The sequence below is a fragment of the Pleurodeles waltl genome, chromosome 7 (assembly GCF_031143425.1).
Source record: "Pleurodeles waltl isolate 20211129_DDA chromosome 7, aPleWal1.hap1.20221129, whole genome shotgun sequence".
Classification (NCBI taxonomy): Eukaryota; Metazoa; Chordata; class Amphibia; order Caudata; family Salamandridae; genus Pleurodeles; species Pleurodeles waltl.
In genome coordinates, this window is record NC_090446.1 from 795,647,424 (window position 1) to 795,719,512 (window position 72,089).

General features: G+C 43.0%; 1 long non-coding RNA gene across 1 annotated transcript; it reads right to left on the reverse strand.

The window, feature by feature from the left end:
- Positions 1-12,864: 12,864 nt before the first annotated feature.
- On the reverse strand, positions 12,865-46,477 carry LOC138247322 (uncharacterized). Its single transcript, XR_011194437.1, has 3 exons — positions 46,444-46,477; positions 17,667-17,704; positions 12,865-12,893 (listed from the first exon to the last, which is right to left on the reverse strand). It is a non-coding gene; the product is annotated as an uncharacterized lncRNA (long non-coding RNA).
- Between the last annotated feature and the right edge of the window lie 25,612 nt (positions 46,478-72,089).

Below are 72,089 nucleotides of genomic sequence, written 5' to 3' on the forward strand. Positions count from 1 at the left end.
TTAAGCATAATGTCGACTTCTGGGTAGGAGAAATGGAGCCCCTCATTACCAAATCAGACTCACCAGCATAAATCCATCTTCTTGGAGGGGATCATTAAATTCATCAATATTTAAAAGTGCGGACTGATCCATGCCAAATAACTATTGCTTAATCACCCTCATTGACAATGAGGCAAAGTATTTTGCAGGGACCTTGCTGAAAGAATTGTCAACATGGACAACTGAAAACAGAATAATACCTCTTAACCAAACTGCGTTTTCAAAAACCTCTGGTACTACAATCAACATCATGGTCATTTCATTGTTCACAGGTAAGGTGAATATTTCTAGACATCCACTATCTTTTGCTTCATTGACTTCAAGGCAGCCTTTGATTACGTGGAGAGGACCACGCTCTGGAGCAAACTGTCGCACTGCGCTATTCCCTGGCCATTTATGGACTTGTTAATGGCTCTTCAAGTGGTCACATGCATACAGGCAAAGCTTGGAGAAGGAACATACCTCTCTAGATGAATCTCAAACAGCAAAGGGCTGAAGCAAGGGCCGATCTGGCATGGGCACTGGACAACTTCAAAAAAGGAAGGGACACAAAGATCCTAGACAGTACGCTAGTGAACACATACAGGATCATTTTCGGCTTACCCAAACATACCTCGCCCGCACAAATTAGACTGGAGTTCGGTCAGCAAAATGAGTCCTTGGTGAGACAAGGTGCTTTCATTAACTTCTGTGGTAAAATCAGGGAAGCGGTCCCCGGCACCCTTAATTATAATTTATGGCAGGAGCTTTGACAGAGGGACTCATCGCCCGCTAGAGCACACCTCAAGGAATCCTTGGCCAGGACAGGGTTGACTCAGTTATAGGAGAGCCTCACTAGTCACATTGTCTATATGGAAATCTAGTAAACTCCTCTTCCTGGTGGAGGATAAGGCAACATTTTCAGCCAGAGCCTATGTCTGGATGACACTAAACTCTTAGAATGCTCTAGAGCACCAGAATTACCTCAGCCTCAGCTTTTCTAGATCCATCAAAGAGCAATTTCTGAAGTAATGTCTGGGGCTGTTACCCTGTGCACTGCACTCACTACACTGGCTGAGAGATCCCATGATAAGAACTTACAGTCTATGTGATACCGGCATTGAGGACTTCCTGCACTTGCTATGCACTTGTTAAGAGCTACTGAAGGAAAGGAGACAGCTTTTGAAGATCTGTTTAAGGAAATAGGTATTTGTTCATGGAGACAGGCCATGCTGGCCTGCCTTACCCCCGAAGACCCACCGCTGAACTGACAACTGGTAACATTTCTCAAATTGGTGAGCAGGAAACTGCCAAGGGCTACATAATTGACTTGATTTTAGCAGCTAGCACACATGCACTTCTGGTCTTCATTTCAGGTAAAGCTGCTGCTGAATAGGTCAGTCTGATCTCTAAACTTGTCCTTGCACATAGCACTTTCTCGATCTATGACCTCCTGCACTATTGCACAAGGACCCTGCCCTAAGTCAGGAAAAAGACCCTGGTCCTCTACTTCTAGGTGTCTTCCTCCCATTAACCTGCATCTGTCACAGCCCACTAGAACTTTTCTTTAATTATCAAATTTTAATTGGTTTGAGTAAGGGAATGATTTTACATCATATGTGTGCTATATGGTGTTTTGTGCATATTTAAGTTGTTATTGTTGGTGGTTTTATTGCAAAAGTTTTAATTAACTAAGGAAATAAATATAAATCTTAACTTGTTAGGGTGACTGAGAAAAGTAATTCAATTAACCTGTGCTTAGCCCTGTTATAGTTTAGCACAAACGAAGTCAGACATAATGTAAAGGCAATGTGCAGCACACAAACAGTAATAAAATTAAAATACGACACAAGAGAAATCACACATTAATTTAGAAAAATAGATTAAAATGAAATAGTACCAGAAGGACAAAATCCAATTAGTAAATCTGGAGATATTCATTTTCAAAGTTACAGTGAAAATAGCACCTAAAAACGCAAAGTGCCACTAACAAATAAATGTTTTCTCCACTCGCAGTCTTCATGTCGTGTTAGGCCAGGAAAAAGTGACAAGTTCAGGCAAACTGCAATTTAATGCAGGTTAGATCCAGGGACCAGGTTATTCCCCCTGAAATGTTAGCTTCAAAGTCCGGCACAATGAGTTCCGTTCTCATTGGAGGAGGCCGTTAGGAGCAGGATGAGCACTCCGGAAGCCTGCCTATGTATGGCAAAGACTAGGTTGAGTGTCATGAACAGATGTCGCTCTAATGCTAAGAGCCAGTCAAATATTGCCAGTCATCGCTGGTGGCTGCTGTCAATGTGAGGAGGAAGTGTCACCTAAGCTCGTGTTGGCAGTCTTTGTAGGTATCAGAATCTTGGCATGAACGGGGGTGCAAAGGGCCCCAGACTTCAGGATTTTCAACTTTCCCTGAGGAGTACACTCTTATGCCTGCCAAGCATCTAGGACCATGGGGGGCACCTATTGAGGATCAGGGACTCACTCCAGCAGAGACCAGCAGCACTCAGGCAGGGCCAGTTGCAGGTCAAGGCAGTTCCATTTGCAGCTGATCAGCTTGGCAGTTGCAGGAAGGCCTCTGAAGCTTGTTGTGTTTCTGTAGCTCACACAGAATAGCCAACTGACCCTTGGAATCACTATGGTTAGCCTGGGATGAAGGCAAGCAGGTCAAATCTTCCTTCTCAGATAGAAAGGCGGTCCTTCAAGCGGAAGGAAGTTCTCTGGTAGCAAAATAGTTATTCTACTGTAACTTCCACAGGTCCAGAATTGTTCTGAGGAGTAGATCTAGGTGATCAACACTTATACTTTGTGGGGGCTACTCACTGTCTTACCCCCACATCTAGTTCTGGAATATTCTAACCATTCCTCTGCCAAGGCTTAAAACTGTCTGGGGTAACAAAAGTTCATTTGTGTGTACAGGAGAAAAAGCACTTGGAAGTGAAATAGGGCTGGGCTGGCCCATCCTATCCATACCTAAGCCCTTTTTGTGTGACTGTCTCGAAGCAGTATCCAAACCCCCACAGCAGAGCCATTCACAGTCATGTGACCCAGTGCACTGACAGAAAACACAAATGGTTAGATAAAGAAAATGCCAACCTTCTAAAAGTGACATTATTGTAATTGTGAGTTAAAATTCCAACTTTACCTTAAAAAGGATTTAAAATTACAATTCATTTGAGTGGAAATAGCATATTTCTAGCAACTTCTAATCCAAAGGTATCACTTATTAAATGTAGAAAGATAATGCAGTGTTAATCAATGGGAGAGATTGGCCTACAACAGTGAAAAATGACCTTACAAGTTTATCTCTGCAAGGACATATAAGGTTTAAATATATATGTCCTACATTTAAAATTCGATGAACACCACCCTATGAACCTTTAGGGCCTACCTTTGGGGTGACTTACATGTATTAAAAATGAAGGTGTAGGCCTGGCAAATGTTTATTTTGCCAGGCTGAATTGGCTGTTTAAATCTCTATTACAGGCTGAAGTGGCAGGTCTGACACATATCTTAAAATGCTACTTTAGTGCGTGACACAATGAGTGTTGCAGGTCCACTAGTAGCATTTAGTTTGCAGGGTCTCTGTACATATAATACCATTTCATAGGGACTTACAAGTAAATTAAAACTGCCAGTTAAGTGCAGGCCAATCTTACTATGTTCGACTTTTGAGAGCACATGCACTTAAGCCCTGGTTAGGAATGGGAAAGTGCACAAAATCTTAAAGCCAATGAAAAAGAATTCAGCAAAACAGGAGTAGTGAAGGAAAATAATTGGGGAATACTACGCCAAGGATTTTAGGTCTAACATATACAAATGTGTGTATATATATATATATATATATATATATATATATATATATATATATACAAACACACACACACACATATATATATGGGGGGAATACTACACAGGCCAATTATAATTAAAATGGGTAGGTGGGCCATGTGGCACCCCTCCCTGTGCCTTCATACACCTCGGAGACCCCAATCTCCAGGGCCAGTTTTTGTTTAAAAGGGGAAAGAGACTGCACAAACCCCCTCCCCGAGCCTTATCAGACTCTGGTGACCCCATCCCCTGGGGGCCAAAGCCAATTAAAAAGAGAAGGTTGCGTGTGGTCCCCTCTCCCCAAACCTTATTATGCATGGGGACCACAACCCTCTGGGCTGAGTGATTAATAAAGGCTGAGGGGTATGTGCCCCCCTCCCTGTGCCTACCTAGGCCCCGGGGACCCCTTCCCTTGGGCCAAAATATAAATAAAAGGAAAGGGGGCCACGTGGCACCCCTCTCTGAGCCTTTATCAGCACCATCCCCGAAGACCCACATCAATTACAGGTGAGCACCCACTGACCAACACATTGGAGGCCATGGAGGGAGCCCTCAAACCCCCTCCGCCCCAGCCGGCTCCCTGAGTGGTGCATGAGCTATTTATGCTGCATCCTCCAGGCAGGAGCAATATGTTTTCTGTTTCCCTGCCCACATTAATGTGGGCAAGGAAACAGATCACATGTCTGCTCCCAGTCTACAGGAGCATTTTAAAGATTCCACAGGCTAGGAGTAGACTTAGGGCCTAATTATGACTTTGTCAGTCAGAGGAGCCGACTGCCAAACTCAGGGGGAGGATACCACCTCCCCCCAAGCATGTTACCATGTTCCGCTGGGCTGACTGGCGGGAACATTGTATTACATTGTATTACACCGTTTCTGCCAGACTGCCCGATGGGAACAGTGCTTCGGTATTGGTCTCAGCCAATACCGTAGCATACCAGCAACATCAGAAAGCACACTTTCTGCAAAGTAGACAGTGCGCATTCCGATGGTGCTCGGCAGGTGCCCAATTGTGGCCCCCAGCACTGGCTTTGCACCAGCCTCTCATGGCGAGGTGACCACCATGGAAAGGCTCGTGAAAAGCTGAGTTGTAATCAGGGTGGCAGCGCTGAGTTCAGCACCACTGTGGCTGAGTACAACTCAGACCACTGTCGGCCCATTGGGAACGATGTTCCTGGTGGTGACGGTAGTTCTCTGGTGGGACTGTCCACCAGGGTTGTAATTTGGCAGTAGGAGCACCTGGAGTGAGGCAGTCTGACCGTCAACGTGAGTGCGGTGGTCCTTGGGCCGCCACACTCGTAATGAGGCCCTTAGTGCTTGCTCCCGTTTTGCTGGAGATTAGAAAATGTCTCCACCAGACGGGAGCAAACACATGTTTCCGTTCCTGTGGTAATGAGCGTAGGGAAACTACTGTTCCTGGGGATGGACACAGTAAATGAGCCACCTCAGGGGATCGGGTTCCCAGGGCCATGTAAGGCTCAGGGGCCTGCATGCATGGCCAAACCTTAGAAATTCACTAAGGAAAACAAAACAAATGTTAAAGTGATGTTACAGTTAGAAGAAACTGTCAGTTAAAACATACCATCAATGATCCCATAGATCATTTCCTTAGTGATGTAATATGTGTGCTAGCACTGCATGGCGGGGTGTGAGTTATAGTAATTTTAGGGCACAAGCTATAGTGAAATTCTATGGCATTTTTTTAAAATGAAAGTAAGACATTATTACCATACCTAACAATAACTTTACTTTAACATGTTTTTTTTCAGTGAATTTCAAGTTTTTGTTTGTAAACATTAATATTAATTACCATATGTAACGTTAACCCCATGCTGAGCGCAGCCTGGCTCTGAAACCCAAACGCTCATGGCCACCCAACCGTACGCCGCTCACAGCCTTTTGCCATGCGCTGTATGGGGATCGCCATAGAGCCTTGCCACTTTTTCCAATATAGTTAATTCATATGTTGGATAGATTTTGGCCATTTAAAGATGGCAGCTCATGTTTGCCCATGTGCATGCATGTGAGGCAGGCATTTTTCTTTTTTTTCCTTTTTTGTACAAATCCTATTGAAAGGTGGTCATCACCAATGACATAGTAGCCATCTTTGATCACAATTCTTAAATAAATAAAATGATTACAAAGATGGGTGCTGTAGATACACATACAACTACTGAGTTTATCTTTGAATAGGGTTTGTAAAAATAAAATATCCATTCAAAGATGATGGCCATGGATATATATGCATCTGCATTTCTCCATCATTAAATGCTTTTTAAAATTTGTAATTATTTAGTTCACAGATGACCACTATGGATGTACGTGCTTTTATGATGACCATGTCTTCTCTTAGGCACTTCGCTGTTGCTGCCACCATCATCACTAGACTGAGAGGCCCTCTTGGCTTTCAGGTCCAGTTCTCGCTGGCCCCTATAATGAGCCAGCAATGCCTTCTTCTCCTCCAAGCCCAAGGTTAGTCTCCTCTCCTCCAGTGCCATCTTCATCTTCTTTAGTAGAAAGTTAGCCAGTTCTAATTTTATGTTTCTTCCTGCGTGTCTGTTGTCTATTTCTGACTGGGTCCAACTGTGGGCTGATACACTGCTTCCTGCTCTTGACAATGGAGGTGATCTCAAGCTTGAAGGCACCTCCTCCTTTCCACTGGAACTACCGCAATTCCATCTTTTTTCTTCTCCTCTGCTTCCTCATTCTCTTACTCTTGTATGTTGGACTGTAGCAGGCGGACCTCCTTCCATGTTTTGATGGTAATCTTGTTGTCCCCATTCTTCAATCCCTTTTGCTAGCTTCAGCCCTTTCTCACGCTCAGAACTGCCAGGCTGAGGCTTTCAGTGCTGCTTGGATTCACTTCCATTCTGTCTCAAATGAAAGGTGCAATATATGGATGTGGATGGTAGGAATGAAATTTAGGAAAAATCTAAAATTGTCAATGAAAAAGCAAAAGTCAATATGAAAATTAAAGGTTGATTTTAATGTCAGATTACAAAAAGGATTTTTGATTTTAACCTAAATTTCTCAGTGGTACTGCAAAACGAAAGTCTTGAATTCCACCATTGCCACTAATGTAGGAAATCAGGGTATCTGTTGAGGGGGGTGAGTATCCACCTCAAGTAATAAGCACAACTCTTGTCAGGGTGAACTGTTAAAGTCACTAAATAAACTTGAGCTCAATCCCCGGGTATATGGCACAGACATGAACGGCAATTCACCAAAGTGCCAGGGGTAGCGGAAGTGACATCACACACCATTTCATCTTTACTTTCACTCACACACCTATGCTTACACAAACACACATTCGCTCATGCATACACTGTCTTTTACATAAGCACACTCTCACCCGCAAGCGTGCACACAACATACACTTAAAAGTGTTTTTTACTTACCTCAACTACAAAGGAGGGTCATGTTCTAGATAACTGCACTCCATTTTTTATTACACTAATAGTAAATAATATATTATTCAATATTAGTGTAATAAAAATATGATTGAAAACAAGGAAGTGGAGCCCCAAGCAACGTCCATAAGGATGAGCTGCCCCTGTGTTCCTGGCACTGATTTTGCCACCTCTGAGGCCAGGGGTCGCAGAGGCAGTGCCAGGGGTTGCAAGGGGCAAGCTGGGTGGCAGACTTGCGACCCCTAAATGATGTACATGGGCACAGAGCAGACAGGCTTAACTTAGAGGCAATGTGGAAAGTATTTATGTAGTACCAAACAGTAGTAAAGGCAAAATACAACACAAGAAAAATCCTAAATCAATTAGGAAACATATAGTACATTTTTTAAAAATGACACCAAAATGACAATAAATATAATAAGGGAACGAGAAGTATGACTTTTTTTTAAATTGAAATATAAAAATAGCCCCTAAAAGCATTATGTGCCAATAGTGGCCAACTTGATGCATTCGACTGCCACCTAGTCACAGGTCAAGGCAAACTGCAGTGGTACAGAAGCAAGGTTCAACCTGGTTATACTTAGGGCCTGATTTAGATCTTGGCGGACTCGGTCTTGTTGCAAGCTTCTGTCGGATATCCTACCAGCCACCTTGGTGGTCTGCCCACTTTATTTAGATATTGGCAGTCCTATAGCCGAAAGTCAGTCAGCGAACTGCCATGATGGTATACCCGTGTTGACAGTGCCATAGGGAAAAGGGGCTGGCTGCGGGACCACAGCCAGTTTTACCACCAGGCCATTCAAGATGTGCCTTTCCAACAATGTAACTGTGGTGGCTAAACCTTCACACCTGAGTTGGCAGATTGGGAGGTATGTAAAAATGAAGCTTACATTTTTTTGCGTTTTCTCATTCCTTGCCATCATGAATCCAATCGTACAAGTCCTACCCTTACTGCTGCTACTGGTCCACGATAAAAATCAACTCCTTTGGTGCCGCAACCAAAGGTAAGTGACTGTTTTACCTGTTATTATCAGAATTGCCTGTGTGCATTAGCTCTGGACTTGTGCATGTTTAAAAATACTTGCAAGCAATAGTACAATGATGTGCAGTGCATATGTGCGTAGTGTGGTATTTAGAAAAATTTAAAAAAATATCTCAATACAGTATTCAAACCCACAAATTTGGTACTAACTGTCTTCATGCCAATGGACATCTACACAAAAAGTGACATCACTCCTTAATTCAAAGTGTGTCTATACAGGTATGTGGAATCCTTTTCACTAAACTACCATATCATATACATAAACTGTACACATCAATTAACTACATAAATCCAATATCATGTAGTAATTGCACTACACAATGCAACAAGTGGGTTTTCCCGAAATGTACAATCAATGTCACCTATAAACTTCAAACATGTGATAGGTGTATTAATGTCACATTTCTTCTTGTCTTGTGCAATTTTTGTTGACCATTAGATTTCATTTAACTCAAATGTGTCATTTACCATGTGTAATGCATATGTATTTATTATTAACACTCATCATTTTAAAATAAGCACACCTGCATTCACAAGTTACAAACATATATACACATTTAATCTTGGTGTTAGTGTCCAGTATCATGATGAATGCTTGAACCCAAATAAATATGTCCATCACAAATGTCCAATATTAATGTATGTACTATATACATATGCAAAACATAAAACCTGTCTGTCACTGTGAGAAATGAAAATAAGTTAATGTTACACATGTTTGCAACAATAACATTGTCAGCAATCAATCACCAATAATCTAAAAATAATGCCAGGACAAAGTTAGTGAAAATAAATGATATTTAATCAAATAATGAACTACGTCTCTTATGAGAATAAAAATAAATCATAATAAAATGGAATTCACAAAATTGTCCATTAGGGACCCGGGGGGCTTCAGGCCCAGAACTAGCCTCCGAAATACACTGCTGTGTCCAAACTCTTCAGAAAGGGCCATCTAGAGGGCAGAGCAGACACCTCAAAAATCTTTTTTGCAAGGGGCGGGTTTGGGTCTGACAGGGGTCAAGGACAAGGCAAGAGTGAAAGCATCAGTAGGAGAAGTGGTAGAAGGGATGGGAGAGGATGAGGTTTGGGATGTAGAGGGAGTGGAGTGGGAATTGTCTGTCTGTGATGCAGGTGCACGAGGGTCTGGTGTATGTGGTGCTTATTGCGTCTGTGTGTCTTGTAACGTGCGTTGTGTTTGAGTGAGTGTGTATGTTGCCATTTGATGGGTGTTGGGGTATGTGTTATTTTCTGTGAGTGTGTATGTTTGATGTGTTTGGTTTGGTAGGTGTACTGTGTTCTGGTGATGGTGGGTGTGTGCATCTTGTGGGTGTTGTCTTGCGTATAGGTGTGTGTGACTGTGTGTGTTTGGATGAGTGAGATGTAGAGGTTGATATTGTGGTAGTGGTGCTTGTAGGTATGCTGGTGGGTGTGAGTGTGGTGGTTGGCGCTGTTTATTTGTGTGTGTGCTGTTTCTACCTGTTGTAGTGGGTGTGTGCAAGGAAGTAAGTACACTTGAGATTGGGGTGGGAGGTCGGATTTGGGACCAGGAAGGGGCCGGAGTAGAAGAACAAGCTGGGGCTGGTTGTGGGGCTGCAGTCAGTACAGAGGCTATCTTTGCAAGCGATCTCTTCATGCCAGACATGGAACTATGTTTGGCATCCAGGAACGCAACCATTTGTATCATTTGTGAACTAAGCCTCTGGATGCCATTCACAGTTGCTGTCTGGCATACAGAGATGCTGCATAAGAGGCCAATAGCCTCTTTGCTGAGTGCAGCTTGGGGGACAAGGGTGGGGAGAGGTGCCTGTGACAAAGGAGATACCACCTCTTTTAGGGGGCAGGTTTGGCCAAATGGGGGGATCAAGAGGGAGGGTGGAGTTGGGAATGTGGATGGTGGACAAGGATGCAGAAGGTAAATGTTCTGTCTGGTCCACCACCACTAGGGACTGGTCTTCTGTGAAGGTCTCAGAAGAAGATGCATAGCTGGTGGCCTCCGTGCCAGTCCCCTCACCTTCCAAGCCACTGTGTCCTTCTGTGTTTGATGTTTCTGCACCCAAAAACACAGCGGTCAGCTGCTTCCCCGCCTTCATGGCCAATATCTCCTTCACCTGCTCCAGATGGTGCTGAAAAAGGCATAGACAACATTTTTAGTATATCTGTGCAAATAAAAAGTTTCATGACGTTCATTAGGAAAACGTGTCACACTTTTATTGTTTCACCTGCTGCAAGGCGTTCAAACTTAGACATACTTTACCCTTACCCCATGCATGTTGGGAACATATCATGGACCCATTTGCTCACAGTTTTGCAAATTACCATTATTACTCCCATCTCATTTTGGATGAATTCACTTAAACAGTACAAACTTCTCAAAGAATTGTAGATCACTTGTGAATGGGTCAAATAAGTTGTTATGAACAGTAAAATCATGTCACAAAATTAAATTTCAAGCAAGAAAGCTTTGTAAAATGTACATTGTCCATCTGCAGAGGTCCCTTTTAGGAACACATGTTGTTCAATGTTGATTCATCATCTGCACATAACAAAGAACACAAAAATCTTCTTTGGGCTACGGGTAACTCTGTCACCAATGTATCTGTTTTCATTAAGAATGTTTGCCTACCACATTCATGCTTGTTGAAACAGACTGGTCTACATGCACATCTGTGAATGAGTAAGGCTTCATGCCAATCTGCTACTGTCAACATGAACTGACTTGAAACTTGCAGTGAAAACATTTTTATTGAATGTCTTTGCTCATAAATGTTGCCATTGTACTCATGCTCCTAGTCATTTGTGACCAGTTGCTCAATATTGTTTAGTCATATTAACAACTCACCAATGTGAAGTCAGAAAATGTTTGGTCATAATAACAACTCACCATGTATCATAAATGCATTGTGTGCCATGTCACCTGTATTAGGGCCAACATTACCTACTCAATTGTGATGGAGCATCACACCTTACAGAATCCTCAAATGGGGCCTGTGTGGTACGGTACAACTGTCCCTCATAAAATAGACAAAAAACTGTCTCCCTTTTGTTTTTAGGCAGGCATGTGTCTGACCAAAACAGTGCTTTGCTTGTGACAAGGATCTAGTGGAATCGTTGAACAAAAATCAATACACAAAACACATCATCTTACACCTTATGAAAAACGTACAGCTTACAGATATCCTCCTAAGCCTGGGATGTATGTGAACCTTTATGCTGATCCCATAAATCATTGCTGTAACAAAAATAGTTAAGTGACCATAAGAACTCAATAAAGTAACTTACCCCCTGATGCTGCTGTTTGGCTTTCATCTGGCCCTCAAGGTCCAGATAGGCCACCCCAAAAATGCAGGTTATCAAAGGGGTGGGGGTCAGGGTGAAGCGTAGTCTCTTCCTATGTTCGGAGAACGCGCAGATATGGACTTCAGTTGGTTGCGGGTCGAACATCGTATGTCCTCCCATCTCTTGTGACAATAAAGGCTGCACCACTTGGTGACCGCCAGGGACCACACCTTCCTGACAATGGCGTTGATCTGTATTGATGAAAAAAGAAAGAAAAATATGTTTCATGAGGTTTAGTTTGTTTGTTTTGCTGTGATACAATTTTGTAGCATCTCTCACAGGCATTTCTAAAAGGTTACGAAGTACTAATTTGTAGTGGCATTTTAAGTACACTCAACACTTTCAATGCTCTCATGTTAAAAATCAAGGCTACAAACATCATCTAGGCCAGGGGTCTGAAAGATTTCCTGTAGCGGGAGCTACTTCTGAGCAGTACAATTCATTGTAAGCTACTGAAGGCTAACCAATGTGTACACGATTAACATACACCCCCACGCACTGCTACATTGGCTTAATGCTGATGTTTTTACATCCAGATACTATGGTTTGAACCCCATACAATGACTAAGGGCAGCATGGAAGGGCCACCATGTATGTCAGTGATAGCCTGGTTTTTGATGATGTATGAGCAATTGTGTGTGGGAAAGGAACATACCTATATGGGTAATTGAGAGCCTGGGTCATATGTACTTGCAGCACAGGGTATTACTTTCCCCATAGGTAGTGCTATTTAATGGGTAAAACATACAGATACTCTTTTTTCAAAAAATGGGATGAAAAGTCCATAACTTGAAAGTTTTTTGTCTAGCACTTTACATTTCTCTCATTTCAACATATGGCTGTGGTTTTTTTCCTCATACTTATGGAACAGTGTCTACTAGCCACGGGAAATAAGGGTTTGATTTGTGAGTAAATAGACAGAAAAAGTCACCTTATTCTTTCAGATGATATTTCATTTTAATTTATAGACATTTCAAACATTGTTAAGCATCATTATGCCCATGCCAAATTATTGAGTTTACTACATTCCAATCTCAACACTTCACTCAGGAACTAAAAGGGACAAATAAGCCTGTGTGTCTGAAAAAAGAGAGTTACCTAGAAATACATTTTCCATTCAAACATGTACCTGTTCCTTTGGGTTCCCATACAGCTGACTGTACAGGGACAGGACCTCTGTAGTGAGGAGTTCCAACTCATCAGGGGAGAAGTTAAACGCTTTGTCACCTTCTTTGCCCGGCATCCTGGCTCCCAGAGGTCTATGATAGCAACAAAAGTGGAGGAGGTACTGTTGGCTTCAGTGTTATAAGGTACGTGAGCTTTTTTCCTAACATTACGTACATGTGCACAATGTATGTGATCCATGACGGAGATGGACACAGCCATTGATGTTTGTGCATTGCCATCACACAAGTTAGCCTATGGCTGTGTCCGTTGTGGAATCTCACATCTACTATGCCAACGGCTGTTGAATTGCCAGGGCCCTGATGGCAAGGTCAGGTGCCTGCCATTTTAGGATGTGAACCAGTGTATTTTTTAATGTGAATGGTGTTACCACCACTCAAAATGGAGGCTAGCTTGCTTACCAATTTAAATACGTACACTGTTTTTTAAAATTTTACACTTTATAATGTAATGTGTCACTGTTTTTAAAATCGATAGTGACATGGTGTATTTTATACTTCTGATGACAGAATTTTGTAAAACAAAGAATGTGTAAATAATACATTTTACATTTATTATTTACACATTATTTAAAAAAAATATCAGACATACAAAAAGTTGTAATTCTAAATTGCAACATCACAAAAAAATTGATGGGTAGATATATGCCATAAAAACATTACAATGAGATGAGATGTGTTTGGATTATCAAAGTTTTGTATGACCATTTTAAATTATAGTTTATTTTTCCAAAACACAGATATGTGAACCCAAGGAGAGGTAGAAGACGACAGCCTCAAGTTTTCAGACCCTTTCCAGACCTTGCCACCATGGAAGAAAGGGACATTATAAAAAATTCAGATTGAATAAGCAAACAATCCTGGATTTATGTCATAAGCTGCAGCCAGAACATCTGCCTCACAACAGGAGTCCCACAGCAATAACACTTATAGTGAAACTCATTCCAGTACTTCATTTTGTGGCCACAGGATCCTTCCAAAACACTCTGGCAATATTCGTGTCATGACCAAAGTTCAGTGGTTTGCTAGAATAAGTCATTTCTTCAGTGATGAGACACAGCAACAGCGTAACCCATTTCCCACAACATGAGGATTTTGCAAACCTTAAGAGAGATTTTTATGTTTTGGGTGACATACCACATGTGGTTGGAGCAAGTTATGGCACACAAATTACCTCGGTGTCACCACACAACAGGGAACAGGTCTACCACAATCAGAAGAACTTCCATTCAATCAATGTGCAAGTTGTCTGCTTACCTGATTTGTAATCTCAAGTGCATGTGCCAGTTTCCCAAGGTCAACACATTATTCCTTTGTGCTACAGAACAGTAGCATACCCCTGCAAATGTTACATCCTGGACTTGAGAGGGCCTGGCTTGTTGGTAAGTACAATATGACAATTTTCAATGGGATGACAATTTATTGTTCAATATATTATTTACTTTCATATAGGAGACTCAGCTTATCCTACGTGACCATGGTTGTTAGCACCGCTGAGGAATCCAACAACGCCAGGGGAAGTCCGGTTCAATGAGGCCCATGGAAGAACAGGGAGGCCAGTGGAGCAGGCTTTTGGACTCCTGATGGCCAAATTTTGCTAAATGGACAAGACCGGTGAAGCCATCTTCTACTCACCCCATAAGGTGTGCCAACCCATTGTTGCCTGCTGCATGTTGCACAACATAGCTCTGCGATGAAACATCCCATACACCGCATAAGATGGGGACCATGAAGAGCCACCAGGTGAGGATGTTGAAATGGCAAATGAAGATGACAGTGGTAGAGAGGAAGGAATTGACACATGCCAAGATGCCACTGACGACTTATTTGCATGAATGTATGTATATCTTTACATAGCGTTAGATTCACTGCCAAAACAGCTTGTAATGTGATGAGCATATCAGCCTGTGCTAAAAACCTTTTAGGAATGGGTAGGTCTGGAATGTTCCTGGCAAGGAAGTTTGTTGATCAAAGGTTTGACACATTGACTACTGTGTTCATGTAAATTTAATATTTTTGATTGATTTACAGGATTGTGCCCTCGTTAATTATTATTTATAAGGTATCACTTTTGTCAGGAAAATAAATTAATTTCTTCTTGTTGTTAAGTTTTAGGATTCTTCATGTCATTTTCATTTGGACATTTCAAAGTTGTGACATTGGCTGTTATATGCTGCTGTTGCCAAGTACAAAGAGAACATGTGTTGATCCTGTGAAAGACATATACACTTTGGATGTACACATCTTGTACAAAGACAACTTGCACAATGATTGCGAAGGAATGTGTGGTAGTGCATTAGACTTGTTTTTGTTGTTTCTGCCACCAAGGCAATATGTGTTGCTTCACTTGCTCTATTCACATGTGTGATTTGAACCATAGCATACACATCTCCATTCACATTTGCTAAATCCTCATTTTGTGTTAAGTGTATGAGGCTGTTGATGTGCCTCATCATTGTAGGGTGAACTTCTTGTAGCACGCCACTTTAAGTTATTTGCGACATTTCACCAGATATCGCAAAGTGCACTGGATTGATCCTGTGTCCACAAAAGGTAGTTTTTCCATGACTTTGGCTATTGGTGTTACTGATGTGGCATTTCTCTTCAGTCAGAATTTCTGGCTCTAGCTGATGACATGAATCAAGATTAGTTTGCCTATTGCCTCCTTTTGTTGTATCAAATCCCTTCCTTCCATGGTGTCAAGGTCTGGAACTGTACTTGTAATGATGGCACATACAATTTGGTTCATGACAAATTGACTTTAATTTATTTTAGTGTAACCAAACGTGGGAAGTTGATGTGATTGATATATCAAGATTTGTGCTGATACTAATTATCTTACATGTTTGAAAATGGGTGAAACATTACTTAAATGTTGCTATTTGTTTCAAACTATATTTTTGTTTTCTGTTTTTTTCCAAAAATGATGAAAGTAAATCAAATTGAAACAATTATACCACAAGAAAAACAAACCAGTCTTTGAATTTGTGTGCTGAGTTTTATTTTTAAAACACACACCAACTCAAAGAGTATGAAAACAATATCCACATGAAAAAAACAAAAACAAAACAGTCAGTCAAGGTGAATGAAAGTGTTTTTGAAGAGGCACAATTGTTTGAAGTCCAATGTACAGAAAACAACTGACCTCAAATAGGTAAATGTGCCCAGAAATAGTCCACAGAGTGAATGGTAGTCAAACACTGGAGGAAATTAAGTTCTGCATGTTTTGGTAGTGGAGGACTTGTGTTCCTCTCCTGGTGGTCAAGAGGAATGTCCCCTCCTGGAGGAGATGGGGGGGGGGTGGTGGTGGAATCCACAGTTGCAGGGACTGAAGTGGTTGCAGATGTTTTTGTTCTGCATGTGACAGTGCCTCCCTTTCTGTGACCGAGACAGGTGTAGTGGGGCCAGATGTTGTAGGGCCACAGAAAGAGGTAGATATTGCTGGGAAAGCCCTGCACATCTGCTGCTAAATGTCAAACAGCACCCCAGTAAGGGAGCTCATATTGGAGTTGTGATTCTGCATTTCTAAAATGTGGTCCCTCTGCAACTGCTTCATGTCCCGGAGCTCTGTAAAAACCTAGCCCATAATGTCTTGGGACTGATGTTGGGCTCCCAAGACTTGCTCAATGGTGGTCTGGGTGATAGTATACCCAGCAGCCTCACTTTGCCAGCCCACTGATTCCCTTCCACGACCCCTACACTCACTACCCTTGAGCCAGTGTGCCCCATCCCAGTAGGTTCTGGCTGAACTGGAGGTGGTGGTGGTGTTGGTGTTGTCAACCAGGACGGGGGGCACAAGATTGGTGTGATATTACTTTGGACACAGGAAGTGGAGTTATCCATTGGAGATGTTATAACAACTGGGGTGGGAGGTGTAGTTATAGGCTGAGTGAGACTAACTGGAACTCTCTGCCCAGACCGACCAGATGGACCAGGCAGCACACCATCATCCAGATTTTCAGGAGTTCAGTCCTCACTGTAGGCTTGATCCTGGTCTGGCGAAATCCTCAGTATCCTCTTTGGCTGATGGTTGGCCACGCACTCTGGGTGTAGGTCCTCAAATGAATTGCAAGAAAATCATATTGTGCGCGTCTGGATTATGAATGAAATTTCTTTTGAGCTACAAATGATTCAACCTGATGGGAAATACTTTTAAAAGTAATGGTATGATTAGACCTTTCAGTTTTTGTGTCAAATTACAAAAACATTAGCAATTACACTCATGCTAACTAATCTAATGAAATTACTTGGAAAGTAATATTTAATTAGGAAGGGTACATGTGATATACCACACAGTTAATCCAACTCAGTAGGGGGAGAAATGTGAAGGAAACCATTCCAAGGCCTAGCATGCTAATAATCAAACTATTGTATGACTTGGTGGGATTTCTAGCATTAGTCATCATATCAACTTTGCTAGGTACATTTAATTTAATGAGAAAGCAGGTTTTAAATGCAACATGACTTGTAAGTAAACCTTTAAATCAACATACATTCATTTGTGAGACCAACTGCATCAATTCAATATACTGATAAGCAAGAGACAACATACAATATTGAAAATCATGCCATTTTCACTCATTGTATCAAATGGGGTTTAACACATGAGAGTATATGTTAGAAAAGAAAGGATGAGAAACATCCCAGTGCAAGCATGTTTTCCAGCTACAGAACAAAAAGACATAATGGAAGCTGTAGTCATTTCAACTTCACATTACCATCACTTTAAAAAAATGTTATTTGTACATTACTAGTGAAATATATGCTTTGTAGATGTATACACATATGGAAACGAATACCGTTCGTGTAATATGTTGATAGCAGAAGAAATACTTGCAATCACCATACCTTCATGTTCTGGTAGATGGAGTTTGGAATCTGTTACCCTAAGTAGAACAAAATAGATTCAAACAAACGAAGAGGCAAATGTAAAAAGGATCAGAGAAGAACAACACACAAATTGACCACACATATTTCCCAGTAGTGAAACCAGAGATAGTACCATACTGCTACTATTTTGGCGATGACATTAGATTTGTGAATTTGAAATGTGCGTTTATATTTTTACAAAGGTGGAAAACACATTCTAAACAGCTAACTTAAGTGCAAAAACTACATTTCTGATTAGTGAGACACTGATAAGTCCAACTTATCAGTCTCCCTTCCATCAGGGGTTCCTGTCAAGTCTTCAGTATGTAGGATCTGCAAGATCTTCTACCCCCAAGGAAACAGTTGTAATGGGGAGCTGGGAGAACCCCCACCAGTCCTCTGGGCCTCCAGACGATGCTTGGAAGCAAGGGAATGCACTCTCCCCTGCAGGTCATTCCACCTATTCCTAATTTCCTCCTGTGCGTGCAGGTTATTTGCTACAGCATTCACTCAGTCAACTATTCTGGCACACATTTGCCTTTTCTGAGATTGTATTTTGTACATGGGCTGCAAAGAATTGGAGCTCTACTCTGATAAGTTCATTCACCATGACTGACAATTCTCCCTCTGTAAAACGTAGATTTCTCCTCCCTGCCATAGTGAGAAAAACTAAAAATAAATGAAGTAGTGGCCCACAAGTTGATAAAAAAAATTTTTAAATGAAGAAAGTGAAAATGGTGTTCTGCAGTGGAATGGCAAAGGATCATGGTCTGAAATGGAGTGTGCTTTGTAGAGTGGTTTGCAGGTGTTTGCAATTGGCCAATATACATCATGTGTCTACTGTCATCAAATAGCCACAACCACGGTACAATATAGAGCGAGTTGCCAGAAATCCGCTGCCAATACACCACCACGGCTTATGAAACCTAAATATGGTTGGCACAATACCACCGCCCTGACGGAGACAGAGTGCTGTTAGCCAACATTGGAGTCAGCCCGGCCGGCAGCGGTAGACCGGTTACACAACAGACTCCCCTCTGTTGATGCGGACGGAGGTTCAGCCCCCAAAGGTCTAAATATGGCAGTCGAAAGTCCGTCAGCTTGAAGGAGTACTTGGGACCTCTGTTACAGCGGGATGATGGGACTTCCATCAAGATCTAAATCAGGCCCTTAGTCTCTGAAATGGAAGTCAAAAATGCTCCACTGGGCAAGGCAGCAGGTTGTGGCTGAACAGGGCTGAACATTGTTGGAAACACTCTGGGTGAAGCTGTTCACTTTTGGCAGGAAATCTCAGAGCAGGAGAAATTTGAATTTTGCACCCACAGACTGTCCCTTGTGGGCTTGATACTTTTGGCACCTACGCCCGGTGAAGATTTCTATCTCTATACTTCGTCAATTTTGTGGACCTTGGATTCTTCTAGCAGGCATAGCTGCAGGTTGGAGCCAAAGATGGCTCAACAAGACAGGATAGCTTCTCTGCAAGCTCCAGCTGAATCGGACACAACTTATAAACATCAAACCTATTGGGCTTGTTTTCTTGACATTTAAAAAATCTTCAAGGATTTGTTGCCGGTGAAAAGCTCCTGAAAAGTTTTTAAGTCTCAAGTTTGAGGATATGTTAGGAGAAGTGCTCTGTGACACCAGCCCAGGGTCCCGGACCTTGGGGACAACACTTAGGGGTCAAGACTCACTCCAGCAGAGGCCAGCAGTATGGTCCAGGGCAGGTCCAGTTGGAACTGGTCAGCTGGGCAGTTGAAGAAAAAGCCTCTTGCAGCTTGTTGTCTCTATAGCTTGAACAGTAGATTAGCCTTATGACCCTTGGAGTCCATGTTTTTTCTTGAGTACAAGAGGGAGAGCAGGTTCAGTCTTCTACAATCTCCTCAGGTCACAGACAACATATCCAGTCCTCTTCTGTTTTTCCCCAGTTTAGGAAAATGTTCTGACAATGGCACTTTGTGTAGCACATTTAAGCCTGGCATCAGCCTCTGGGTGGGGGCGACTCCTGGCCCCTCCCTACCAATAGAATAAAAGTTTCCAGGGGTGACCCTACCCACTTTTTCAGCACTTCATGTGTGTCCTACTGTACACAATCCCACAGTGCCCCTCACTCACTAAATCCAAGATGGTGAAAACCTTCCACCACTGAGCAGAGCCTGTGTGCCCCCCGAGGTATCACCAGGTAAAAGAGCACTCCCTCCTCTGTGGTCACTCCAAACCAGTATTTAAGGCAACTCGGATTGATACATGCCTGATAGAAGGAGAAAAGAAGGGCCCAGCCCAGGTGACAGCTAACATTTGCCTGTGGATCTCTTAGAAGTTCAAGGGCACAGCCCAGAAGTCCAACCTGCCAGAGGAATAGACATACATCCCCTCACCCAAGGCTGCTTGCCCCTGGCCTGGTAGCAAGTTCACAACTCATCAAGGTAGGGATTCAGCTGCCAAATGACAGTTGGAGTGCAGGCAAATGGACCTCAAGATGTTTTAGGCAGGAGAAAGGAAACTTCTAAAGTACCCTTTTGCAAAACGCTTATTACAAATTTTACTTCACCTGTGAATTGGGTGTGTAATAAATATTTCAAAATAATTAATTTTGTAGGTGTATCCTAGCTGGAGATAAAATTATTAAATATATTATTGTATCCCAATGAAACACCCCACCCTGCTACAGTCAAAATAGCGTTTCGGGCCATTTCACTGTAAGGACATGTTTAACATTATAATTTTACATGTACTACTTTTAAATGTAATCACATATCTGTGGCATCATGCATATTTAGTTGATAATGTGATAACAAACATAATGATTCTGTATGCATTAATGCAATCAGCAACTTATTACACCTTCAATAGCATTCAAAAAATTGTTTTGTCATTAGTTCTCTTAATGAGATGAGCCTGTTAAATACCTCATCGACATAGAATGTCAAGTCAATGGCTTCACATCTAAAAATTAATCAATGATAAGGCTTGCAGTATCAGAGTCTATGACAACCCTCCATAGTTTGTTAAGGTAACCTATAAAATATTCCTGAAAGGAGTAGAATAGCATGCACTACTCAAACAATGCCTACAATCATACTGCAATTTGAACCATCTGTGAGCCACTCATACATTCTACCACAATATTGTTAGACCTAGCATCCTTGGTGTGGTCTCCCCTGTCTTTTTTACCTCTGCTTCTCATGTTTTAACTGGGTTGCTAGACTCTGTTTTTACTGTTTTTTGTATTCTGTGTACTTTACTACTGCTGACCAGTGCTAAAGTGCAAGTGCTTCTGTATAAATTGTATGTGTAATTGGCTTTCCCGTGATTGGCATATTTGATTTACTAGTAAGTCCCTAGTAAAGTGCACTAGAGGTGCCCAGGGCCTGAAATCAAATGCTACTAGTGGGCCTGCAGCACTGGTTGTGCCACCCACATTAGTAGTCCTCTAAACATGGCTCAGACCTGCCACTGCAGTGTCTGTGTGTGTAGATGTACGCTGCCAATTCAACCTGGCAAGTGTACCCACTTGCCAGGCCCAAACCTTCCCTTTTTATACATATACGGCACCCCTAAGGTAGGCCCTAGGCAGCCCCATGGCCAGGGTGCAGTGTATGATTAAGGTGGGATATGTACTGATGTGTTTTACATGTCCTAACAGTGGAATACTGCCAAATTCAGTTTTCACTGTTGCAATCTCTCTCATAGGTTAACATGGGGGCTGCCTTTAAATATCATTAAAGTGCAGTTTCCCTTGGAGAGCAGATAGAGATTGGGAGTCTGGGGTCTCTGAACTCACAATTTAAAAATTGTTTGTTTGAAAGTGGGCCATTCTGTGTCTCTGCCTGCTTGTGTATTCCCTGTCCGGGTCAGACTGACAGTTGGGCTGTTTGTGAATCCCCTCTAGACAGTGACACATAGGGAGCTGCGGTGTAGCCTGAATATCATCATAAGCCATCTCAGCTAGAGTGGAGGGAGGAGTGGTCACTTGCAACTGCTGTCACACAATTCAGTCTCCACCCCCTGGTGTGTGTCTGTGGCCAGGCTTGGGTAAGGCAGTAAATTGTGAACAACAGCGACTTCCCCTTTGAAGTTTGCCTACTTCAAAGTCAGAAAGGGGTATAAATAGTGGACACAAAACCCCAGACTTTAGATTACTTCAAGATTTGTTTCTGGAACCAAGTGGAACTTTTGACAAGGTGAAGAGCTGAAGAGCTGAGGAGAAGTGCTGCCCCTGCCTGTGACTGTGCTTTGTTGGGCTATCCTGCAGTTGCTGCTTCTACCCGTGAAAGGGGACAAGGACTGGACTTTGTGGTATATTGCTACTTGTGAAGAATCTCCAAGGGCGAGAACTGAGCTTTCCTCCCATTTTGAAGTCTCAGAGCCATCAAAAATTTCCTCTGCCAGCACCTGGACTTTTTGCTGAGACTCCTGACCTACCAATTGGTGCCCTATCCAGTCCCTGGGCCCTTGAAAGGTGAAGCTGGTAGAACAAGGACGGAAATCCACACATAGGGAGCTGTGCGGTGAAAATTTTGACGCACCACCTGCAACAAGGCTGAAAAACAACACACCAGTGACCTTGCGGATGCTTTCAACGCTTCACCTGCATCATGACTGCAGAAACAACGCCACACACCGACGGTGGCTGCTGAAAACAACACAAGCCCAAGGTAGCGCGGTTTTCCATCACTGTGCGACCCGATTTCTCATGCATCGTCACTGAGCGTCAAAGTCATCATGAACCTGGCAGATCCGAGGTACCCTGCCCGGAAATCAACGCATTGCTCTCTTGTGGGGGAGGAAAATGGCGCATTGCCTAATCTACCAGAGAAGAAACGACGCACGGCCTCAATTGCGAGTAAGGAATCGATATATTGCTGACTTTTCTGATGCACACTTGCGCTGTGCAGCTTTATTTTTTACACAAACAAGGTACTTTGTGTAAAACCAAAGTTTCCATTGTTTTCTAGGGAGTAAGACTCTTTTTACTTAGAAGTTTCATATCTTGACTTGTGTATGTTGGATTTTTGTTGTTTTGGTCTTGTTTATTTAGATAAATATTGAATATTTTTCCTAGAGTGCTATGCTGTCCATTTTGTAATGTTTTCACTGTATTACTGTGTGTTTTGATACAAATATTTTACACATTGCTTTTGAGATAATCCTTACTGCTTCTGCCAAGCTAACAAGGGGGTAAGCAGGGGTTATCTAAGTCTGTATCTCCATTGCCATGACTAGAGGGAGAGTCCCTGCTTGCAGAGTACAAACTGACTACCAAGCAGAGACCCCATTTCTAACTAATATAAAATGATTTTTCACAGAACTTATGGAAATAAATATCTTCACTTTATAAATCTCCAGTTTACATAGACATTGTGGATAACACAACGTGTGAACTCTTCAATGCCATTATGTGGACAGATATCCACAAGTGAATAATGTATAGTAAGAAGCAGCTTTAGCTTTTCTGCCTTTTGTGTAAGCCACAATCTATTGAAATGTACATGTGCAACTAACGCTTGCCGAGATGAGTCTTTACTGTGTTTAAATGTTGGACATGCACAGTTTTTCATCAATAATTTCACTGCAAACGTTGAAATATTATTATCAATGATGTCATAGAAGATGTTATGGGTAGTGTAATACATAGGGTAATCAGAAGTGCATGGAAAGGGCCTGAGTTATAGTTACCTTCAGGCATGAGTTATTGTTTCTTGAGATAAGTATAACTATAACTGCTGAATTTCTGTCAACCTTCCATAGTAAAGAAGGAGAGTAGATTTTTTAGAGGGGCTGGAGGCTAGTTGGCAATTAGAAATGTTAACTATTTCCTCCCTTGTTGTCTTCCATTCCCATTTTGGTTCCTACCTTTTAAAACTTCATGAAACGATTGAAACTGCACTGTTTTTAATAAGTCTTCCTGTGAGTAAATGTATGGTATTATGAATGAAATACTTGTTAACATATTTCACAAATATATCGTTTCTGAAGAAATGTCTCTACAGGGTCAAATTGTAACAAGACTAGGGCATAGCGCAGACTGGATATCACCACATTTCAGTAAACGGGTTTGTATCTCTGATTTACAAGCACAGGGCTGAAAGGTCAGCCATTAAACATAAAAACAACACTGCCGGCTCTGGACGTTATTGTCAGCGGCTGCTGTTCTGACTCGGTTGAAGCCTGGGACAGAGATAACTGTGAAAGAAAGACGTTCTTCACTTCAGGTATGATGAAGAGAATTTAGAGGTATGAAAAACACACATTAATAAAAGGAAATGGTTCAAGTGTATCTGCCACAAAGCCTTATGTCTAAAGGTGCGACGTTTTCAGTGTACGACACGAATCTGTGAATTGGTCTTGAAGCAGACGTTATTTGGACTCTGTTTTCAAAGCAGCAGTTTTTGCAAGAGGGCACTCAGCGTTTGGAAGAATTCTAGACATATTACATCCAGCAGTGGCTGCTGCATACCTCAAGGGGAGGGCTGGAAGGGGCGGGGTGGGGACGGAGAGAAGATAAAAATGTAAAAAAGCACTTACCTTGCCACCTCGAGCTCCGCTTCTTTTTGTGTCCCAGCATTCACTGCTGGGACACCAGCACAGGCTCCCCACCAATTCTGGTGCTGATTTCATGCAAAACCTTGCATGAAAGCAGCAGCAGGATTGGTCTGAGCTACTGACGCTCAGACACAGCCCTGAGGTCTGTACAGTTTCTCTTTCCCGGCTGTAAATAACACAGATGGGCTGGAGAAACCTAAGTGCGCATGTGTGTTTGGCCGGCCTCAGACTGCCGGTCAAACACACATGTGTACTTAGGTGCACTCTCCTCTCCTCTCCCCATCTCCCGTGGCCCAGCCCCGCCCCTCCCTGTACTGAACTGCGGGCTATGTCACAAGCAGAAAAATATAACAATCGTAAACTACTGTTTTATTTTTCTGCTTTAAGCACAGCCAGTGGGGCGACTCTCCTTTGTCATAGCAAAGGAGCCACCCAAGGTTACATCCCTTTGAATGACTATGGCTTGAAACTGTAAGTGTTTCTTAGAGAGACCTGTACAAAATATAAATGTAATGCATTAGGTGGTTCTACAGGAAAGTCCATTAAATGGAAGAGATACTTCTATAGGTCTTATTGTGAAAGCAGGGTAAACCTACAACTGAAGACAAGTGTTAAAACTTAAATGGGATGTGACGAATAAAAGAGACACACTATTATTACAAGCAGTATGCAGATGAAGGATTGTTTTGTTGTTTGGTGTTTTGGGTATATGCTTTACAGACATGATTTTACTCTGGGGCAGTAGAAGAAACAGCAGTGTTAATACAAAGGTTTTTCTGGTTTAAAAGGTCACAATGTGCTGAATAATTTGCATTTACCTGGATATATGAAGCCTGGTTTTCCTTTACCAGTCCGAATATTTGCCTTTCCTTACCACATAACTTATCCCCCCTTTTGCATAATTTGATCATCCACTGCCTCATAACTGTTGAAATATGTGAGGAAGCAAATTCACCTTTGTGTGTTTTCTCCAATAATCTTTGATTAGGAATGCACAGTTATTGACTTTTGAAGTGGACTTGGACTTGCTAAATACGGATAAAGCCTTTAAAAAGCATGCCTTCACATCCTCAGTTCAGCTTGAATTATTGTTTGCCTGGCCTAACTCCATGTCAGTGCACCAAGTTGACTCTGAGGCCTGTCTAAGATAGTCAATGATATGGAAGATTGGCAGCCTTTCCTGTTGCATAAGTGTCAGTTAATACAAATGTGTTATTGTCATGTCAAACAGGAAACAGGTCTTGCTGAATTCTGACTGTGTTAGACGACATTATTTAATCCCTTTGATTTGGAATGAACTGATTGGTAGTTAGAGGAGAAGCCTGAGATGAAGGGAGAGACCCCAATGAGTTTTGACCGCTCACCCATCCTAAATGTTAACCGACAAAGCAATATGGGAATATATTACTGCCATTGGGCACAAGATTTTCCTTAGAGTAAAATCAGTGAGAGTAGACTGTGGGGACTTTTCAAGGGTCGCTTCAAGTTTACCTACGAATGTAGTTCTAGTTTCAATTTTAAATCTGCTTCTTGTCCAGAATCACTTCAGAACTAGCTTGGATCCAGAGAAAGAGGATGGTGCACTTCTTGCTAAATGAGGGTTTCCGTTAGTTGATGAGGTAAAATTGGAAGTGTTTGTGCCACATTCTGATTGAGAATCTGTGTTAAGAAGTGATCTGGAAGTGGGAGAGACAATTTCCTGACCTGGCCCACAGGTATGCTTGAGTGTGTATATCCTAGAAATATTGCCTGGTTAAGCACGCTGCTTCAGAGAACTGCTGTGGAACTTTAAGGGTCTAGGGGTCCTGGCACCAGTGGGGTTGCTAACCCCGAAACCCTGAACCTAATTGTGGGAAGTGAGGTTATAGCATGTGAAAACACTCAATTATTTTAACTTTCGGATGCCTAGTTTTTAGACCTTCTCTGTGGTATGGGACTCTAAGTGAAGTCTTCACAATGCAATTTTATTGGTATTTCGAGTTGTAACCTCTTGTGTCCACCTTTTAAAATAAAGCCAGCTGATGCGCAGGTGGGATAAGAAGTTCTGAGAGCCTTTCATGTAATTCATACTTTGAGCTGCCTCGCTGTGTGATTTAATGATTCTGTTGCATCAGTTGAGAGATCAAAGATTCTAGAACATAAGAGACCAAAGTCAGGGGGATTAGGCTTCTTCTTCCGATGTAAGAGGGGTAGTTTGGAATCTCCAGAGCTTCTAGAAGCAAACGGCTTTTAAATACCTCAGAAGTTGTTTCCACAATTGACAAAGTGAGGACTGGCAGAACTCTGGCTCCACTCATGACAGAAGGTTTCTTTGAAGTTTTGGGGGGAAGAGATTAGGCCTGGATGGGTTAAGCTTTACTCCCAGAGGGTAGTGTGCCAACATTTTACAAAGATATGACATCTTTACTTTTTCGCGAAATGCCACACAGGAGTGGTATGGGCAGTGGGCTGATTCCTTCTAAAGACAGAAACAGATCAAAAGACGATGTGACAATGCTAGGGAGGGTGGATGCCTCACCAATCATAAGAATCTACCTGCTTTTTTCAGTTGTGCAGAGGATGTGAAAGCTATGAAGGAGCCTGCAGTAATGGAGGAAGGGCAACTTCTGCTTGGATTCTGGAGACTCCTGGATTGGGCTATGGACTTGGTGGCCTCTCACCATGGCTAATCACACCAGCTTCCTGAATACTCTCAGGACCAGCAAAAGGTGATGCTGCTGATTACACTGAAGAAGTGGGGGCTTCATGCTGTCTGTGGACTGTTCCTCTTTTGTGCCTTGATGAGTGATAAAGGGCCAATACATAAACACTGGCCAATACGTCAATAAATACACAACTATACATATCATTAAAGTGTACCTAAATTTCCCTGTTATTTTGTTTCCCAATGATTCACCTGTTCTGCGGCACTGAAATATGCAAATGTCAACTTAATAATGCTAGGGCCATGGGCTAAATGTGTGTCTAGGTCTTAGGCTAGTACATTGTACATGAGGGGCTGAATCTGTCTTCTGAACAAGTTGTGAGGAATCTGGCTTTTAAGTAGCCCTGCACTTTTATAATCTTTAGCTCCCGAGCTGACATTAGAGACAGTGCGAGATATGAAGCACTGTGGTGGGCAAAGGTAAGTTCTTGTAGCGAGAAGTGGTCTGGAGTCGGGGCTCTGAGTTTAAGAAGGAAAAGGAAGGAACGTTCTGCACTGAGCTGGGTCAAGCATTCCCTTTTTTTGCTTAATGAGAAAAGGAAATATAGTTCTATAAAGTGAATCGAGTTTGTCAAGTTAAATAACATCTTTTAGACAATAGCTAACTTTTGTTTGTTAGAAGTATTCCTAAAATTGTAAATTTGTATCTAAAATTGTCAATTTGTATTACCAATCAACAAGGTAACATATGCCTTTCAAATGGACCACGTTGTATCCCTGTTGCAAAAGAAATGTTAAGAATAATCCATTAAAGCCAAGATCCAGTTGTCCCACATATCTCTGTTGTTTTGACAAACCCGCAAAGCAAATCAAGTTTCATAGACTGGAGTTGAAAGAAGGGATATTTGTGCCCACTCCTTCATACTCTTTGCATGTAGATGTGCACCTATCTACTTCTCAGTTATTGGTTATCTTATTTAGAATAATATACAGACTGTGTCTCCATCAGATTGTTTTAACGCCAATTCATTGTTTAAAGTTCTTAGGGATGTAGGAAAATAAATACAAATAAGTAATATCACATGATGACTGTTTGCTACTTATCTCTCCTTACCTGTTTTCAAAATTGCTAATGCAATTCAATAACAGGAGCACAGTAACAAAAAGACCAGAAATTATTACTTAGGGATACACTATTCTTGCTGCATGTGAGAGACATAGAAAAAAGTAGAAAATAATTTAAAGCAACAAGGCAAAAAGATGTCAACATTTCTATATCATAAAGGCTAATTTATGTTTTTGTTCTCCCTATGTATAGCAGCCACATGGTATCTTGTTCTCGAAATTGTTGATTTCAAACTGGGGCCTTGCGCCTTTCAAAGTAGGGATTCTCTTTGTTTTTCCTGCCAAAACACTCCAGTCAATGAATACTTTCCTTCAAACAAGCCACAGCAAAAACAAAAAGAGTTTGTAAGCTGTGAGAGTGAGATCCTAACCCAACTTTTTTGTTTAAACATTTTGTGCCGCTTAAACTGAAACTCTTCCCAGCACTTATGGTCATCAGTTTTCTGACAATTGTTGGAATATTACTGAAATCACCGTTCAGTGTTGATTCACTCACTCTCTCACCCACTGTCACGCACTTGTTTTTCAATCAACTTTTTTGTTTTCTGATAAGTCTAAGTCTTGAATTTGAAACACTGAATCTTTAGCTTAGCAATTGCAGATCCGTCGTGTTATTCATGTTATTTTACACCAATAAGCACACTATAATGCTAATAACTAGAATTTTACTGATACGTTCAAAGAATTTGAAAGTCATCTGGAGTTTGCCATTGCAATATACTTTACTACGTTCTTTTCACACTTGAATTAAACAAAAACATGCTTATGTGTTCACAGCATCACAGGGAACTGTAAAATCAAGCCAGATTATTTAGAATATGCAGTTTTGGATGGAATGGCTTTTCCACAGCCATTTAAAAGTTAATTTAAAAAAAACTACGTGCAACTATATTTGAATCCAGAGTGTCACTGAGCAGGGAGTGCATTGAAATTCGCATGATTCATTGTCAATATCTGCACACCCTGACACTATTTAAACAACAACACTTGTTTAACTGCTGAATACACTAACTGAGCTGATGAAAGTATTTCCACAAAAACAAAGGTGGGATTATACCATTGTTCTGTTTACACATGCTAACATCAAGTGGAGTAGGAGAGCAGGTTGTTTTATGGCGCCAGCATGCTTGATGACCTCATGAAATTAATGCCACAGCTTGTTAATGGCTCAAGAACCTGCTTTAAGAAAAGAGGAGCGAAAGCTGACCTATCCTGTACTCATATCACCCGAAGCAAGATCTGTAACAAAAACTGACCAATCAATGAATATGCGTCATATAGGTCAATATGTGACCTAGTTTAGAAAGAGGATGTTAATCTATCAAGCTGTGTGTTGTAACTTTGTCATTTGTTTGTCTCAGGAGACCGAACAATCTTGTATTTTAAATCCGGTATCAAATAATGAGGTAAAGAATAACACAAAACTCGGGGTAAGCAAAATTCTTTGAATGGGAAATTTCTAAGATGAAATAATAGTAACTGTAACTATCTTCCAGAATAAATACTGAGCAACAATCTTAATAAAGTAGACTGTGGCTGAAGGAGCGATAGTCTTTTGAAAAGGCCAAATATTACTCAGCAACAACACTATTTAGTTCTCTCACCAAAGATGGGAGAAGCGCGGTTCTTCACCAGCCTTCCACAATACCAACGCAAAAGACTGTCTGGACTAATCTATTATTGTCTTTAGTTTGCTGATCTACTTAGAGTGAAGTCAGAACTGTACTCTTGCAGACACAAACTCCTCAGGGATCAGAAGATTCTAAGTTAGGTATGAAAAAGCAGTACAAAGAAGTGGAGCAAGGACTGATAGGTGGGAAATTCTGGAGCAGACTCCGATAGGACACACTAAGTCAAAATGGATACTGGAGCTTCTAATAGAATGTCGAACATGCTGGAACAGATTGACTGCTTACAAAGATACATCTGACATCAATTCTGGAACAAGTTGCTATGTCAAAGCCATTCTGTTTTTTTTTTTATTTATTTTTTATATGTTTATTGAGAAGTACATGTCAATATACAGACTGTGTTAAATAGAGAAACAATATATCAAATTATGGCCATATATGAAAAATATTATGAAATATTAACTTCTCAGATTTCTAAACACAAAAAACAGAAAAAACTAAAAAAACATTATACATATATCAGTAAATGCAATATATGAGATTATTTATAAGGCATCCAACTGTGCATTAACTCTTAGAAGTAGACCTATAACAGAAAATCTGGAAAGAAAGAATTATGCAATATGTATTAAACCATATATTATAGGTTGTTAGAAGACAGTGGAGATAGTAATATCATGCAAATCCACATATATAACATTTCATATGGAGATATTCCTGCCAATTCAACAGTGTTGAATTGGTGAACAGTAAGTCCTACTTAAAATAACAGTGTTAATGGGCGAGATGTCAATTGTCTTAATAACAGCATGACTCAAAACAATAATAAAATAAAAAAAGTCTTAATAAAGATAGGAGACAAAGAATGAGAAAACGTTTACGTGTGAATATTAATAGAAAATGTATTAGCTAGAAAGGGTTTCCAAATTTGGATGAAAATCCCAACATTATCTTGCAATCTGTAAATCAGCTTTTCATATGATGCCATGTTATACATTTCAATAAGCCATTCATCATGTGTAGGACGTTGTGGTGTTCTCCAATGTCGTAATATTCACATTTTTGCTACAGTGAGTGCAATAGCAATCAATCGTCTTGTATGGTTTGTTAGATTTGGGAGATCAGTAACATCATGTAATATAACTAATTTTTCTGTTAAAGGAATGGGCACATGTATAGCTCTGTGTATAGAGGAAGTTATAGAAGACCAGTATTCCGTCAAAACTGGACATTGAAATAAAATGTGTAGGATATCACAGTCCTCATGAGGACACCTCCAACAGGTAGAATGGTGTAGTAAACCTGCTGCCTTGAGTTTTTGTGGTGACCAGTACCAATTATGAAGAATTTTGAAAAGAGTAAATTTCATTCTTGCCTCTCTGATTCCTTTATCCATGTTCATAACAACATCTGTCCAGTCCTCATTGGAATACGCTACATTAAGTAATCCTTGCCATTTGACATGGAGTTGTGCTAGTAATGGTGATGAATGTAGTTTATGCACAATGAGATTATAAAATCCAGAGACCGCTCCTTTCAATTTCCCCCAAGTTTTTAAGTATTGTACGACTGGGGAATCCTCAGGTATCCACGGAAATGGTCCTAGTCTACTAAGTAGAGCTTGTTTCAATTGTAAGTATTTCCCCTTTTGAGAGCTAGGGAGTTGAAATTCTATCTGAAGCATCGTAAAGGTTTTAAGCTTGCCTTCTAAAGTGAATAAATGATCCAGCATTAGAATACCTGCTCTCTCCCATGTATCCCAGGAAATTGTCTGTTTCCCTATTCTAATATCAGCGTTATGCCATATGGGAGCCTTATTATGTAGCCTTGGATTACTCTTAAGGAGTTTGTGGGAGTGTATCCAAATCTTAAGCATAGACTGAATAATAGGGTTAGAACTTTGTAAAGCAGGTGATTTATGAGTATAACACATTTGCAAACCTGAAGATACCTGTAAAGATTGCTTTTCAATGAGAACCCATAGTGGGGGGTCATCCTGTATTGCCAAAAGATAAACCAATTGCGATAAATGGAGGGCTGTATAGTAATGTTCAATGCATGGTAAACTAAGGCCACCAGATCGCCTGTGAGCAATCAGTTTGGAGATTTTGAGTCTAGGTCTCAGAGATCCCCAAATAAAGGTTTTAATACCTTTGTCAATGTCTCGCAGTATTGATATTTTAACTGTCAAAGGTAACATACCTAAAACATATGTGAAACGAGGCACTATAATCATTTTCACTGCCTGGACTCTACCCCAAAAGGACAGGTTAAGATGGGACCATTTTTCATATTCTGACTTTGTTTTAGCAATGAGTGGATCTAAGTTATCTTGAATCATACGTTCTAAACCAGTGTTGATATAAATACCTAGATACTTCAGGCGATCCGCTTTTCATTGAAAATTGTAGCCTAAGATAGCTGCTTTTGTTGTGCCCCGGGACAATGGGAGAGCTTCACTCTTATTCCAATTGACTTTGTATCCAGAAATGTTTGAGAAGTGAGAAATAGTAGACATGAGTGCCGAGAGTGAAGTAGGTAGATCTGTAAGTGTGAGTAATATGTCATCCGCGTATAGAAGTAGTTTTGAGATGCCTGCTGGTGTAGGAATGCCTGCTATTTGTGAACACTGTCTTATTGCTGCAGCCAGTGGTTCAAGTGCAAGAAGAAATAAGAGGGGCGATAAAGGGCAACCCTGGCGGGTACCTCTTTGCACTAAAAAGGTTTTTGAAAGGAAACCCCCACAATTCACTTGTGCAGATGGTGTCTTGTATAACCATTTAACCTTAGAGATAAAATCATCACCTAATCCCAACCTATGCAATGTACGGAACATTTAGCTCCATTCAATGCGGTCAAAGGCCTTCTCTGCATCTAAGGATAATGCTACTCTGTCTTCTCCAGCATCCTTGGAAAACCAAAGTATGTGAGCCAAAGTGCGGAGATGGCTGCGAGAGTTTCTGCCTGGCATGAATCCAACTTGAGAATTATGTATGAGTTTAGAGATAACTTGTTTGAGTCTTTTGGCAAGAATGGTGGCTAATAGCTTTGAATCTGTATTCAGAAGAGATATCGGACGATAGTTACTGCAGTATAATGGATCTTTCTCAGGTTTGGGAAGGACAGTTATGATAGCTTTATTTGAGAGTGAGGAGAGACTACCAGTTTCCTCTGCTTCTTTATAAACCTCATAAAGGACATCTATTGCTTCTGGTTTTACCCAACAGTAAAATTCCCCAGGAAAACCATCTTCTCCCGGTGCTTTATTGTATGGGAGACTGGAGATTGCTTGCGCAATTTCATCCTTTGTTATTTCGCCAGTCAGTGTGAGCCGGTCCTGTTCATTGAGACATGGGAGTGTTATTTTATCAAAGAATTCCTGTTCTTTGAGTAGGTCATCATCAAGTTCTGAACTATATAACTTGGTATAATAATCTGCAAACGTATTAGCTATTGCTTGAGTCTCAGTTATTAATTTACCCTCAGGGTTATATATAGCTGGAATAGCTGTCATAGCTTCTCGCTGTTTTAATCGTGCCGCTAGTAAACGGCCTGCTTTTTCTCCTTGTTCATAATTGCGAGCCTTAAGTCTATATAGCATATATTCTGCTTTGGAAGTATATAGTGTATTAAGTTCCATCTTAGCTTTTTCCAATCTGCATCTGGAAGCTTCAGTTGGATTACTAAAATGAGTAATGGCCTGTTGTTCTATTCTGCGCTTATTTGTTATGGCAGAATCCCTCATAATTTGTCCCCTAATAGTGGCTTTTGCGGCTGCCCATAAGATTTGTGGAGAAGAAACTGATCCTTTGTTATCTTTCATATAAGTAGTCAAATGTGATTGTAATTGTAACTTTTCTGCCGGTAGTTTGTAGCGCGATATGTTTAATCGCCATGGTTTCCTACAAGGGCGTTTCAGACCCCAATCAAGCTGGAGACTGATAGGAGCGTGATCTGACAGTGCAATTTCTAAAATATCACAATCTAGTACTTGTGGTGTAATAGAATGTGAAATAAGGAAGTAATCTATTCTAGAATGGGAATCATGTACTGTTGAGTGATATGTAAACCCCTTATCTGATGGATGTAGTAAACGCCAGATATCGATCAAACCATGATCTTCTCTGATGTCTCCGAGTATGGCTCTATCTCTACCATGAGTTGGGTCCAGGGGACCTGTTCTGTCTAAGATCACATCTGGCGCAAGATTCCAATCGCCTCCCAAAACTATTCTGGAAATTCCCATTTCTGTTAGAATTCTATTTAGATGAAGGAAAAAGGGGGCTTTAGTCCCAACAGGGGCATAAATGGAACCCACTCCTAATATATTGTTACCAACTTTAAGCTTCGCTAAAACAAATCTACCATCCTCATCTGACCATGACTGAAGTATTTGGCATTGCAGTGTTTTCCGTATTAGAATGGCTACACCACTTTTTCTAGTAGTAGTGTGGGATGTAGCATCTCCTGATATGTGAGAAGGGGATTTGCAGCTGTAAAGAATCTGGCCTACCTAATCTCGTTTTAATTTTTCTGATTCTATATCTGATAGATGAGTCTCCTGGATGAGAGCAATGTCAGTATATTTGGAGGCTAAATAGGAAAGAATTTTCTTCCTTTTAATGTAATTAGTAAAGCCATTGACATTGAGAGAGACAATTTGCATAGGACTTGTCATGATAATGACTAAAAATGTTAGAGTATATTTGTACTGTGTGAAACAGAGTCAAAATGCTAAAAAAGGGAAAAGGAAGTAAATAAATTATATGGGAATGTGATAATGAGAACTTACTGGAGGGAAACAAAAAAAAAACAAAAAAAAAAAAAAAATTACTATCTGGAGTATAGTAAACCTGAAACCAATATGTGGAACTATAATCATAAAATATTGTTAACACTAAACTCTAAATGGTGTAAGTACACCGTTCTAAATGCAAGAATGTAAAAGAACACTGCAGATCAAATAATATGTATCTTTAGTCGGTGGGTCTAAGTCTCAATTCGAAACCCAGACTCTGGAGGGGAGGAAAGGAAAACCACTCATGGTAAATAAATTATAAGAAAAAACACTCCATGGAGTTATAAAATCTATCCAAGAGAAAATCTGCAAATACAAACACAGTAGGAAATGTACATGGTTATTGAACAGCAATATATGAGGATAGGAAATAAATCATATCCATCAGAATTAATAACTGTAGTAAACCACTAATAACATTATATTAATACATAGCATGTATAAATATACTCATCTAGCTGGATAAAGTGACAGTGGAAGGTTGAGCATCAGTTACTTTATTAAAAGACGTGGGTGACTTTAGAGGTGATCTCGATTTGTCTCTGGGATTTTCCTGTGTGCGTGACTTTACGCAGTGGACTGCTTTATCTCTGTCAAACTGTTTCTTAAAGGTACGGACGTGTAATCTACCGGTGCGATGGCTTTGTGGATCTTTCTGTAATTGAAGCGGACTATTCATAGATGTTTTGACCAGTGACGTTGAGTCCATATGTTGGTCATCCAACCTGTCCAGGAAGCGTACCAGATCCTCAGGCTCTGTGTAATACCTTGAGTTCCCATCCATTGTGATCCACATTGTGGCAGGTTCTAAAAGACCATATTTGATATCCCATTTGCGAAGTCTTGGCCTAAGTTGCAGGAACGCTTTTCGTTTGGCATTGGTTTCAGTGGAGAAGTCTGCAGCAATAAATACTTTATGGCCTTCCAAGTCATACGGACCATGTTTACGAGCAGCTGTTAATATTTGGCGGACCTGTTCATGACGTAAGAGGCATGCTATAATCGATCTAGGTCTAGATTCAAGAGTTGAAGTTGAAGTTCTTGATCGAATTCTGTGAGCTCTCTGCAACTCAAGGGGATGCTCAAAAGATATGTTCAGTAGCCGCGGTATTAACGTTACTAGCAAGTTCTTCACATCATTATTGGCTTCCATTTTTTCTGGAATTCCATAAAAACGAATGTTATTTCTTCTGGCCCTGTCTTCCAAATCTATAACTTTTTGTTTTAGGTGCCAGATATCCGGACCCCAATACTCTGCATTATCTAATTTCTCTTCCAAAAAAGTGGTTCTTTGATCTAACATTTCCACTTTGGTATGAAAAGAGTTTAGATCCATCCGTATTGTCTTCATTTCTGTTGCGAGATCTGAAATTTTTACATCCATAGATCCCAATCTTTGTCCCACGGCAGAGATCTCTTTTAAAATAAAGTCCATAGAAGCAATGTCTTGTGGGGCAGTAGTAGACGTGCCTGGAGGTACAGTGTTCCCTACTATTTGTGTAAACAAAGGCTTTCTATTAGATTTTCCACTGGCCATACTGTTATATTTTAATGTTAGAGAAGACAATAAATAAGTACAGCTTAGTAATCAAATATGATATCTAATTGACTCACAAAGTAGGTAGATATTAACACTGTAAATGGTGACAGACATCTGGGATTTTAAAATTATGGCTATATGTTTTCAAGCAGGTGTCGCTGAGAAACAGTGCATCAGAAATGTTGTGAAGTTTTCGCTTGCCTACCCAAATTCACTTTACCCCCTCTGCTGATAGGAATTCCGGCGTTTATGTAATTTCGTAATAGAGCCTGAAAACTCTCTCAGCTGTAGGAATGGTGTACAACACTCACTTGCCAAACTCTATTTACGCCACCCACCTGTAGGCAAGAAATTCCTGCGCTTACATAATCACGTAATGGATCCTGAACAGTTAAGTGACGAGAAATACTTCAGAGTTGAAAGTTGTCAGAGGCTTCTCTTAAAGCAGCCTTTTCACTTATCTCACCAGCAGCTGGCTGTGTTTCCTGACAGAATTAGTTTTTGCCACAGACTGCTATCATTTAAAAAAAATAATGACTGAATGCTTTCAGACAGGTGTCCCTGAGAATCAGTGCATCAGAAATAGCTCACATGTTGTGCCTGCCTGTCCAAATTCACTTTACACCCTCTGCTGATTGTAATTGCGTAGCAGACTCTAAACTGTCAAATGAAGAGAAATACCTCAGAAGTGAAAGTCCATATGTTTCCCCTACAGCAGCCTTTCAACTTTTAAGAAAGGGAATTCCACTTATCTGTTAAGAAACTGGCTGTATTTCCTGACAGAATGAGTAACTTTCACAGACTCTCTCAGCTGCAGAAATGGTGTACAACACCCACTTTCCGAACTGCATTTGCTCCACACACTGGCTGACAAGAAAATCCAGTGCTCACACATTCAGGTAATGGAGTCTGAACAGTTAAGGGAAGAGAAAATACCTCAGAGTTGGGACTTGTCAGAGGCTTCCCTGTGCTGTGTGGAGAGTTCAACCAAAGGTCAACAGTAATTTAATTCCCCTGGTGCAGCCTCCCAGTTTAAACACGAAGAAAGCCCCTTATCTCTTCAGCAGCTGACTCTGTGTCCTGACAGAAAGTGTTGTTCTTTGCTCAGCTGAGGGGCGGTGTTCAGGTGATTTGTAGCCGGGCTTCAGGGCTTCAATTAAGAACTCCGTTTTAACTGGCATTTCTTACTTTGAAAATAACTTCAGAGTTATGTTGCTGTTATCGTATGTATATTTCCTTTCATTCTGACTCCAAGGAGGCTTTTTGACAGCTGTTTGGGAAATCCCTCTCCCCTCGAGCCTCGGAGCTCTACGTTGAGGCGGCCATTTCAGACGGCAGCCAGACTCCGCCCCCGTCAAAGCCATTCTGAACAATGCCCCAGGGAACGTTGTTCAATAATATAGCATGATCATTGCTTTTCCCGCCAAAATTCCCATCGTTGACATCCACGTGGAAAATACAATTACATTACTTTTGTGCTTCTGAAAGATTAGTTTACCCATCTTCCAGACAAACAGGAGCTTCACTTGACAGTAGATAGTGCCACCATGTGAGCCATAATTAGTTGCATTCAACAAACGGACTACTGTTTTTTTTTTTAATTCAACACTACTTTAGTTTTTTTCTGATCTTACTGCTACCTCGGTGCAGTGGTGATTGTTCAAAGTCTATTAAATCTCCAGCATTCCCTTTACAAAAAGCGATTAAAGAAATTCCCTTCTCAGGGGTCAGTTGCCAATTCGGCCACTTCTGTATATTCTTTGGAATTGGTGGAATGGCATAAATGCAAGCAAGCATTTCAAGCAAGAACATCAGGACGGACGGAGGTGGAAAAAATAAATTGCCATAATTGTGTTCTTGTATAAGACAACCTTGATGAATGTAGAAGGAATTGTGACATGCAACTATATCTGAGAAATAATGTTCTCCCTTGGGACTTGCCAAGGAAATGTACTGTGTTTGAAATAAGACGGTATGTGAGGTTAACTCCACATGTAATTTTCTTCCCATTAGGAGTATATCAGTGAATGATGAATAATAATGTAACTTTCTCTTCGCTTTTTGATATTTTATGATACTTCTTTCGAATAAATTAACTTATGTAACGTCATGACAGGACACCATCGAGTGATGTGGTGCTTATGTTTATTATGTATATTGCATTGTCAACTCAGGGAAGTGATGAGGGGTGTGGTTTTGTGGAAATGATCGTTTTTTAGAATATGTATATATTTATATATTTATGGTTGTTATATGTATACTTTTATGTATTGTAGTCCTGAAGAAGTTCGCTTTAGAACGGAACTTGATGGAAGTAGCTATTATTGCTCATATATATAAGAAGGAGAGAAAAAAGCTTAAGAAGCAAAATAAAGAATATAGATGAACGTCTGAGAAGTCTATTGGACTGATTTTGTCTTATATATAATTTTTGGGGTGCACCACAATGTCGATATATTATATGTCTTTCTGCTATGCGAAAGTCTCAACAAGGAGCTGATACCTTGTAGAGTGTGCACCAAATTTGCTACCAGAGGCAGTGTAGGATGTGCAAATTGTTAACCTAGCCGCACTGTTAATATCCGCAACCCTTTTTGACTACTCGATACAAACATCAGGAATCTTGTCAAAATTAATGATAGAAGAGTTAGTTCAGGGAATTCTTTTTGACTGGGTCATCATTGAATGTGACTGTGACTAATGGAAGCCACACTACGGGCCTAAAGTTTACATTTAAAAAATTGGAACTCAATGAACATCTTCAAAATGATCAAGAAAACAATTTGCAAAATGCATTGTAGCCAGGTGGCAGCATTATATGGTATGACTGGGGAGTCCTACCATGTAGTACTAGCACATTACCCAGTAGTGGACCGTGGTTTCACTCTATTAAACCTTGGTTCAGTCCTGGTAGTGTGGCAAACTAGTAGTGTCAGATTACTTAGAGGAACATGTGTAAAGCATTTCACAATACCAACATGGACGATAAGTAAATGACACAATTAGAAGGAAATCCAACACCAATTTAGAAAATTAAAGCAGAATTTTATATAAATTTAGACACCAAAGTGAACTTTTTAAGTTATAAATGACCGGAGTTATGAATTTTAGAAGCTTTGGAAAATAGGGTATTTTCACTGTTTATATGGCTCCCATTGAAGACAATGGTGAAAATCAAAGTGCACACTCGGGCACTTACAGGATGAGTTCTGGGAAAATCACTTGGACTTAAGGTTGTGCAGGGCCCTACACCAAGAGTCAAGTCAGTTTCTTATTGCCTTGCCCAGAGAGTCCGGGTGCAGAGGTGCTTTGGCTGTCCTTGGTGCTGATGGGTCCGTGGCTGCTGGTGCGATTGCACCACTTGGCAAACGGGTACTTGGGGTGGACACACACTCTTCCCTTTGGATGTAGAGGCTTTGGGGGGGCCAGGACCGGGAATCAACAGTTGGAACTTCGCCACCACATACTGGGGCTCCGGCTGAATAGGTGGCTCTTAGCTGTCAATCACGGAAGCTGGTTGTGTCAAAGTTGCTTTGCTGCTCCTCTTGGGGTTACACTCTTCAGGATGCAGAACCACATGAGAGGGGTCATTGCCGACATCGGTCTCTGTGCTAGGGGTCTACTCTGGAGTTGGTGATGTCCGAGTGGCCGTCGGTTTCCGGATTGGTGACAAACAAGCCTTGGTAGCTGCAATGGTGGTCCGTTGGCACTTTGATGGCTGGAGGTCATTCGGCACGGAGTAGAGGCCTGAAACTTGGCAGAGACCTCACTCTCACTATTTGAATGCTGGACAATGAGTTTCTTTAGGCTCACTCACACAGAGTTTATCAGGTCACTGTTCTTTGACTTCAGCATGGTGTTTACTCCTGCAGTTTACAGGCGACTTGTACCATCAGTCAGGGGAGTCTTTCATTGATTCCCGGAGTCCACTGGGATCCGTCTTGCTGGGACCAATGATTTTATACCTCGGGCACACGTCAGTCACTTGGTTCCAGTGGTGGTCTCCTTAGGTAATTTCTGAGCCCTCTCTTTGAGCTTTGGCTGGAGTCCAGGTTCTGTTGTCAGTGACATCTTCTTTGTGGCTCTTCTTTGCAAGTTAGAACTAAAGTTATGGTGCCAGAGGAGCCCCTTAAACCCTGGTTTAGTGGGTGTTAAGAGTGAGGGGGACAGTGTCCAATAGGCTACTGGTCCCTGCGGCTTGCTCATCCCTGAAGTGACCACTTCCTGTGGGAGTGGGTCACTTTCTTACCCAGAAACCACTAAACCTAAGGATTGCCAGGATGGCAGAACCCTCTTTTGGCTGTAAAGACCTCCTAGCCCACCCTAAAGGTGTGGCTAGCCTTTTGGAGGTGTACACCTACTGCATAGCTAATTTCTTGCCTGTTGGGCTGGACAGGGTGAGAAGGGCATTGTCCTCGAGTGGGGAACAAGTAATTACACTACAAGGGCAGGTGAAGCCTTTGAGGCTCACCGTCATGATTACCTTTCATACTAGCCAGCCTGGAAGGGAGGTGTGTCCTCCTACCTGCCCAGGCCCTTGGTCTCCATTCTGTGGAAGTGCTAGCACTGCCAGCAGGAGGGGAGACTCTTGTCTGTAGTGTCAGTGGCTAGAGAGAGCCCACCAAAACAGTGGAGAGCTTGGTAACTTGGTGGGCACACTCTAAGGGTGCCACCAGGGCACATGCTAGTTAATCCTGTGCATGGGCATCATGCTCAGGGTTAAAATGTAAGATCTTTGATACCAAACACAGGGGCATTGGCTGGGCCATCATAGAGCTGGACACCTGGGAGCTGCCCAGATGCCAGTCAATGTTATCCTATGGTCCGCTGGTAACTCGTGGTAGCATTACGTTTTAAATGCTATCATGGGTCATATATACTCATGCATATATGTCCTCACTCATAGTACAGTGCACCCTGCCTCCTGGGCTATAGGAGGCCTGCCTTAGGGGTGATTGACATGTACTATGGGTAGTAAATGGACTCTGCCTGCACCTGTTGTGGGCACAGATGCACTCGAGCAGCAGACTGCTGGTGCAGACTGACATGGCAGGTCTGCAGTCTCACTTTTACTCAGGTCACATAGGGTGGTACAATCAATGCTGCAGCCCTGGTGACCCCTTTACCACCCTTGCCCTGGGTACCACTGGTACCAGTTACTAGGGACTTACAGGGGTGGTAAAGTCCTTGCCAATTGGCCTATGCCATTCAATGTACCATTAAAGGGAAAGAGCATAAGTACTGAGGTCTGGTTAACAGGCTTCAGTACACTAATAGGTCAAAAACAACAGCATCAAGCAGCAACAAGTGTGGGGGTGATGACCATCCAAAAAGGGCCCTTTACAACATACATCATTCACAATAATGCACATGTTGATCAAACACGCTGACAAGAAAGTGGCTAAACAGAAATTGGAGATAGAAAAAGTGGAAAAGGGGATTGAAAATTTGATTTGAAAGATGCAATTGACAAAACTATGAGAATCTAAGTAGGATAATACAAGATCATCAGATGTATTTGAAGGATAAGAAACTGAAAAAGGCCAAAAGAAACAATGGGGATTTTAAAGACAGAAGGGTCTACACACTTTCATGTAAATACAACAATATCAATGTGATTGGTGATAGAATGAGGAGACATGAAGATGAAACTAAATCACGCTCAATAAGTACTATTTTCATAACCTCTATTGACAGTAATACTTCATACAGTAGGGCCCAGAATGCCCCTGCACCATAATTCAAACTTGTAAAAAAACTTAAACATCAATCAATACAGATCTGTAGAGCACAGCTAATCACCTGTGAGGGTATCCAGGCGCTGAGAGCATAGCTGCTAAGGTTGATGCCATGCCTGCCGCTATCCATTTTCTGGATGCAGTAGGGCTGGAGCACGTCTAATATAAAATCGGAGTAAACAGACAGGAAGCTGCTTGTTGTTCTTGTTGTTCCCTGTCTGCAGCTTCCTGCTGTCAGCTCTACTTTCCTTGCTTCCAAATTCCCTGCACACTGCTTTGACATTCTTGGCGACTTCTTGTCAGGCCACCTTCGTGCTTTGAACTCTTTCATCGGCTTTGTCAGATTTCTCTCTTGATTGCTCCTGTTGTTCAATCCTGGATATCCAGAAAAGGAGAAGAAACCTGTTATAGCCTTGAAGCTCTGCAAAAACCAAGCTAGGGGTAAACTCCCTTTGTGCGCTCACCTGTTTGAAGAGATAATAGAACTATAGTTATCTGAACTTGAATCTTGTCTGTGAATTCTGTGTTATGAACTCTAGTCTCTGAGGGCTTACCTAAACGGACAAAGATAGAATGAATATGATGGTTTCTATGGATTGAAATAAGTTACACATTGTTCTCATATCTGTGCACTTTTTTAAGGCTCTTTATTTTTTGCTTTTTTGACTAATGACTAGAAATGAAATACATGTAGGAATGTATGTTCTCTCCTTTTTTTTATTTGTATTTCTTTCTTTGGTCTAAATTTTTAGTCAGTATTTTTGAGCATTCCTACAAAAGGAACATTAAAACCTGAGGTATGCTTTAGTATAGGTAGTATACGTTCTAATCCCTCTGGTTGCTCCTTACCATATATAAATTTACTCTCAGTCTTTTCCATTAGATACACAGAACCCATCATTTAGCAGCCAGTTTATTTTTTCCACTGATAAACAGAAGAGGGGAATTGTTCAGGTATTTAGTTACACGTAGAAATGTATATGTGCATTAACACTCACCTAAAAAAAAGGCAATGATACTGATGCCCTCTTTGTCTTTATTTTTCTATTAGGAGGAGTCTTGAATAGCCCGAGGTAAACACTAGCACCACAGTGTCCGTGGGACACTTGTTTCTTTTCTCTTCCCCGTCCTCCTTGGTTAGCTTTAACTGTTGTTGGGCTACCGCAGTCGAGGGTGGAGTGGAGAGCCAGCATTGTGTTCTCCTCTCGCTCCTGCATGAAAATAAGGTGATATTCTGACAGTTGGAGAAGGAGCATCCTCCACTGTTGCTCTGGTGGATGGTATGCACAAGGGAGAGGGAGGTGAAATGCAGGAGTCTGGTGGAAGTTCAGGCGGTGGTTGATGTATGCTGGTCCTTGATTGTGAAGGGCTTTGTAGGTGTGGATCAGCATCTTGAATTGACATCTTGTATGATTGGGTAGCCAGTAGAGCATCTTGAGATGGGGGGAGGTCAAGGATGAGTCTGGCTGGTGAGTTCTGTATGGTCTACAGTCTCTTCAGGAGTTGCAAGGTGATTCCTATGTAGAGTTTGTTGCTGTATTCCAGCTGGCTGGTGACTAGCGCTTGAGTGACAGTTCATCTGGTATTGATGGGGAGCCATTTGAAGATCTTATGGAACATGCCAAGGTTATGAAGCAGGCGGACAAAACTGCATTTATCTGGTTTTTCATGGTGAGCTTGTTGCTAGGATGATGCCAAGGTTGCATGCATGGTCCTTCGCAGTGGGTGCTGGTCCACGTTCTGAAGGCCGCCATGAGTCGTTCTATGAGAAAGTGTTGTTCCTGCACATTAGCACTTCCGTCTTGTCTGTACAGGGTTTTAGGCAGATGTCTTTCATCCAGTCGGGGATGCCTGTCATGCACCTGTGGAAGTTGGCCTTTATGGTGGAGGGCTCTTCTGATAGTGAGAGGTTCAGCTGGGTGTTGCCTGCATAGGATATGATGTTCATTCTGTTGGATCTGACAAGGTTGGCCAAGGGGGGGTCATGTAGATGTTGAACAGTACAGGGCTGAAGGATGAGCCTTGAGGGACACCACAGATGATGTCCTTAGGTTCCAAGGTGAAAGGAAGTAGGCAGATTCTCTGGGTTTTTCTAGTGAAGTAGGAGGTGATCCACTTGAGGGCATTTGCTTGGATTCTGATGTGATGAAGCCTCTTGATAAGTGTGTGGTGGGAAACAATGTCTCCTCCTCAAACTCCCAGCAGCATTCAACAATATCGCTGGTACTGGTCTAGCACCTCCACATGGAGAGGATTTTACTCCAGATAACATCTATAAATGTGGGACCTTTGGAAATTGACTTATTATGGATTATAGAACCGTGTTGATGTCTTGTGGTTATGTTTAAGTTTGTTGGTTCTCTAAAATCAAAGGTTTATTTCAATCAGTGCCCCATGAAATCCTTTCCAATCATTACGAAAGTTCCTTCTCCTGCACAGATTATTTCTGACATATTATTTGGAATTACTATTGTCTTTGGAGAACTATGAAACTGTTAGCATTGAGATATTATTGAATGGATTGGATATTGCTGATAATGTTAGTGATGACAGTGGACTAAGGCAACAGTCTAAATTTACATGTTCCGGCACTCATTATAACAATATTAATGCCTTTAAGGAAAGGGCCATATCAGAGTTACATTGAATATACTGGATGACAACAAGATGGTCACAAAGTAAATATAATTTAACATTGGCAGGTGAACAAGCTCTTTGCAGATTGCAACAGGTTTAGACTGTAGTTATTTGGGAGGCTGAAAAAGGTGGGAAAGTGGTCATCATGAATAAGCAGGATTATATGAATGAGATCAGTAGACAGTTGGCTGATCATCATAGCTATGACTTTACTATTTCCAATCTTATGATGGAATTACATTCATATTTGTTTGTAAGGAACCCTGATTTCCCATGTATTTACATGCTCCCTAAGGTACATAAAAAGTGTTAATTCCCACCAGGTAGACCCATATAATCGAGTATAAGAATAGGTATTAAGGAAGAGTATGTGATAGGACATTTTATCAAGAGTAAAACTCTCAGTATGTGATATACATCACTGGCTGTGAATGCAGCTTAGTTTATGTAGGCAGCACATCCGTACTTTACAATTTACACCACAGAGCATTAAAAAAAGTTATCTACTAAAAACAATGTACACTCTGAGCAGCAGTTGTCAAACAAGACACTATTTCTTCAAACTAACCAAGTTATGAATGTGCTAATGATCATACTACCTGCAATCTTCATACCGTGTGATTACTTTAAGATAGCCTGTCTCCTGAAGCAAAACAAGCACATGTACATAGGTTAGTGCTTGGCGCACACAGTCTTCTATAAGTATAAATTATCATGCTGAGACAATTCTGTCTAATAACTCAAGGATGCTTACAAAACTTAGTAAGTGGTACGTACAATCTTTGCATTATTTGAAAAAAACAAATTTGTATAAAAAAAATAACTTGTGTGGAACATAATGCACACAAATCTTCAACTGTCATCTACACAAAGTTACTCTTCGGTACAAATATTTATTAGGTATTCAATACCTCCACACACCTATAATGCATTATGAGCACATGCATTTTGTACACAATCACACCAATTAACTGGGCACAGGCTGTACAAAATTAGGTATACAAGCAATATGGTAGCTACTTACCACTATATATACTATAAAACAATCTACTTGATGATGTCATGAGGGGCCATTATTTAAGTTATTTGAAATGTCATCAGTAATGTCATAAATAGAACATCATGAGTTATGTAACTTGTGAGATCATAAGTGTCCATAAGAGTACATGGTGGGGGTGCAATTTATAGTTAGTGGGCCCGATTCACAAATGCAAAGTTAGACTGATTGGACCAGGGAGCTTTATTTCCCTTAGGCCATCTCACGCCCACGAAAGTCAGACTCCCATGATAGAGAGTGCTCTGATTTGCTGCCAGCAACATGATAAAAATATTGCTGGCAGCCATTAAATGACTCAGGGACTCAGTTCACTGTCCTGAAGTTAGAAAAAAAAAATATATAAGAAGCAGCGTAGGCATACCCTGAATTTGCTTATATACCAGTTATTGTCACAGTGAAGAAAGTTTGCTAGGCCAGCAGATCGAACCATCAGGAAGCACTGAATCTGCCCTGATGCAAGTCATTGAAAATATACAGAGAGACGTACGAACTGCTAAATCCAAAGGGCTATTTTCTTGGATCGATTACATTTATTACAGTAGGACTGCTCCATTTACCTCTGACTCACAAAATTATGATGCTGGTGTTTTGAGTAATCCACCATCCAACCATCAAATCCTAGTATCTGCATTTGTAAGAGTAGAAATGACTTGCCCCGAAAAGTATGGAGAAGACCCAAAACTATATGAATTATCAGAATTTCTTGGACCCAATTTCGTGGGGTCGCTGAAAGGTGACAAATAAAAGAAGAAACCTAGCTGGGATTATTATAATTATGAAAAGGTTCTCCAGAGCTATTTCATATATAGGCCAGTTTCAGGGATATTTATCTAATGCTTCATGGACAGATGGAGCAACCACTGCTTATTAGGGTCCGAGAGAGGACCTTAAGGATGCTGTTTTCACTCTCCTGAACAGGCCCATGTCTACTACTACTACCACTACTATTATTGATTTAGATGTACACATTGATCAGCAGGTAACTAATCAGAGAAAAGAAATACAAAAAAGAAGAAAAAATACAAGACATTTGAAGTTCATACCTATTCTTGCATTCCTCAACTCCTGCTAAACCTTCATCATGTATTCCTGGTTCATTAGAAGAAGCAATGCAGGTGGAGATGGCCTGGAAGAAACTGACTGCAGAAGAAAAGGAAAATCAAAGAAACAATCAACTATTGTGGTCAATCTGGGCATTTTGTTAAACATTGTCCTCATCAAACAGAAAACTACAACACTCTGCCTTAAGCAGCAGGCTAGGACTGAGTGTTTCCCCAAAGAGACCTGCTGAAGAGTCAGACCACTCTTTTGTATAAACATGATATTTGCATTATCTCAAGGACCACTCACCGTTTCTGCACTTCTTGGGTCAGGGGCTATGGGTAATTTCATGTATTACTTATTTGTACAGCAGTATGTAGTGTTAAACCAATACCAGCAGTAGACTGAACACTATTAACGTCTTGTGGTGTAGACACAAGAAATTGCTCAAGTCATTAGATTTCTCTAGCAGGGCATCTAGAGCATATGCCTTTAGATATGATAGCAGCTCCTTTATCCATTAACATTTTAGGCCCCATGGCTTAAAAAAAAAATCCAGTTATCCATTGGCTAAAATAAACGTTGACGTTCTCCTCTCCTGCATTCCTCTCCTAAATGCCAAAAACATTGTTTCCCCAAGGTGGTGTCAACCACTAACACAGAAACTACTGATAAGAAAGATCCTCAGTTATCTCAAATCTACCAAGAAAATGTTGATGTTTTCTCTGATAAAGGAACAGATCAGCTGACACACAGAGTCTGAGCCACAAAGGTAAACATACACATCAGTGTAAGTTTACAACTTTTTGGCATTCACAAACACATTTTACTAGTAGTATCTTTATGACTGTGGAGTTACCACACTTGGAGAAACTCCACACATGAAAAGATAGGCCCTAAGACTGAGCTACTTATTTGATCTCAGGAGCGAAGATCCCTCATGGTTTTGTTTACATAATAACTCAAAGAGAAGAAGATTTATAGACATACATCCAGGAAAACTTTGCTAAGGTACTTCTACACTCGTCTATCTCTCCTGCAGTAACATCTTATTTTTCATGATTTCTGATTCAACCTCATGTTAAACTACTCCTGTCATAGACTAGAGAATTAAGGCCCATATTTATACTTTCTTAGCGCCGCATTTGCGTAATTTTTTGACGCTAAAACGGCGCAAACTTGCAAAATACAATTGTATTTTGTAAGTTTCGCTGTTTATGTGTCAAAAAACGGCGCTAAAAAAGTATAAATATGGGCCTAAATGCTGTACCAATCAACACCCACATTCATTACTTTTCATCTCAGTAATAATAGATCTTCTCCATTCGGCTATACATATCAGAAAACTGGATCTTTGTGGTGCATATAATTTGGTCCAAATATGAGAAGGAGGTGAACGGAAGACAGCATTTAATGCCAAATATGGCCACTTTAAAATTCCTAGTCATGCCATCTGGACTCTGTAATGCCCCTGCTGCCTAGCACCATTTCATCATTGACATTCTGGCCCACATTATGACTTTGGCGGTAAATTCCACTTACCGCAGCGCTCACTGCCTCCAACATACCGCCACTGCGGAGGTCCTTTCACCATATTATGACACACACACACCACAAGTCCGCCACACCAAAGGTCAGTGATAAACTGGCAGTATCAAAACCCACACCGTTACGCCAACAGAACAACGCCCACCACATTATGACCCACAAATCACCACGTCGGACATTCAATGGCAGTAAACCATTGGCGGTACATACCACCGCGCTCAGAATACACACACACATACAAAACAACACCACATTGGACAATTCAAACTATAGAAACCTAACACCCATACACACACCACACCCACACACCCACACCACTATAAAATACACAACCTCATTACCCACAGCCCTTTATGACTACATACCATTGGCATAAGACAGACACCACGACCACAGACAAGGCCAAACCAAAACACCACCTTCACCTATACACCACCCATGCAGCCCACATTACACACCCCAACACATCACCCTACACACCCTCACCCACACAACTCACACCCATGGCACCACAAAGACACCCCCGATTCTCAGAGGAGGAGCTAAGGGTCATGGTGGAGGAAATCATCAGGGTAGAGCCACAGTTATTTGGAGCACAGGTGCAGCAGATATCCATTGCAAGGAAGATGGAGCTACGGCGGAGGATTGTGGACAGAGTCAATACCATGGGACAGCACCCAAGAACCAGGGATGACATGAGAAAGAGGTGGAACGACCTACGGGGGAAGGTACGTTCCACTGCAGCAAGACACCAACTCACTGTACAGAGGACTGGTGGTGCACCCCCACCTCCTCCCCCACAACTAACAACATGGGAGGAGCAAGTCTTCGTAATCATGCATCCTGAGGGCCTGGCCGGAGTAGCAGGAGGACTGGACTGTGGTAGGTCAACAATATACTACTATCACCCCCCTACCTGCATGCCATCACATACCCCCACCCTCACCCTCACTCCCATCACTCCACCACCTCCCACACACCCCACCATCACATCCCACTCATCCCAATGCCAAGCCCTGCATGCCATACCAATGCATGGACACCACTCACAGCCCTGCATGGACACCTATCACCAAAGCATGCACACTAGAGAGAAACAGCTAGCCCACCACATACCAACTTACACAAGTTAAAGCTGCCAGGGCAAATACAACCAAAGAGGGCAAGCCACTGATGCACAATATGTCCAACACAGAAACAGGTTGCAGGGATATATAGGGCTTGTAGGTTCATCAAGAACCCTAGGTACCCAGAGCCAACAAATGAACTGCACCTTGCAATGGGTTTTCATTCTATACCAGGTATACAGCAATTCATTTGCTGAAATATAAAGAGTGAAAAATAGGTACCAAGGAAACCTTTGTATTTCCAAAATGGGCACAAGATAAGGTGTTGAGAAGCAGTGGTTAGTTGCAGATCTCTGAATTCCGGGGTCCCCATATTAGCATGTGAATTACAGTGCATTTCTCAAATAGACTTCTTTTTTACACACTGTCTTACATTTAGAAGGAAAAAATGTAGAGAAAAACAAGGGGCAATAACACTGGTTCTTCTATTCTGTATTCCCCCAAGTCTCCCGATAAAAATGGTACCGCACTTGTGTGAGTAGGACTAGTGTCTGCGACAGGAAACGCAACAAGTACACATCACATTTTGACATTGAAATCTGATTTCTTTTTCGCAAAGTGCTTAGCTATGGATTTTGGCCTCTAGCTCAGCTGGCACCTAGGGAAACCTACCAAACCTGTGCATTTTTTAAAACTAGACAACTAGGGGAATCTAGGATCTGGTGACTTGTGGGGCTCTCACCAGGTTGTGTTACGCAGAATCCTTTGCAATCCTCAAAATTTTGCCAAAAAACACTTTTTCTTCACATTTCGGTGACAGAAATTTCTGGAATCTGAGAGGAGCCATAAATTTCCTTCCACCCAGCATTTCCCCAAGTCTCCAGATAAAAATGGTACCTCACTTGTGTGGGTATACCTTGTGCCTGCGACAGGAAATGCTCCAAAACACAACATGGACACATCCCATTTTCCCGAAGAAAACAGAGCTTTTTTTGCAAAGTACCTAGCTGTGGATTTTGGCCTCTAGCTCAGCCAGCACCTAGGGGAAACCTACCAAACCTGTGCATTTTTTAAAACTAGACACCTAGGGTAATCCAGGATGGGGTAACTTGTGGTGCTCTCACCAGGTTCGGTTACCCAGAATCCTTTGCAAACCTCAAAATTTGGCAAAAAATCACCCTTTCCTCAAATTTCGGTGACAGAAAGTTCTGGAATCTGAGAGGAGCCACAAATGTCCTTCCACCCAGCATTCCCCCAAGTCTCCCAATAAAAATTGTACCTCGTTTATGTGGGTAGGCCTAGTGCCCGCGAAATGTAATGCCTGAAAACACTTTGTGGACACATCAAAATTATCAAATACAAAACTACCTGTTTTTGCGGCAGGCACCTGTGTTTTTGGTCCTGGGCTCAGCAGCCATATAGGGAAACCTATCAAACCCAAAAATTTCTGAAAAATACACACTCAAGGGAGTCTGGGGATATGTGATTTGTGTGGATACCACAATGTTTTCTTACCCAGAATCCTCAGCGAACCTCAAATTTAGCTAGATAAATTAAATTTTTCCACATTTCTGTGTGGGATCACCACACTGGGACGAATTTCCTACCATCCAATGGACACCTCAGTCTGCCGGTAAAAATGATACCTCACTTGTGTAGGTGGGCCAAGTGCCTGTGACAGGGAAGAACCAAAAACATGTTGAAATTGAGGGGGAACCAAAGGGGGTCCAAAAGGGTAGTTTGAAAAAGAAACTGTTTTAGGCTGACAAGTGGGGCAGAATTTTTATCAGTAGAGATGTGACAATGCTGGGTGGTAGGAATTTTGTGGATTCCCAGCTATTCCGGAAGGTTTCATCACAAAAATGTGGGAAAAATATGTGATTTCCAGCAAAGTTGGAGGTTTGCAGGGCATTGTGGGTAAGAAAATGGTGTGGGGTGCATGTGAAGCACACTACCCTGGACTCGCCCAGATTTTTAATTTTCAGATGTGTCTAGGTCTTGTGGATTTTAGTACATGGCAGCATCCCAAAGTCCAAAAAGTGTAGCCCTCACCGTTCCAAGTGGGATGATTTTGAGAGTTAGACAAGCTCTCACGACCCCAATGCAAAACCAAAACCCCAAATAATCAAATGTCCTCTTGCTTGCTGTGGGAAAAGATGCTTTAGTGTGCGGAGGAGAGCTGAAAGACTGTTACCCCCTTTTGTTGGGGTGGGGGCATAACCATGCCCACACTGGTTAGTAGCGAACACCCCACTACTTTTTTTTTTAATTCCCTGGCATCTAGTAGGCTTTCTGCCACCCCGGGGAGTGGATCGGGGGTATTGCCCCATCTGTCCACCGGTGGACAGAACAACTTTGGCCCCATTTATTTGGGGTAGGGGTATGGCCATACCTCCACCCTCTTTTTCGAAAAAGAAATCTTCCCTGGTCTCTGATGGGCTTTATGCCCCCTTGGGGACAGATGGGCCTTCCAAAAATAGGCCAATGTGCCTCCATGGGGAGCGACCCTTGCCCAAGGGGCTGCCCTCAAACAAAACACACACATACACACACCAATCATTGGTGCCTAAGTGGTTTCTGCCCCCCCACACCGGGGGCAGACCTGCCTAATAGAAATAGGCTGATCAGACCCCAATTGGGGCAGAAATGTCCAAAATTAACTTTGCCCTCCACCCCGGGGAGCGACCCTTGCCTAAGGGGTTGCACCACTTGCGTGAAATCGGCACAAAAAAAATCCCTGGTGCCTGGTGGCTTCTGCCTCCCTTCGGGGCAGATCAGCCTAATAAAGATAGGCCGAACCGCCCAAAGGGGGGCAGAAATGGCCTAAAATAAATTTGCCTTCCAGTGGAACGACCCTTGTCTTAGGGGTCGCTCCCATTACGTGAAATTGATGCAAAAAAATAAAAATCCCTGGTGTCTAGTTGTTTCTGCCCCACTTGGGGGCAGGTTGGCCTAATAAAAATAGGCCGATCTGCCCCCAAAGGGGGGCAGAAATGGCCTAAAAAGGTTTCCTCTCCCCCCCCAGGGGAGTGACCCTTGCCTAAGGGGTCGCTCCCCACATCTAAAAAAATAAAACAAAACAAAAATGATCCCTGGTGCCTAGAGGTTTCTGCCCCCGTGGGACAAATCAGCCTAATTACAATAGGCCGATCTGCCCCCCTGGGGGGCAGGAATGGCCTAAAACAAATTCCCCCCCCCCCCAGGGGAGCAACCCTTGCCTAAGGGTTCGCTCCCCTTGCGTGAAATTGACAAAAAAAATCCCTGGTGTCTAGTGGTTTTGGCCCGCCTTGGGGGCAGATTGGCCTAATAAAAATAGGCCAATCTGCCCCCCGGGGGGAGGGGGGGGAAGTGGCCTAAAGACGTTTTGTCCCCCAGGGGAGTGACCCTTGCTTAAGGGGTGGCTCCCCATGTGTAAAAAAACACTAAACAAAAAAATGACCCCTGGCGTCTAGAGGTTTCAGGCTGATCTGCCCCCAGGGGATGGGGGGGGGGGCGAAAAGGCCTTAAGAAAACATTTCCCCCAGGGGAGTGACCCTCGATTGTAAATATAAAAACATACATCCCTGGTGTCTAGTGGGCATTTCTGCTGCCCGATCGGTTCATGATCGGGCAGCAAAAATGCTGAGATTGACATCAAAGGAAAGGAAAGGCCTTTCCTTTCCTTTGATGCCTCTCTCGCCCCCTCCACATGATCGGAACAGAAATGCTTTTGCATTTCTCTTCCGATCCGCGCTGGAGTGGGGGCAACCTCTGATGAGGTCAGCCCACGATCGTGCGCTGACGTCACTGGGGGAGGTGTGAGTGAAAGGGGAAGCGATTCCCCTTCCATCCCTGCCCAGGGCACATAGCAGGATGTAACAGTTACGTCCTGGGCACCCGAGCAGTGCTGCCCAGGATGTAACCGTTATGTCCCAGGCACCCAAGGGGTTAAAGTCCTTACAGTGAAAAGCCCTCAAAAGCTATTTCACTTTAGCAAGGCTGGAGTGACCATAGAGAAATACTGGGAAGCGATAATAAATAATAATTCTGTTATTTTAGGTTTGGGAGCAGCTACAAAAAAATAGTTAAAGGACTGTTTTTAATATTGATTAATGGCCGAACTCAATGCGGAGGTCAGTTAAAAATATTAAGGAAAAGGGACTTTTAGAAAGTTACTTTTTTCCCTGCCTGAAACTCCTCCAATTCTGAAGGTCTTTGATAAGGTTTGAAAACTGCTTCCAGAGCAGAGACAAGGGCATGGGTGCGGGGAAGTGTTTTGTTTACACTGGCAGTGCCTAGGTTACTTAATTCACTTCAAGGGGCCTTTCCTATCACACTCAGATTTAGCTTACACCTGAAAAGGTGCTCTCCTTTGTCCTATCAGTCAGGCAGGCATTTAATCCAGAAGTAGAAAGCTGCCCCAAACCTGTTTGGAGTGACCAAGAAGAAGGGAACGGCTCTTTGTCTTGGCTACACTTCTTGGTTGGCACACTCACAAACTAATGACAAGCATAGACATGGCACCCCAAAACACCTTGGAGCTTCTCTATAGCATACATCTGATTCATCTGAACCTCACTGAGAAGGTATCCAACCTTGTGAAGACCTCATCAGATACAGCTCATAGCCTTGCCCCACTGGAGGATTCTTAGCTTCAAAAATGAGACTCTGAGCTTGATTTAGAGTTTGACAGTGAGTATACTCTGTCACAACTGCAACAGAGTGGCCTTTCTGCCATACAACCACTTCTGTCGCTGACATACTGCTCCGATGGACAACCAGGGTTATGGAGCCATTGGTGTTTTGGCTATTCACCACTTCCCCCCCCCCCCAGTTTAGAGTGGGCAGATAAATCTCCTGTTTTCACTCTTACATACTTCAGTGAAAAAAGCAGCAGAAAGAGACAGTCAAAATATTTAAATGAGCCCCACTCCATGGGACACAATTCCCATTTTGTTGGGTCATTAGTTTTTGGTTTTTCAAAAACAAAAGTCTCTTTGGGATTTTCTTTTGAAAAAACACAAACAAATGTAAAAGTTTGATGGGTGGTCTTGACGGATGCTGCCTGTCAAAGGTTTGACCCTTTGACAGGATCCACTATGACAACAATTTCTGCCAATGTTAAGAGATGTCCACATGGCCTTTTGACATCTTTAAATGTGGAGGATAGCTACTCCATCACACTGATGAAGTAAAGCCTGTTATCCGCAGGACAAAATCCAAAATAGAAATCCAGCAGGCAAGAGAATTTCCCTGGCTGCAAAATTTAAATGTTCCCACTAAGAGTGTTTCCCTCCAAAACTAATGGCTTCACCGGGACCTTGTTCGATGCATATCTGATTTTGTTGAGCTTTCCTTGTATACAGCCTAGTACCTTGCCCCTTGTAAGAAATTGTGCTATTGGTTCACAGTATGAAAATCCTTCGCAAGCAGCAAACCACAATCCTTTGCAGGGTAAACCACAAAAGTCACTAAATTACCCTGTGCACAACCCTCTAGTAGCTTGGCACAAAATCTTTCAGGCTTAACTTAGAGGGAGTGTGGAAAGTGTTTATGTAGCACACATTGAAAACACTGTGTTAGACCTGGCATCTTGAGGGTGGTCTTGACCCCAGCCTTTTTGCCTTTCACCTCCTGTTTTTCGCTGTATCTTTTTGTGGGCCTTAGGTCTCTGAGCACTTTACCACTGATAACCAGTGCTAGAGTGCATGTGCTTCTCCCATAAACATCTAAACATGAGAACATTGGTGTGTCCACAATTGGCATATTTAATTTACTTGAAAGTCCCTTGTAAAGTGGTATACCATATACCTGTAAATTAACTGCTATGAGTGGGCCTGCAGCACTGATTATGCCACCCCCTCAAGTAGCCCTGTAAAATAGTTCTCATGTCTGCTTGCTCAGTTTCACTTCAACTTGGCATTTAAAACCTCTTGCTAAGCCTCAAACTCCCCTTTTATTACATATGTCACCCCTAAGATAGACCATAGGTACCCGAAAGTGTAGGGTGCTCTATACATAAAAGGAAGGACATGTTCTTTTAAGTTTTACATGTCCTGGTAATGAAAAACTTCCAAATTAATTTTTCATTAATATGAAGCTTACTCCTTTCATTGGCCAGCATTAGGAATTCCTTAATATACTTTTAAGCTGTAATTCTCGATCAGAAAGGAGTAGATACATCATGTTTCATATTATTGGAATGGTAATGATAAAGCCTTTTTACTGGTGAAGTCGGATTTATTATTACTATTTTAGGAATGCCTTTTTAGAAAGCGACCATTTCTCTGCTCTCACTGCTCTGTTTCCCTGACTTTCTCTCTCCAGTACATGTCGGGACTGGGCTAAGTAGCAGCTACATTTGTGCATTACCTATAGACAGCCACAACACAGGACACTCAACTGCATCTGCATTCATCTGCATACTGATGAATCTTCCTGGGCAGGGAGGATGAGAAGGGCTCACACTGACACTTCAAAGGATAGTGGCCTGGGCCCAACACAAAGGGCTGATTATCTCAAAATGATAGTCTGGAGCCAGGGCTGTGGTGAAAGGGGGAGCTGTGCACTTCAAGGAGCTGCTTTGAAGTCATCTCCACTTCAAGGATGTTAGAAATGGAGTCTTTGGTTGGCAGTCGGGTTACCCCCTGTCCAAGCAAGGACCTTCACTCTAGTCAGGGTAAGTCACACACAATCCAAATTATCTGGTGCCCACCCTCTGGTAGCTTGGCACTGAGCAGTCAGGCTTAACTTAGAAGGCAATGTGTAAAGGATGTGTGCAATAAATCATACAATAACACAATACAGGGAGTGCAGAATTATTAGGCAAATTAGTATTTTGACCACATCATCCTCTTTATGCATGTTGTCTTACTCCAAGCTGTATAGGCTCGAAAGCCTACTACCAATTAAGCATATTAGGTGATGTGCATCTCTGTAATGAGAAGGGGTGTGGTCTAATGACATCAACACCCTATATCAGGTGTGCATAATTATTAGGCAACTTCCTTTCCTTTGGCAAAATGGGTCAAAAGAAGGACTTGACAGGCTCAGAAAAGTCAAAAATAGTGAGATATCTTGCAGAGGGATGCAGCACTCTTAAAATTGCAAAGCTTCTGAAGCGTGATCATCGAACAATCAAGCGTTTCATTCAAAATAGTCAACAGGGTCGCAAGAAGCGTGTGGAAAAACCAAGGCGCAAAATAACTGCCCATGAACTGAGAAAAGTCAAGCGTGCAGCTGCCACGATGCCACTTGCCACCAGTTTGGCCATATTTCAGAGCTGCAACATCACTGGAGTGCCCAAAAGCACAAGGTGTGCAATACTCAGAGACATGGCCAAGGTAAGAAAGGCTGAAAGACGACCACCACTGAACAAGACACACAAGCTGAAACGTCAAGACTGGGCCAAGAAATATCTCAAGACTGATTTTCTAAGGTTTTATGGACTGATGAAATGAGAGTGAGTCTTGATGGGCCAGATGGATGGGCCCGTGGCTGGATTGGTAAAGGGCAGAGAGCTCCAGTCCGACTCAGACGCCAGCAAGGTGGAGGTGGAGTACTGGTTTGGGCTGGTATCATCAAAGATGAGCTTGTGGGGCCTTTTCGGGTTGAGGATGGAGTCAAGCTCAACTCCCAGTCCTACTGCCAGTTCCTGGTAGACACCTTCTTCAAGCAGTGGTACAGGAAGAAGTCTGCATCCTTCAAGAAAAACATGATTTTCATGCAGGACAATGCTCCATCACACGCGTCCAAGTACTCCACAGCGTGGCTGGCAAGAAAGGGTATAAAAGAAGGAAATCTAATGACATGGCCTCCTTGTTCACCTGATCTGAACCCCATTGAGAACCTGTGGTCCATCATCAAATGTGAGATTTACAAGGAGGGAAAACAGTACACCTCGCTGAACAGTGTCTGGGAGGCTGTGGTTGCTGCTGCACGCAATGTTGATGGTGAACAGATCAAAACACTGACAGAATCCATGGATGGCAGGCTTTTGAGTGTCCTTGCAAAGAAAGGTGGCTATATTGGTCACTGATTTGTTTTTGTTTTGTTTTTGAATGTCACAAATGTATATTTGTGAATGTTGAGATGTTATATTGGTTTCACTGGTAATAATAAATAATTGAAATGGGTATATATTTTTTTTTGTTCAGTTGCCTAATAATTATGCACAGTAATAGTCACCTGCACACACAGATATCCCCCTAACATAGCTAAAACTAAAAACAAACTAAAAACTACTTCCAAAAATATTCAGCTTTGATATTAATGAGTTTTTTGGGTTCATTGAGAACATGGTTGTTGTTCAATAATAAAATTAATCCTCAAAAATACAACTTGCCTAATAATTCTGCACTCCCTGTATAGCACCACAAGAATACACCACACAGTGTTTAGAAAAATGTAATATTTATCTGGATAAATGCAGGTCAAAATGATCAAAGATGCAATAAGTAGATGTAGAGATATCACTTAAAAGTGATGTAAAGTGTCTTAAGTCTTTTAAAAGCAAACAAAGTCTCTTTCAAGGACAAAGTACCTGGTTTGCGTGAAACATCTCCGCAAAGGGTGGCAGAGGAGGAGATGCGTGGAAACAAAGGGGTGTGCGTCGATTTCTGAGCCGCACATAGTGATGCTTCGATTAGTTTTCACGCAGGGACAGCTGTGGTTCGATTTATGGTGCTTGGTCGTGGATCCTCTTCGGGTTGTGGGGTTTTCAGGTGCCCCGGGGATGATGCGTGGATTTACGGTGCTGCTAGGAGGAAGTCACAGGAGCTGTGTCGATCCGGTAGGCATTGCATTTAATTTTCTACCGCACGGCAGGCGCTGTGTCGATTCCTCTCTGGAAGTCAGGCTGTGTCGTTCTGGCTCTGCTATGCGCCGATCCAGTGAGGCTGTGCATCGAGGTTCCAGTCGCTACGCTAGCGCTGCGTCGATCTTCTCATTGGGAAGTTGGGCTGCGTCATTCCGGTTCGGCACGCGGTGAAATGTTCACCGCAATGCAGGCTGTGCGTCGTTTCTGGCAGGCTGTGCATCAGATTTCACTGCACAAGGAGTCCTTCTTGTAGAGATGAAGTCTTTTTGGTCCTGAGAATTCAGGGAAAAGGAGGCAAGCTCTATCCAAGCCCTTGGAGAGCACTTCTTCACCCCAGCCAGAGAGCAGCAAGGCAGCAGGGCAACAGCAAGGCAGCAGTCCTTCACAGAAAGCAGACAGGTGAGTCCTTTGAGCAGCCAGGTAGGTCTTCTTGGCAGGATGCAGGTTCTGGTTCTGGTTCTCTTCTCCAGGAAGTGTCTGAGTTGGTAGGGGCAGAAGCCCTGTTTTTATACCCAAATGTGCCTTTGAAGTGGGGGAGATTTCAAAGAGTGGCTTAGAAGTGCACCAGCTCCCATTTCAGTTCAATCCTGTCTGCCAGGGTCCCAGTAGGGGGTGTGGCAGTCCTTTGTGAGAGAGCAGGCCCTCCACCCTCCCAGCCCAGGAAGACCCATTCAAAATGCAGATGTATGCAAGTGAGGCTGAGTATCCTGTGTTTGGGGTGTGTCTGAGTGAATGCACAATGAGCTGTCAACTAAACCAGCCAGACGTGGATTGCAAGGCACAGAAAGATTTAAGTGCAGAGAAATGCTCACTTTCTAAAAGTGGCATTTCTAAAATAGTAATATTAAATCCAACTTCACCAGTCAGCATGATTTTGTATCACCTTTCTGGCCATACTAAATATGACCTTCCTACTCCTTTCAGATCAGCAGCTACCACTCAAACAATGTATGAGGGCAGCCCCAATGGTAGCCTATGAAGGGATCAGGCCTCACAGCAGTGTAAAAACTAATTTAGGAGTTATACACCACCAGGACATGTAAACTACACAGGTACATGTCTTGCCTTTTACCTACACAGCACCGTGCCCTAGGGGTTACGCAGGGCACACCTTAGGGGTGCCTTCTATGTAGAAAAAGGGGAGTTTTAGGCTTGGCAAGTACTTTTAAATGCCTAGTCAAATTGGCAGTGAAACTGCACACACGGGCCTTGCAATGGCAGGCCTGAGACAAGGTTAAGAGGCTACTTAAGTGGGTGGTACAATCAGTGCTGCAGGCCCACTAGTAGCTTTTAATCTACTGGCCCTGGGCACATATAGTGCACTCTACTAGGGACTTATAAGTAAATTAAATAGCCCAATTGGGTATGAACCACTGTTACCATGCTTAAAGGGAGGGAGCATATGCACTTTAGCACTGGTTAGCAGAGGTAAAGTGTGCAGAGTCTAAAAACCAGCAAAAACAGGATCTCAAAAGTGAAGGGAGACAGGTAAAAAATTAGGGGTGACCACCCTAGGGCTGTCAGGTCTAGCAAAGGGCAATTAGTGATATAAGTACTGGGGCTCTGACCCTCTGAAATCAGACACTCCTGGACTTGTAACTAAGCTCTGCCAGAGCAGCAGCTGTGCTGCCTAAAAGACTTAACTGGACTGCTTTTCTGGAAGGACTGCTTTTCTGCTTGTGGCCCTACTTCCAGCCACTCTCTGTCTCTGTTGGAGGAGAGTTGGACTCTGATGGCCCTGAGACTTTGGGAACAGGGGGCAAGCCAACAAGTCCTTGGAGATCACTTTAGCAGAAGGCAACGACTTCACCTGCTACTGTTGCCGTGGAAATCTGCCACTTGTGATTTCGGCAGATGTACCGTTGCCAAAGACCAGTATGTGCTGAATCACCTGTATGTTCAGGAAAAAGATGAATCGCTTTGCTTGGTTGGGACCAAGTGCCTTCTTTACACAACAGACATCACAGTGCCAAGGAAGACCCGTCCAGTGCGGCCCTGCCAGGCTGATTTGCCCAAGATCAAGTGCTTTGCTTGGTTGGGACCGAGCACCCTGTTTCTGCAGCAGATGCCGCAGCACTGAGGAAGTCCTTTCTAGCGCTGCCCCACCAGGTTACCCTAATAATGAGATGCTTGTCCACCCACGTGAGTGCAACCAACTCTGCGCCTGATTCAGCTCCACTACAGCAGAGGAAGGTACTGGGAACAATGAGACCCATGCAGTCCCTAAAGCCGACCCATGCAACACTGCAGGTGGCTGGTTCTATTTCAACACACCGGTCTCAAGGGACCTACCATAAACATACTCACCACAGACTCTAGGAGTACCACTCGTGCACCCCAACGCTTAACCCCTTAGCTGCTGGGCCTTTCCCCCCCCAGTGCTGAGCCCTTTTTTGGCTATTTGGGATAGTTCGCGCTTAGGGCTTCATAACTTTTTGTCCACATAAGCTAACCACGCCAAATTTGCGTCCTTTTTTTCCAACATCCTAGGGATTCTAATGGTACCCAGAGTTGGTGGTTTCCCCTGGAGGAGACCAAGAAAATAGCCAAAATACAGTGAAAATTTTGTTTTTTCCAAAAAAATGGGAAAAAAGGGCTGCCGAAGAAGGCTTGTGGTTTTTTCCCTGAAAATGCCATCAACCAAGGGTTTCTGGTCCTGAAATCACTATCTTCCCACCTTTCAGGAACGGGCAGACTTGAATCAGAAAACCGAATTTTTCAACACAAATTTGGCATTTTACTGGGACATACCCCATTTCTACTATATTTGGTGCTTTCAGCCTCCTTCCACTTAGTGACAGGAATGGGTGTGAAACCAATGCTGGATCCCGGAATGCTAAACATTTCTGAAAACTAGACAAAATTCTGAATTCAGCAAGGGGTCATTTGTGTAGATCCTACAAGGTTTTCCTACAGAAAATAACAGCTGAAATAAAAAAATATTGAAATTGAGCTGAAAACAACAGCCATTTTTCTTTATGTTTTACTCTGTAACTTTTTCCTGCGATGTCAGATTTCTGAAAGCAATATACCGTTTTGTCTGCTGGACTCTTCTGGTTGCGGGGATATAAAGGGCTTGTAGGTTCATCAAGAACCCTAGGTACCCAGAGCCAATAAATAAGCTGCACCCTGCAGTTGGTTTTCATTCTATACTGGGTATACAGCAATTCATTTGCTGAAATATGAAGAGTGAAAAAGAGGTATCAAGAAAACCTTTGCATTTCCAAAATGGGATGAAGATAAGGTTTTGAGGAGCAGTGGTTATTTGCACATCGCTGAATTCCGAGGTGCCCATACTAGCATGTGAATTGCAGGGCATTTCTCAAATAGACGTCTTTTTTACACACTCTCTTATATTTGGAAGGAAAAAATGTAGAGAAAGATAAGGGGCAATAACACTTATTTTGCTATTCTGTGTTCCCCCAAGTCTCCCGATAAAAATGATACCTCACTTGTGTGGGTAGGCCTAGTGCCCGCGACAGGAAATGCCCCAAAACACAACATGGACACATCCTATTTTTTTTATAGAAAACACAGCTGTTTTTTCCAAAGTGCCTACCTGTAGATTTTGGCCTCTAGCTCAGCCGGCACATAGGGAAACCTACCAAACCTGTGCATTTCTGAAAACTAGAGACCTAGGGGAATCCAAGGAGGGGTGACTTGCGGGGCTCGGACCAGGTTCTGTTACCCAGAATCCTTTGCAAACCTCAAAAAGTGGCTAAAAAAACAAGTTTTCCTCACATTTCGGTGACAGAAAGTTCTGGAATCTGAGAGGAGCCACAAATTTCCTTCCACCCGGCGTTCCCCCAAGTCTCCCGATAAAAATGATACCTCACTTGTGTGGGTAGGCCTAGCGCCCGCGACAGGAAACGCCCCAAAGCGCAACGTGGACACATCAAAATTTTTGGAAGAAAACAGAGGTGTTTTTTGAGAAGTGCCTACCTGTAGATTTTGGCCTCTAGCTCAGCCGGCACCTAGGGAAACCTACCAAACCTGTGCATTTCTGAAAACTAGAGACCTAGGGCAATCCAAGGAGGGGTGACTCGCGGGGCTCGGACCAGGTTCTGTTACCCAGAATCCTTTGCAAACCTCAAAAAGTGGCTAAAAAAACAAGTTTTCCTCAGATTTCGGTGACAGAAAGTTCTGGAATCTGAGAGGAGCCACAAATTTCCTTCCACCCGGCGTTCCCCCAAGTCTCCCGATAAAAATGATACCTCACTTGTGTGGGTAGGCCTAGCGCCCGCGACAGGAAACGCCCCAAAGCGCAACGTGGACACATCAAAATTTTTGGAAGAAAACAGAGGTGTTTTTTGAGAAGTGCCTACCTGTAGATTTTGGCCTCTAGCTCAGCCGGCACCTAGGGAAACCTACCAAACCTGTGCATTTCTGAAAACTAGAGACCTAGGGCAATACAAGGAGGGGTGACTCGCGGGGCTCGGACCAGGTTCTGTTACCCAGAATCCTTTGCAAACCTCAAAAAGTGGCTAAAAAAACAAGTTTTCCTCAGATTTCGGTGACAGAAAGTTCTGGAATCTGAGAGGAGCCACAAATTTCCTTCCACCCGGCGTTCCCCCAAGTCTCCCGATAAAAATGATACCTCACTTGTGTGGGTAGGCCTAGCGCCCGCGACAGGAAACGCCCCAAAGCGCAACGTGGACACATCAAAATTTTTGGAAGAAAACAGAGGTGTTTTTTGAGAAGTGCCTACCTGTAGATTTTGGCCTCTAGCTCAGCCGGCACCTAGGGAAACCTACCAAACCTGTGCATTTCTGCAAACTAGAGACCTAGGGCAATACAAGGAGGGGTGACTTGCGGGGCTCGGACCAGGTTCTGTTACCCAGAATCCTTTGCAAACCTCAAAAAGTGGCTAAAAAAACAAGTTTTCCTCAGATTTCGGTGACAGAAAGTTCTGGAATCTGAGAGGAGCCACAAATTTCCTTCCACCCGGCGTTCCCCCAAGTCTCCCGATAAAAATGATACCTCACTTGTGTGGGTAGGCCTAGCGCCCGCGACAGGAAACGCCCCAAAGCGCAACGTGGACACATCAAAATTTTTGGAAGAAAACAGAGGTGTTTTTTGAGAAGTGCCTACCTGTAGATTTTGGCCTCTAGCTCAGCCGGCACCTAGGGAAACCTACCAAACCTGTGTATTTCTGAAAACTAGAGACCTAGGGCAATACAAGGAGGGGTGACTCGCGGGGCTCGGACCAGGTTCTGTTACCCACAATCCTTTGCAAACCTCAAAAAGTGGCTAAAAAAACAAGTTTTCCTCACATTTCGGTGACAGAAAGTTCTGGAATCTGAGAGGAGCCACAAATTTCCTTCCACCCGGCGTTCCCCTAAGTCTCCCGATAAAAATGATACCTCACTTGTGTGGGTAGGCCTAGCGCCCGCGACAGGAAATGCCCCAAAACAGAACGTGGACACATCACATTTTTTCATAGAAAACAGTGCCTACCTGTGGATTTTGGCCTCTAGCTCAGCCGGCACCTGGAGAAACCTAGCAAACCAGCACATTTTTGTAAACTAGAAACCCAGGGGAATCCAAGATGAGGTGACTTGTGGGGCTCGGACCAGGTTCTGTTACCCAGAATCCTTTGCAAACCTCAAAATGTGGCTAATATACCACGTTTTCCACACATTTCGGTGACAGAAAGTTCTGGAATCTGAGGGGAGCCACAAATTTCCTTCCACCCAGCGTTCCCCCAAGTCTCCCGATAAATATGATACCTCACTTGTGTGGTTAGGCCTGGTGCCTGCGACAGGAATAGATCACACAACGGTCAATGTTGGTCCTTACGTGAGGCAGCTGTTGACCCTGGGGTGATCCATTCCTGACACAGGCACTAGGTGTAGGCACTCAAGTGGGGTAGTGTTTTTATCAGGACAGGTGAGGAGTCACTGGGTGGTAGGAATGTTGTGGATCCCAGCATATTCCTGTAGTTTGTGTGACAGAAATGCGAGAAAAATAGAGTTTTTTCTCAACATTTCAGCTTTGCAGGGTATTCTGGGTAAGAAAACTTTGGGGAATCCACACAAGTCACACCTCTGTGGACTCCCCCGAATGTCTAGTTTCCAGAAATGTTTGGGTTTAGTGTGTTTCTCTATATGGCCGCCGAATCCAGGACCAAAAACACAGGTGCCTGCCTTACAAAACCAGTTTGTTTTGCCATAGACAATTTTGATGTCTCCACAATATGATTTGGGTGGTGGAATTTGGGGCTGAACTAAATTGGTGAGCTCCCAAGAGAGCACTCTCTCTCTGCTTGCCGCCGCATTCACCTGCTCTCTGGGTTGGCCTAACCCACTATTACCCAGTTGCACGAACAGCTTGCGAAGGGACAGCAGGACTGTCCTCATCACCTCCCTCATAATGTACTGGAAGAGGAGTTTTCGAATGGGACTCCTCTGACTGAAAAATCACTCCCAGAGTCTGCGCCATTGTCCTATCCCTCAGATGCTGCCTCAGTATCTGATGTCTCAGTCTCTGATCCTATGTCAGAGCGGTCCTCTATAACCCGAGTGCAGGCAGCAGTCATCCATCAAGATGCCATCTCTGCTATTGGCTAAACTGTTGCTCTAAAACACTAGCCTACGTAGACAGTCACAAAATCGATGGTGTGTGTGAGATACGTGCAACAGTAGAGGCCACCTTACCTGCGCTTCTTCCCTCAATCAGCACGTACTTTCAAGACACTCAAAAAACACCTTGTCACATACCATTCGTCACAGTCTTTAGCACCTCCTGCGCCCAGTCCAACAATCATTATTGGTGCTCCCACTCCCTCCTCCTCGGATTCCCTCATTACCACCCAGCAAAAGTGCCCTTCATCTCTCCATAGACTTTACTAATGTACTCAGCTATTTACATAAAATACAGATGTGCTCTTTGCAGTAGGCATATAAACCTTCTGCGCTTCTTTATGGCACTAAAACTGCCACTAGACAAGTCGGACCCTTTTCCCCCCAGGGAAACCACACACATATTGACAAAAGTGATGTATATATGACAGCCAACCACCTGAAACTCAACTCAAGCAAAACCGAAATAATCCTCTTTGGCCCTCACCAAAAAAACCTGGGACCCCCCATGGTGGCCCACCACGCTAGGCCCTGCACCCACCCCCGCCAACTACGCACGCAACCTCAGCATCATCCTAGACTCCTCCCTCTCTATGACCCAACAAATCAACGCTCTTACCTCCTCATGCTTCAACAAACTCCGTATACTGAAAAACATTAAAATGGATCCCCACAGAGACCAGAAAAACTGTCACTCACGCACTCATCAGCAGCAGGCTTGATTACAGAAACGCCCTCTACGCCGGCACCACTCTAAAACTCAAGTGCAAACTACACGCATCCAGAACTCAGCAGCACGACTCATCCTCGACCTCCACCGACACGAACACATCTCTCCACACCTCAAATCCCTCCACTGGCTCCCCATTGACAAAAGGATCACCTTCAAGATCCTCATCCTCACACACAAATCACTCCACAACACAGGCCCTGCCTACCTCAACGAGAGTCACCTTCCACACCCCCACACGAAACGTCCGTTCAGCTGACCTCTCTCTCGCCTCTGACCCCCGCATCAAACACACCACCACCGGGGCAGATCCTTCTCCTACATTGCACCCAAAACATGGAACGCACTCACAACCCACATTCGCAAGACCCAAAACCTACTTCTTTTCAGGAAGGGCCTCAAAACCTGGCTTTTTGAACAGTGAACCTCCTAGCCCCTTTCCCTCCCCCCCGTCCCCCCCCCCAGCGCCTTGAGACCCTCACAGGTGAGTAGCGCGCTTTATAAATCTCTTTGATACAGATCTACCTATATATATATATATAAATATATATCTACATAGATATATCTATAGATATATCCATGTACCTAGATATATCTATCTACATAGATATATATATATAGATATATACATATATTTTTTTTTAGTTGTTGTATGGTTTCCTTGGGGGCCAAAATGGCCCCCAGGGAAACCCTACAACATCTAAAAAAAAAATTGCCCCCACAGGGGGTCACCCTGCCCACGGGCGACCCCCTGTCATTTCATTTTTATTTTTATTTTTATTATTATTTTTTTTTAAAAAAAATCCCCTGGGGGGGGGGCGCGATCGCGCCCCCCCCCCCTCCCCAGGGGGCACCTACCTTTTTATTTTTTTAGGAAAATTATCCGGGGGGGGGCGGACCGTTTTCCGGGGGGGGGCTGCCCCCCAAAAGTGAAATCCCTGGTGTCTAGTGTGGTTTCCTGGCCCCCGATCGCAGCTGTGCTGCGATCGGGGGCCAGAAACAGTTTCAGAAGGCCTCGTAAGAAAGGGGAGAGTCTCCCCTTTCTTACGAGGCCTTTTCAAAATGTTTCCTGACCCCCCCGATCGCAGCTGTGCTGCGATCGGGGGAGCCAGGAAACCTGAAAGTGTTTCCTGGCCCCCGATCGCAGCACAGCTGCGACCGGGGGCCAGGAAACACTTTCAGGAAGGCCTCGTAAGAAAGGGGAGTGTCTCCCCTTTCTTACGAGGCCTTCCCGAACCTGAAAAAGGCCGTTTTCCCCATGAAAGCAGGAAGCGGCCGCAAGGCTGCTTCCTGCTTTCATGGGGAAAACACCTTTGCAACGTCAGCGTCACAAAGGGGCGGGTGGGGGGCGGGGGGAGACACGGTAGCTTCCGTGTCTCCCGGGGGGGGAAAAAAAATTAAAAAAAAATCCTCGGGTGCGACGCACCCGAGGATTTATTAATGCCCTTCCTGGTGTCGGCCACTGGTCGTGACCTGCACCAGGGAGGGTGTGTGGGCGTCGGCCAGTGGCCGACGCCCGCATTTAAGAGGTTAAGAAAGCCCATTTGCCTCTTTCTAGTATTATCATAAAGAAGCTAATACAAGCAAATGTGTTTCCCACACTGTTGGAGGTGGCACATTCTGGTAGACTGACGCTAGGCCCTAGCCAGACAGAACCTACTACTACTATTAGGGGCGGGTGATTACACTCACTGTATAACCTACACTCACCATTGTGTAGCTTGGCACAGAGCAGTCAGGCTTCTCACAGGAGCAATGTGTAAAGCATTTGAACAGCACTATCACACAACAAATACACTGAACATCCCAAAAGAGACTTCACATGAGGTGTACGTAAATAAAGTTTGTATTCAACACACACATTAATTAACACAACATGAACATCATGTAAATCTGGGCATGGATCACATTTGGAAACATCACTAGCAGTACTAGGTCCAACTGTGTTAAAACGACATTAGCAGTATGTACACGTGACAAAAATAACACTTTCCCCCCCAGCACACTCATGCAGTGCCAACACGCTGTCAGCCAGAGACCCACCCTTGCTCATGGACTGATTCTGCCAGCCTGCCACCTGAGACACTGTAAGCCTGAGAGGGCTGCTGCCTTTGAAATGCAAATGTGGCACCCCTCACAGGAGAGGAAACCACCACCTCCTGTCCAGAGTCCATTTGGCTCCTGGACAGGCAGGAAAATTAGCTAGTCAGGTAAGCGTGTCACCTCCAGGCTAGTATCAACCCTAAGGTGGGCTACTGCGAGGTGGACATGATTTTTCATAGGTAACCATCTTTGAGATGGCATACCTAGAAATTCTGGGACAGGTTTATGCCAAATTCTTATAGAAAGTGGTCATATAGGGGGTGTAGTGGCCACAAGGTCAGTAGCCCATTGGCTACTAACCTACACTCCTCTAATGCCCCTAAATGCAGTATTTAGGGGAGTCCCTGGCACCAGAGAAGCAGATCCTGACAACCTAAGAAGACCAAGGACAGCAGAAGAGCTATGACAGCAGAAGAGCCATGACAGCAGAAGAGGAGAAAAGAAGCAGCTGACCTGGTACCAACCCCGCCGACCTATCTGTCATTGAAATCTTCGCCAAAGGCGACTCATCCTGCAGCTGTGACTCCAGAAACCCATGAGGGCTGCCTGCCTTCGAAAATGACTCAAAACCCTCCGTGAACAGCAGACCTGTTCTCCAACAACCTCCAAAGAAGGGACTCTGAAGCCTCTGGAACCAACAAAACCAAACACCTGAAGTCACCACTGCATCTGCTGTCCCCGACCTGAGTTGAAGTGGACCATTGGTGCCAACTAGGTTCCCCAACCCTCCAGGCTCCTAGTTCATTGTGGTTTCAGCCCTCCTGGACTCCCCAAGAATGCCTGCAGCCTCTGCACACAGACCCTTCTACTGCAACTGCTCCTGTCATAAAAAAACACCATCTAAGGACACCTCTGCACCAATTGCCTCTAACCGTGGAGAAGAGGACTAAAGGTGCCTACATGAGCATCATGAGGCCTGAGCCCTGCTATTGGTTCAGCCCGACTGGCCTCCTGGCTTCCAGGCTTGAGCCTGTAGTCTCTTTTCGCAGTGACCGATCACCATAGGAACGACTGGGCACCCAACACTGTTTTGCACTCTGCACTCAGCCGCCATTGTGTCACTGAAGGTGCACTGTGGGTGCTGCCTTGGACCTTGCCCACCACACACCTTATTTCCTGGAGATTGGTCTTGTAAGTCACTGTACTCTACCAAATGAAGAACTTGTTTTTCCTCCCATAGGATAAAAATTCTAACTCAGAAATTGCAGTATCCACTTTTTAAAGTGAAAAGAATTCCTATTTAAAAATGTACTCACCTGAACGGTTTTTCTCTGATGCCTAAACTTATATAAAGAAACCTGCTATTTTTTATAAATTGGTGTGGATCTCCTTCTTGAGTTGTGTGTCTCACTTATTAACTATTTTGTATATATTTATAGATGCCTTGCACTCCTGTGTGTTAAGCCTAAGGCTGCTTGGGCACACTACTCCTAAATAGAGCACTTTGGGATTGCACAGCAAGCCCTGTCCACTCACTGGGGAACCTCCAGGCCCTTTGCAATGGAATTCACATACCACATAAAGGGCCAGCTTCCAACATTAACGGCCTGATCTAAGGAATGTGATGCTGCAGCCAGTGCAGCACCACTTTCCTTGCACCCCTTAGCGCCCCCTTAACGTCACCATGTGTGCGTCTTACCTAAGATACTGCACACCATGGAGGTAGTTAGGGAACTAGCATCAACATTTTTTACATTAGTTCGGAGCTTTGCAGGATTAGTGTCAAAAATATTGATGCTAATCCTGCAAAGCCCATTGAGGCAATGGTGTGCCTCCTTTTAACACCTGCTTTGAGCAGGCATTAAAACTGCTGAAATAAAATGCGCAAAAAAACTCTTAGATTTCTTTGCACCATTTTTTTGCCCCCCTAATGGGGGAACGCCCCCTTTGCATAAATTATGCCTGGTGCAGGCATAATGTAGCCCAAGGTGGTGCAATGCATGCATTGCGCCACTTTGTAAATCTGGCGCAGGGATTTTGGCCTCGTTGGGCCACATTAACGCAAACAAAATGCAGCTAATGTGGCGAAAGGAGGCAGTAGGGGCTCTTAAATGAAACTAGGTATTTTTTATTTTTTACGAAACAGCTTCTGATTACTAACTGCTTCTAGATAGTTTGAATTAAGAGCCATAACACAACTTTGAAATCAATAGGAAATAATTTATTAAGATACTGACAAATTATGACGGTCATGTCCAGCCAAAATGACTAATTTCGTCTCCCTAAAGCCATAGATAAGAATGGATACATTAAATTAGGCTTGGGCGGAGTTCATGGAGTTCCACTCTGCAGAATTCTGCAGAGTTGATTAAAAACTCTGTGGAATTCCACGGAGGCGGAGTTCCCTGATTCACAGAGTCCTGAATGCACCCGATCTCAGAAGTGCTAAGCATGGTCAGGTCTGGTTATCCAGGCACAAGAAACTTCAATCAAGACTATAAAGGGTCCAGAATGCAGCAGCAAGGCTCATCCAGGACATCCCCCGACACAGCCGAATCTCCTCCCACCTCAGAGATCTACACTGGCTCACAGTCACCAAGCGCATCACATTCAAACTCCTAGTTCACACCTCTAACGCACTACACAAAATAGGACCGGCATACCTCAACCATCGCCTCACCTTCTACATTCCCAACAGATGTCTCCGTTCCTCCCAGCTCTCCCTTGCAGCCTCCCCCAAGAACCGGAAAAGTACAGAAGGAGGAAGATCCTTCTCACTCCTAGCAGCCCAGACATGGAACACACTAACCCACAAGCTCAGGCAGACCGCATCACTGAAGAGGCTGAGGAAGGACCTAAAGACCTGCCTCTTTGACTGAGCAGCACACCTACATTCAGCACCTTGAGACCCTATGGGTGATTAGCCGCGCTTTACAAATTCATGATTGATTGATTGATTTGAGGGCCTTAGGCAGTGAAAGCTGCCTCTTCGGGCCCCTTGTGCACTGGCCTGTCCCATGTGCACTGCACACGGGACAGGCTGGTGCACAAGAGGTCTGAAATGGACTGTCTGTGCTTGCGCCGTGTAGCCCATTACTGGGCTGTAGTGTGCACTGGGTGAGCTCCGCTTCGCTTGCGGGGCTAGCAAAGCGCGGAGTGCCAAAAACTCCATTGCTCCCCGCCCACCCCTACATTAAATGAAACTGCACATGAGCTGACATTGATTATAATGTATGGAGTAGAGCTGAGCTCAAAATGATCATATTTTTAAAGTTCAGTTATTGCCGCACCTTGCTTTTCGGAGACTTAATAAAATGACATAAACTCTCTGTTGTGTCCAGGGCCAGCTCTAACACCTGTAAAACAAAGACATTAATACATGATGTGGCACAGACTGAAACTGACCCTACTCTACAGTCTTCCAGGATTGGGCATGACCCTTCAGAACCCAGCCAAATAATCTTTGTAGGCCTTGTGAAACTAATGGAAATGTAGCAGTGACATCAGGGAGGATAGTCAAATAAATAATGTGCCACCAGTTGCACCATATTTTTTTATTCATCCTGCAAGTCACATACTCAATGTTATCTATGCCTTGAGAAGCAAGATCTCCAGGACACTAGTCTGCAGGTGCCAATGTCTTCTACAGGTAGCCACCATACAGTTTAGATTGCGAAAAAAAGCAAAGTTGTTTCCGTTTTGGTTATCCACCTTCATAACTCAGGACAACTTTCTCAAAATACAATGATGACCCCCAACCTAATAAGAAATCATTGTCTCCCTGTACTATATTCAAGACCAATCATATTATCCAAAGAGCCCTCAGGCCAAGCACACCTGCCTTTCTGGCGCATTTGCTCACCCTCTCTGACAGTTACCGACCGTCGCCAGGACACCACCAGACTGGAAGTAGAAACATTTTAACAAGAAAATAAAAGAAACATGCATTTTCCATCGGCACAACCAGGGTTTGGAATAGCATCCCTAGGTCTATCATGAGCTCTCCAACCCCCCTTCAACTATTTAAAAAAGCTGTAGAAAACTACATCTCCATGCAGTAGAAAGTCCCCTTCCCTTCTCCGAACTCAGCAGCCCCCTCTATTTCTGGCTTCACGCCTTTTGCCCTGTACAGTGACTCACTGTCTACGGAGCCTGCAGTTATACTTGTGCTAATAAAATCCACATACGTATATGTATCTAATAATAACAAAAAATGAAATGTGTGTACCTTACTTTCCGATATCAGGTACGTGATGAAAGCGTATCTATATTATGACATTTAATTAATCGAAGGGATTTAGAGATGATTTAGAGTCGTGTTGTGGCAAAAAAAAAAAAAATGATTTGTGGAAGAAGTTGTAAATTCATATTCTAAATCTTAAAGGTAAGATCTGGCATTTATAAGTTGTAAATTATCCTACGGAGGTTTGCCGACTTGTAGAAAAGCTTACAGACTACAATACCTCTGTCACAGAGGTTGCGCGGAGTAGGAGATTGCAACACAGGATTCTCGGTTCCCACCCAAGGCTAAATCGGACCACAAGTATTTAAAGACAGCCCTGCATAGAAAAGATTCTTACACCATGAACGAATTTCACACTCTGACAACCATACTGAGAATTTGAACAAGAAAGCACAGCATTTGTCTTAGCAGCTGTTGCACAACGTTCCAAAAGCAATTCACTTACGTCACGCTGGTGACAGTGATTTGGGTAACTCCTTTGGGCTTCAGCCAAAAGTTATCATACACACATCATGAGAAAGTTGTTGAAAGAGCAGGCCGTGAACAAAGAAACACGTTTGACCCAATACCACAAGGTTTATGTGGTTAGGGGAAAGTACAATACTGCGCGGGCATCAACAGATATTTTATATTTCCTAA